This window comes from Nymphaea colorata, chromosome 1 (assembly GCF_008831285.2).
Source record: "Nymphaea colorata isolate Beijing-Zhang1983 chromosome 1, ASM883128v2, whole genome shotgun sequence".
Taxonomy (NCBI): domain Eukaryota; kingdom Viridiplantae; phylum Streptophyta; class Magnoliopsida; order Nymphaeales; family Nymphaeaceae; genus Nymphaea; species Nymphaea colorata.
The window spans coordinates 26,375,187-26,427,511 of NC_045138.2; the positions used below are offsets into that span (position 1 = coordinate 26,375,187).

At 39.1% G+C, this 52,325-nt stretch overlaps 9 protein-coding genes across 12 annotated transcripts; 4 read left to right on the forward strand and 5 right to left on the reverse strand.

Moving 5' to 3' along the window:
- Positions 1-650: 650 nt before the first annotated feature.
- LOC116245682 (protein OVEREXPRESSOR OF CATIONIC PEROXIDASE 3) lies at positions 651-4,773 on the reverse strand. Of its 2 annotated transcripts, XR_004170585.2 has the most exons (5): positions 4,442-4,773; positions 3,230-3,577; positions 2,802-3,140; positions 1,297-1,409; positions 869-1,006 (listed from the first exon to the last, which is right to left on the reverse strand). XR_004170585.2 is itself a non-coding variant. In XM_031617189.2 (4 exons), exons 1-4 carry the CDS (start codon positions 4,718-4,720, stop codon positions 872-874), a joined length of 1,101 nt encoding a protein of 366 aa, XP_031473049.1. In that variant the 5' UTR covers positions 4,721-4,773; the 3' UTR covers positions 651-871. The 2 variants fall into 2 exon arrangements, 1 of the variants encoding a protein (XP_031473049.1); XM_031617189.2 differs by lacking the exon at positions 1,297-1,409 and having other exon boundaries at positions 651-1,006.
- A 1,471-nt stretch (positions 4,774-6,244) lies between these two features.
- On the reverse strand, positions 6,245-10,086 carry LOC116245681 (zinc finger CCCH domain-containing protein 34-like). The gene is made up of 3 exons (XM_031617187.2): positions 9,775-10,086; positions 9,453-9,563; positions 6,245-8,124 (listed from the first exon to the last, which is right to left on the reverse strand). The coding sequence occupies exons 1-3, from the start codon at positions 9,844-9,846 to the stop codon at positions 6,478-6,480; spliced, it is 1,830 nt and encodes a 609-aa protein (XP_031473047.1). The 5' UTR covers positions 9,847-10,086; the 3' UTR covers positions 6,245-6,477.
- Positions 10,087-10,888: 802 nt separating this feature from the next.
- LOC116245680 (uncharacterized) lies at positions 10,889-15,679 on the reverse strand. Its single transcript, XM_031617186.2, has 2 exons — positions 13,705-15,679; positions 10,889-13,387 (listed from the first exon to the last, which is right to left on the reverse strand). Exons 1-2 carry the CDS (start codon positions 14,749-14,751, stop codon positions 11,306-11,308), a joined length of 3,129 nt encoding a protein of 1,042 aa, XP_031473046.1. The 5' UTR covers positions 14,752-15,679; the 3' UTR covers positions 10,889-11,305.
- Positions 15,680-18,168: 2,489 nt separating this feature from the next.
- On the forward strand, positions 18,169-19,891 carry LOC116249547 (protein UNUSUAL FLORAL ORGANS-like). The gene has a single exon (XM_031622671.2). The coding sequence runs from the start codon at positions 18,262-18,264 to the stop codon at positions 19,375-19,377; it is 1,116 nt and encodes a 371-aa protein (XP_031478531.1). The 5' UTR covers positions 18,169-18,261; the 3' UTR covers positions 19,378-19,891.
- A 1,827-nt stretch (positions 19,892-21,718) lies between these two features.
- Positions 21,719-23,955, forward strand: LOC116264504 (uncharacterized). The gene is made up of 3 exons (XM_031644775.2): positions 21,719-22,052; positions 22,555-22,786; positions 23,509-23,955. The coding sequence occupies exons 1-3, from the start codon at positions 21,964-21,966 to the stop codon at positions 23,803-23,805; spliced, it is 618 nt and encodes a 205-aa protein (XP_031500635.1). The 5' UTR covers positions 21,719-21,963; the 3' UTR covers positions 23,806-23,955.
- LOC116264494 (NADH-cytochrome b5 reductase-like protein) lies at positions 23,880-33,205 on the reverse strand. The gene is made up of 13 exons (XM_031644765.2): positions 32,914-33,205; positions 31,684-31,726; positions 29,226-29,301; positions 28,645-28,704; positions 28,164-28,214; positions 27,626-27,680; positions 27,062-27,132; positions 26,932-26,983; positions 26,477-26,554; positions 26,145-26,234; positions 25,936-26,049; positions 24,415-24,483; positions 23,880-24,277 (listed from the first exon to the last, which is right to left on the reverse strand). Exons 1-13 carry the CDS (start codon positions 33,127-33,129, stop codon positions 24,221-24,223), a joined length of 1,032 nt encoding a protein of 343 aa, XP_031500625.1. The 5' UTR covers positions 33,130-33,205; the 3' UTR covers positions 23,880-24,220.
- Positions 33,206-34,822: 1,617 nt separating this feature from the next.
- LOC116246393 (uncharacterized) lies at positions 34,823-41,458 on the forward strand. 2 transcript variants are annotated; one of them, XM_031618252.2, is made up of 9 exons: positions 34,823-35,081; positions 36,072-36,222; positions 37,484-37,560; positions 39,478-39,534; positions 39,672-39,908; positions 39,981-40,043; positions 40,536-40,604; positions 40,907-40,952; positions 41,041-41,458. In XM_031618252.2, the coding sequence occupies exons 2-9, from the start codon at positions 36,171-36,173 to the stop codon at positions 41,109-41,111; spliced, it is 672 nt and encodes a 223-aa protein (XP_031474112.1). In that variant the 5' UTR covers positions 34,823-35,081; positions 36,072-36,170; the 3' UTR covers positions 41,112-41,458. The 2 variants fall into 2 exon arrangements, with proteins under 2 accessions (XP_031474112.1, XP_031474111.1); XM_031618251.2 differs by having other exon boundaries at positions 34,825-35,081; positions 36,088-36,222.
- Positions 41,459-43,141: 1,683 nt separating this feature from the next.
- On the forward strand, positions 43,142-45,858 carry LOC116246360 (zinc finger CCCH domain-containing protein 56-like). Its single transcript, XM_031618211.2, has 2 exons — positions 43,142-44,148; positions 45,275-45,858. Exons 1-2 carry the CDS (start codon positions 43,332-43,334, stop codon positions 45,481-45,483), a joined length of 1,026 nt encoding a protein of 341 aa, XP_031474071.1. The 5' UTR covers positions 43,142-43,331; the 3' UTR covers positions 45,484-45,858.
- A 1,277-nt stretch (positions 45,859-47,135) lies between these two features.
- Positions 47,136-51,981, reverse strand: LOC116245715 (uncharacterized). 2 transcript variants are annotated; one of them, XM_031617225.2, is made up of 2 exons: positions 50,376-51,976; positions 47,136-47,557 (listed from the first exon to the last, which is right to left on the reverse strand). In XM_031617225.2, the coding sequence occupies exons 1-2, from the start codon at positions 51,060-51,062 to the stop codon at positions 47,279-47,281; spliced, it is 966 nt and encodes a 321-aa protein (XP_031473085.1). In that variant the 5' UTR covers positions 51,063-51,976; the 3' UTR covers positions 47,136-47,278. The 2 variants fall into 2 exon arrangements, with proteins under 2 accessions (XP_031473085.1, XP_049931516.1); XM_050075559.1 differs by having other exon boundaries at positions 47,535-47,663; positions 50,360-51,981.
- Between the last annotated feature and the right edge of the window lie 344 nt (positions 51,982-52,325).

A 52,325-nucleotide genomic window follows, 5' to 3' on the forward strand; every position in this document is an offset into this window, starting at 1 on the left:
AGCCAGTCCAGCATTACATGCATAAATTATTGAGCTTCAGAACAGGCTGGAAGATTAAAGACTATACCTGCGGCGTGAGGTTCACCATACTCATGCCATGCCCACTTCCTTTCACTTCTGCACGTTAGGTGATTGTGTCCCATTACCGCAATGGATGTTCTCTTGCGATTCGATTTTTTCTCTTTATTGGAATATGTCACAGTTATACTGAAGGTAGCAAACTCATTCTGAAACTCAAGCCTTCATTCATCGAAACAAATACATTCTGTAACTGAGATACACCACCTTCAGCAATGAGTACGCTTTGCTTTAACTCAGTTACCCATTCATGCAACAAAGTGAATGGATTGATATCAAAGTAGAACAGCCGCTAACAATAATGAAGAAAACAGAAGATAAAAGTAGCACACAATCTTGAGAAATTACACCTCCAAACCACTATGACATAGAATGAATCAGTTCTGGAATAAATATGCAACAAAATCCCACATTGCAAATTCGTAGTACTTTGCTGTGTATACAAGCGGCCAATGCTGCAGTGAATCTTAAGCATGATGTAGACTAACACTGTAACACAATTTCCATCATTTTACATACGAAGTAATTAGTGTGTCTTAAATCTTCTCACACATTAGAAGGAAACCTTATCAAACAAAGGAACATCGATCTCAAGCTTAAGCATGACGTAGAATACCACAATTTCCATTATTTTACATACGAAGTAGAAGTAATGTGTCCCAAGTCTTCTCATACATTAGAAGGAAGCCTTATCCAACAAAAGGAAAATTAAACTGATTGATTCTCTTAGGGTACTGACTCCCTTGTGTAAGGACAGTCACCATGAGGAACTCTCACAAAAAAATGCACACTTTCATGAGATGGTTTCACGTTGGAAAGGAGCGCGTCTATCAGGGACTCCATCCAAGGCACGTCTGTCCTCGAACCACTTCAACACAGACTTCCAAGGGAGGTTGGTGACATGCACAATGCTGCTGACCATGGCATTCTGTACGTAAAAGTTAGAAGTCAAAACATATTCAAGAAAAATACAGAAAAAATCCGATATTTTAACGATTCTGATATTTTTTTTTTTCATGCATCATTGCTCAAAAAGTCATTTCAACATCCTTTTGTGATCTCCATGCGTAAAAATTAATAAATTCATAAATTTCTTAGGCCCCAGCTTATTTCAGCATGTTTCTGTCAAAATGGTAAATTTTGATGGGAAAGTGGGAAATTTTCTCGGATGAGTGAAGCAAACAGTAAAAATGACATTTTTGTAGGACCCAGCCTCACAGTGAAAATACTTCTGCGGTAGCCACCTTTCAATGCACCTTCAACGCTGCAACTCATCCTTCCTGGCAAAATTCACTTTTTCTAGTGAAAGGCTTCTTCCCTCTCTCGGGTTGCTGGTAAAGGCCCAGTGGTCAGTCACAACAGATACAAGAAGGTCTCTCTCTCTCTCTCTCTCTCTCTCTCACACACACACACTCACACACGCACAGCACAAATATGGCCAAGCAATTTCTATCTTCACACCCATTTCTAACTTGAAACAAACATTACTTGTCATTTTTTCACCATTAAACAATCATTTTTTCAAATGTTTCACAGAAAAAGTATTTATTGGCTCTCCAACTTAACTTGGATTATAACTTCTCCATCAAAAATTTTTCCCTACCTAGAGCTCAAAAGAAATAGGATGTTATATATACACTCTGAAAATCAGGAGAAAAAGAAAAGGGAAAGCACCTTCTGCACACAAATGTTCATAAATTAAAAAAAAAAAGGAAGTCAAAAGTTAAATCAAGTATCTTATTGTAAGGCAAGCCCACCCAGATAGACAGTCCATAATGTCTCCGTTGGCATGCAAGTACTCTTCAGGAGAAAAAAATATATATATACGTCTATATGGCAAATATATATGCATGACATGTGTGCTCACTTAAATCTCCGGCCATGTCTTGCTGCAAAACCTATTTCTTTCTATCTCTACGTAGTATACTCTCTATTAGCTACTTATATGATAGTAGAGGGAGGGCTCACCCTTGTTAACATAATGTGCACTGCTTAGTATAACGTTCTATTGCAACTATTGGGAATTATGAATAGACACACATATAGGAAAATCTTCGACAAACATAACATAAGAAATGAGTAGCTCCAATAAGAGTGGATTGTACTGCAGACACCAGAACACATTGGTACATGCCTTGTCAACCAATCCAACAATACTCTGATCAACTTTAGAGGAAGACATCAGAAAGTGAGATCCAATCGTTTGGCCTAGCTCATATTGATGCCATTTTCTATCGACCATTATGGATAGCCAAGATATTAGCAGCTTGTAATAGCCTAATTTGGAGTTGATTCTTTTCGGTCGAGTCAAATTTGAATGCCACATAGACGTGATCTCCTACTTTGGCAGTTCAGGAAGGAAAAATAGAAACTTCGATAGAAAAACAAGCATACCTGTAAACAGACTGTATCATGAGAAATACAATATATGCGTAAGCGTTAAAAAAAAAAAAAACAAACAAGTTGCACCAATACACCGTACATTCTGCTTTTTACTTTTCTAAGGGCATACTAGCAATAAAAGACACAGCTACTTCAAGATAATTCTTTAGGAGCTCTAGATAACCAAATTGAACCAAATGGATGGCTTCCAGACAATTGTATTCATATAGAATTTATGGTTACTAGTAAATACAGCCCCATAAAATTAAGTTAATATAAAGCAAACCTTCAAAGTAAATACACGTAAACAGATATTCTCAAGATTGGGCTAAAGAACTCACAGTGGGACGCTTGCTACGAGCATAAACTCTCTCCATAGTTTCAATTTGCACTTTCTTCAGTCTTTTTTGCCCAGACCATCTGTTTCTCAAAATATGGATAGGCTCCTTCCCCTTACCTGCAGTCTTTTCAACTTCTGCAACTAAACTATCATCAGATTCGGTCTCAGCCTCTGTAGAAGAAGTCTCTACAGGTTTTCTTTCAGGTTCTACTTCTATAGGTGGTTGAATGACTTTATCCGGCAATGAAGCAGAAAGCAACAAAAGATCAGGAGGAGGATCGCGAAGCAGTTCAAGAACCACTGCCCTTTCAAGGCCTAGCTCAGCTGCCAAGCTTTTGATCTGACAGACAACAAATATAAGATCAGTATATTTTAAGTACCACTTTTACCAACTTAAGTTCCATAAAAAACACAAGCAAGGAGGCCTACGTTGGTCTTTCTGCGGCCAACCTTTAAGGCTGAAGCTAATCTTCGAAGTTGCCAACGCTTAAGCTTCACAGGTTCAACCTCTTCCTCATCAGCCTCATCACTTCCACCTTCTTCATTCTGAAGCAAAGACACTTCGTCATCTTCCACGTCATTAAGTGCATCTTCCAATTCTTGCTCAAGCTTTGCCAGATCTTCTTCAGTTATTTCGTCATCATCATTATCCAAAGCCAAGTCATCATTCTTCAAATCTTCTTCTAGCATGCTAAAAAGTGCTTCGAGGGCATCTTCATCAGCTTCAAGGGCACCGTCACCTGGATCTTCGTTATCACGTGAGTCTCGAACAATTTTCTGCAAGGGAAGACCTAAAGTCACAAACCAAACAGCTATCAATTACTGTAAAGAAACCAGTCCGACCAGAAACCAAATGAGAATTGCAAAATAAAGCACCATCATCTTCTCCATAATACACCGCTCCGTAGGGAGGTAATCCAGAACTCTCACTGCCATGGAATATTGATGCCCATCAGCATTATTCATAGGTTAGAAGGAAAAAAGAAAAAGGAAATGTCAATACCCCAAATTGGTTCATGACATACTTCAGATTGCCACAAAACACAGCATGAACGCCAACTAGACCCCCTCAACGATGGTTGAATTTTCATCCACATCCTTCTTACTGCTAGCAATTAAAACATATATTGCATCCTAACTCTGGACATACCTCCATACACCAAGATTAAACCACAAAGGTGCTTATTAGCTTCATCCTACTACTTCCTTCAAATGGATGCAGTAAAAAAGGTGACCAAATTCAACATATGACACTGAACGACAATACGACAAGCAAGAAGAATATCCCATGAGGAAAACTAAGCGAAAACAAAACAATTTACAAAGCATTCACAAAGAAAGCAGCTAAGAAGTCAGAGATGCGAATCAAAATGGCACCATAAAAATGCAACCAAAATCTATACGCTTCTCTTCTTCTTCCTTTGTTCCTCTTGTTTAAAATTGGTCCGATGTTCATATAACCAGATTTAACTATGAAGGACATAAAATTGAGAAAGATATAATGCTTCCCTACGAATCTTCAAAAGCACTAGAGACGCTCTGTAGTAGCTTCAGAATTGTGAAGCGACTTTGGTGAGAAACGAGCTTCCCCGGTGACTAAAGCAGCTAAAGGAAAACCAATAGAAAAGAGATAGTGGAGACCTCCTTGCGATTCCGTCGCGACTGGCGGGAGACTCCGGCGGACTTCCGACGACTAAAACAGAGGCGGAAACGAGAGTGGGAGAGGGTGGGCCTCGTAAGAGCGACGAAGTTAGGCGGCAGATTTCTGCCAGTCGACGAGGCTATTCCGCAACGGCCAAGGAAGCTGAAGGAGGAGGTAGAGAGGAATGGTGGGCACGATGAAGGAGAAGAAAGCACGGGCTTGGCGGTGGTGCCCATGAAGGGGGAGAAGGAACAGGATGGTGGTCGCGCTGCCCACATTTTCACCTATTACCAGCTTAGCTCTCCATCACCGACCGGCGAGTGGCAAGACATTCATGGGGTTTCTCTTGGCTTGAACTTCATTTTTATCGTGATACGCAAAATAACACGTTATTTTTTTGCTATAAAGCGAAAATATCGACGTATAAGACATCTTACGTTTTAAGAGTTTCATTTTTAAGGGGAAAAAACGAACGAAAACACACAGTTTATACCCTAACTCAAATCCTAAGAACAACTGAACATCACTAAAAAGTGTTTGATTACGTCATATTTCAAATTCACGGGTCTCATGTATAAAATTATTCACATTAGGATTTTGTGGATATTTTCGATACTAAACTAACAGTATCATCCTTTTGATGTTCAGATTCAGTCTCGCAGACTTGTTTAAAATAAAATCCTGATGTCACTAGCACCGAAAATGACCTTCACATATATGTGGATATGGATTTTAGACAAATTTGGCTTTCATTTGGAGAATGGAGTGTTGGACTATATTTCACACCAAAGTTCATTCCAAACCAATTGTGTCGAGGTCTCGGAGGAAAATGAGGGCCATAAGGAGATTGACAGCTTCAGGATGGTTCAAAAACTGATTAAGGTCCCTCAAGGAGATCTATAACAGAGGCAGCTATGGAACTCATTTTATGTATCCAATCAATCCCAAGTTTCTAATCCACAAAAAAAAAAAGACAAGGGGTCTCTGTCCCATCTCAAGACAATGAAGCCAAACCGGATCTATATACTTAGAACTTCGAATAGTGCTTTAATATATGTGTTTGTGCTACAACCATGTTTGTCATGGCAGGTCCTCGTAAGACTTGGTGGTCGGAGCTCAGCATAGTCATCAAGAAGAGATTGCTTAAGTTACAAAAACACAACATAAAACTAATGAGTTTAAAAGCTCACACAAACCCAGCCCATTGATAGGCCTTGATTAAGAGGCCGCCTCTCACAATTGGAAGAAACTTCAAACATTGGCTTCTCTTCAGAGTTAAAGCCAAAACTTATTTCGAACCCAAATGCCAGGCGAATAATCCAACCAACAATGACGATGCATTTTAACCTAATGAGCCACTTTAAGTGTAGTTCGACCTTTAACACAAACGTCTAACGTAAAATATCCATAATTGCTATCTAAGGTGGATGCCATCGGATCAAATTTCAATTCTATACAGATATTCGGATATTGCTTGGTTTCTCTTGGAATTGGATACAGATTCAAATATAAAATAATACAAAAGCATATCCATTTGCATGCAATGTCTATAGAATTGAGTACAAAAGATCCTGTACTGCATCTGCATCAAGTTACTCGTGAATTTTCCCCAAAAAAAAAAAAACTACTTTCAGATTCAAACAAATGATGGATTATGATGAAATTTACTTGAGCATTGAAGGTTTCCTTCGGATTCCCTCCCGAGTAACACGTTTAACACCCTTTACGCTTCATTGAAATTTCTCAACATGATTTTCACATGACGCTTTCATTTTCATATGTTTGTGAAGATAAGGAACACGTTTGCATATAAAACTCAAGCTGATGTTAATATTTCAACGTATTCGTCACCATAAAGCAAGCATACAAATGCCTACAGGTCAAAACAATACTAGATATCATCCGACTAGTAATTCAGCAACCTCTGTACAAAGAGAAGCTACACACTGCGACAATAGTAACCTCCCTGCTATGTCACTTTCTTATAGCCCTATCCGCAGTTAGTGATGTCAAGGAGAAAGAACCAACCACACCTTCAAGAATACATGCTCTCCAGTTTTAGCAGAAAATCATCATCATCATCATGTGCATCTGAAAATTCATCCTTTTCTGCAACCCTCCTGTTACTCGCTCCATCAGCTTCTTCATCGGGACCACTATTTCCGTCATTGATATAACCATTCTTATGTTCTCTGGTATCTCTGTGTAAACTGCTCCTACAATCAGCAACAGAGTCCACTGAAATTGTGGTGGTCAGCTGAATGGCCTTGTCCAGTGATTTTGGTCTAATCTTATCTTTGAGTAGTTCATTTAGAGATTTTGGACCTTGGAACTGGTGAGACATATCTCTGCACCAATTCGCACAATCATTTTGCTCCAGGCATTTCAAACCATCCTCACTTTCTCTTACTCTCTTCTTCTCTTCTTTAATTTGTGAAAGAGATTTTGGTCCAGCAAAACCATCAGTTTTCTGGGTACTCCAAATATCATTCTGGCATTGTCCTCTTGCAATCTCTGACCGCACTGTAAAGTTTGGTTTTCTTTTCAGCTTGTCATGCTCCTGTCTCTTAACATGCCTCGACTTTGCATGTCCAGACCTGCCATGTTTTTTATTAGACCTCAAATTAGAATCCGCCTTACTGTACTGAACTATTCTGTTTTTCGCAACTTGCGACGACATTCTTTCATGCTTTTGTACCGAAATGCACCTTCCTTGCTGTCCTTTTCCAGTGTCACTCTTATGCAGTAAATGTGGATGATCTCCAGAGTAATAACCAAATCTTCCATAATCAGTCCTGCGCTTCTTGAGGTGATCACGAAGATCTACAGAATTCCTATATCCCCCTTCAGTTTCATACTGCCGAACTCGTCTTCTACCATAAGGCACTAGTTGTTCAGGCATTCGTACCCTGAATTGCATAGCCGTTCTCTGCATTGAATCATACACATATTCCGTGGCTTCATAACCATCAAATGTCACATGCCGTCGAGGTAATTCAGCTTCTGAGTAATGCTCGAACCTGCCTGCATCTTCATAATCATGTTGTAGCAAGCGCCTGTGAAATTGGTCAACGCCTCTGTCACGAAGCAACGTGTATTTTACATCTTCTTCAAACTCTGATTCATCATCAACAAGCACATCTAGCCCAGGAGATGACTCCCACCACTCTTCTCTTTCAGTGCCATTCATGTGGTCCTCTGAACACTCCAACAAATCTGGTTGCAAACTGACATAGTCATCTTCTTCAGGGAGAAGAGATTTAGATGATCTAACTGTAGAATCATCAGCTTCTGGAGCACATGCCTGTGGTGAGGAGCAACGTTCAGTCTCGGAAACACCATCATCATGAATATCGCTTTTTTTGAGGCATGATGTATGGGGGACTTTCAATGGAGTGCTAGTTCTATTCGGAGGACTGCTTGAGTCTGGTTCAGCACTAGTTACAGTTGGTGCCTTATTCTCCAATTGATTACCAGTACTGTTGCCCTCAGCAACCTTTTCCAATTTCTCGGAAGGCTGAATACCATTTGGACCATGCATAAAGGGGCACTGATCCCCCTTAATGCAGTGCCCACTAGAATAAAAATAGCAAGGAACACTGGATTTGGGCTTTTTTGGTAGTGGTGGCAGTTGCAGTGCAGGAAGATATTCAGATGAGGTCTCTGTCCATGCATCTAGTGGCTGCAAGAAGCATTCCAGAATCAACTCAGAGAAATCTGAAGCTAAATTGTGAAAAAAGAACTGGACATAAGTGCCAAATCATTTGCAAGTCCAAATATGATCATTTCAATTATTCAACTCAACCTTATTTCAGATGTCCAAACTTGATAAAATAAAATTGTGCTGAAGAGGAACAGTAAGGTTTATTTGCTAACCATATGGCTCGACACAAACAATTCTCTTTGAAGCAGATACATGATCAATCAGAACAGGCTCCAAGGAATACAAGAGTAGCAGGTATTTTATTGTAAAGAAGGAAAATAAAGCAGCGAGGACTATACAGAAGTAGCACATAATCAGATCTGTTCCAACAATACAAAATGAACTGGAAAAAATAGCTATTTTCCAAAAACTTCAAATGCACCTACAAAGGAACATGAAGCTCCAGAACTACTCTACGAGTTGGTTATTTCATTGGTGAAGGAAGCAAAAAACATGTCGTAGAATTCAGAAACTCAGATGCAATTTACGTTTTAGAATTTAGAGAGAGAGAACACCTTTGCCTGCAAAGCAGTTACCTAATAGAAAATCCAATGTATTGATGTTTTACTAAACAATATCATATATTCAAAAATCAAGATAAAGGCAGCTTTTGATACGTAGCAGCCTACTACCCCACCATCCAATTCAATGCTTTCTTAAATGGATGTAATGCCAATGCATTAAAGTGATGTGAAAGGCTTGTATCCTTCTATTTGCAATTTTGGGACTAAAAATACCACAAGAAGAGCCTCTATGTTGCACTATTTTTTATAACAGTTCACCGTATGTTAAATTTATGTGAGAGTTTTCTTCAAAATATTGTGAGATCTTCTTGCTGTGGTCTTCCAAGGATGGGAATCATGAAATTAGAGCAAAACAGTTTGAGATCCTCACACAACTCGTTTTCAAGCACACATGCAAACCCCTCCACCCCCAACCCCCCACCAAACAAAACCCTATGTAACTTGTTTGCATTTTGAAGCCTCCACTACCAGAGAAGATGTAAAACGTTGGATCATCGTCTGCATTTTCTTCTTTTTTTGAAGCCTCCATTGCCAGGGGTCTTACCGTGTCTTCTGGAATAAATTAATTTTCAAGGGAGAGCATCTTTTTAAGATGCCATGAGTTCAAAAAACATTCTGGGTTCTATTATTTCAAAGTTCAAACATCAAAGGAAATTATCTCCTCTCCATATCGCTAAGTCAACAGTTAGCCGCACATCAAGCTACTACATTGTCCAGGGTCACCGGAAAAGAAATCAACAGCATAATAAGGCACCAAAAACCAAACAAGAAAGAAGGGCTCACCGGATGCCTGAATGCACAATGTGGGTTCAGGCAATTTCCCTGTAACCAGTACCAGCAGTCCCTGGGATTCAGCCGGGCACCTTCGCTGTGCCGAAACTCACATTCGCCGCCCTGCAGAAAACCCAACAAAACTTCACCTACAAACTTATCCAAATCATCCTTCCACAATGCACGGCAATCCATCAAAAGATTCAAAACAATGCTCCAAAAAGAAACCGGAAAAAACAAATCATTGGCTCCTATGAGATTCCTCGCATACAAGAAGTAACCAAACCTACGATTCAATGAAAACCAACAAAGGTTGCAGAGATTTGGGAATTACCTTCTTGCAAGTTAGAGGTGACGCTAAAAAATAGACGCAATCGGTGTTCCGCTTCAGGAATTCATCCTCCATTGCTCCACCAACTTATGAGAACCGCGGAAAAGAGACAGAAAGAGAGAGATAGACCGCCTTATCGATCCTCACCACTTGTTTCCTTCCTGAAAAAGGCAAGGAACCAGGGCCAAACCAAATAAAAGAAGAGAAAAGAAGAGACCTTCCCCTAGGGTTAGGGTTTCCATCTCTGAATCTCCATCCATACGTAACCATGCAACATCAGAACTCTCGTTTCTCTCCCTCTCATCCTCCTCTCCCTCTCCCTCCCTCCCTCCCTCCCTTATAGGGGTGCCAAACGGGTCGGAGTTGAAACGAATGGACATAAATTCGGATCGAATTTCCAAGGAGATACCAATACTAAATCCACTCCAAGACCCAAACAAAGCTTTACCATGGCAAGTTATCCTAATTTGACACAAATGTAGGGGTGCAACTCCAGTCCCGGGTCCAGTTAAGACGTAAAAGAACCAGTTAGAGATCCAGTGTCCACAAACCCGGATCCAGTTATAAAAGTTTATGAACCAGACGAGGCCCATGAAGCATGCCTGGCGAAAACTAGTCTCATGTATTTTTTGCATTGAAATTTGTGGACGTTAATTGCAAATAATTATTGCCAATAAATTTTTGTGTTTTTTGAGCACCGATTATATTTGCAATAATTTGTCACACAGTAATGAACATAGTAGGCTCTTAGGAACCAATTTTAAACTTGAAAATTTTATAGAATCTTAGGAACCAAAAAACCCTCTTTCTCCAAGCTTCTCACTGTTCCCACTATGAAAAGCTTCTTCATTGGCTAGTAGGCTTTCTCTCAAATCGATGAATCCTCTGTGATTTTGATGAAATGGGCAAAATTTCTCTTTCTCACATCTCTTGGAGTCCTTAGAAACAAGAAAAAAGAGAGAGATGAGTGTTTAAACTTAAAAACTTGACGCAAAAAGTGGCCGTCGGACCCCTTTTTCAAGTTTTTCCCCGTATTGCATGATGCAGGGGTGTATCACCCCCGTACACTTATGATACACGAGCGTATCGAGGATTGTAAGCGTACCGTATAGGTGAATGTTGGTAACTTGTATGGTAATGGATTGTATTTCTCTGTCTATCTTCAGAAAAACAAGAACTCATGCAATAAACAGCATGTCAGCAACTAATCAGTACATATCTGATGCTCAAAACTGGCCAGTTGATGATGCCCAAGGTAACTTAAGAATTTAAGACTCATCAAGCATCTTGAACCATTCATTATATCTGCAAGCCTCAGAATTTTGAAACTGGATCATGTGACAATAGGAAGCCAACTTCATTTAATGATCAGCAAGTATCATGTTTCATTTTCATTAAGAATTTTCATCATTTTCTTAACTTCATGCTGAATTCTTGTCCGTTTCTGATCTTTGGGCCTCTTGGAGTTGGAAATTGTAGGGTCCAGCTTGCTGATTGAAAGCAGAAAGCAAGATCAAGTGAAACCAAGTACCATCTACCTTTTATGTTTTCCACTGCTATTTGATTTTGAACCTTCTGAAGCGTAACCTTCTACCGCTGCTATGATCTGTGTTTCCAGTTTGTGGCCCTTGATAGCTGACTTAACTTTCCTGGAAATTTGCTGCTTCAGCACACGACGTTCAGCAACTGAAAGACGACACTTATCAAGCCCCTTCAAGAATTTAACGACTGGGTCACCAAAACCCCTACCGCTTTTCTCCAGGTTCACAAGCTTCTCCACAACTTGAGCAGCTAACATTCTCTCTATACACAGCTTGTTCCCAATCTCGACAATATCATAGAGGCAATGTGTGCTCACCTCCCTTGTCTTCTTAGAGTTGCAATCAAGCAAGGCAACCAACCTTTCAATCTGTTTGGACTCTAGCATTCGATTCAATACTAGAATCCCTCCGTCCCCAAAAAGCATCTGATGGAGTGTTTGGTAAGCTGCATCTTGCAGCTCTGCTACATTACACTGCATCATTTTAACCAGATCATGGATGACATTGTAGTCAAGAATTTGACGAACGCATGCCTCGCCCCCAGCGCAAGATAGTTTTAAGATAAGAAATGCAGATAAACATCGTATGCGGTTGTCTGCAAGGCTTCCTTGATGCAGAAATTCAGCTAATATTTCAATTAAGGTGCTCTGAAGTATCATATCTTGGACTCTTTTATCATTTGCCACCTCAACTATTGGTACAACATCCTGCATTGCTTCAACTACCTGCCTGCTATCTGACCCACGCATCTTATGAATCATATCGGTAAGACTTTGTGGTTTGGGTGAAGAAGGAACATGGAGCTCTTTCAAGGCAAACCTTTCTAAATTCAGCTTTGCATCCCACGGCAAATGTTCAAAGGTTCCTTGCATAAGATAGTGACGCACAACTGGCCCTGCAGATTCATAAAATGATTTCAAAGTGACAATAGCATGGTGTTGTGCTATCTCAGATCCACTCCCAATGACATCTACCAGCTTCTTATCAATCCTGCTAGCGAACATCCGATCAACTGCCCTCGCATTGCCAGCCTTGATTAATGATATTACAGCATTGAATACATTGTCATCCGACTCTTCCATCTGGGGAACAAGCAAGTCTGCTAGCCTGTTCATAGGAATCTTTGTTATTACCTTATCAACTATAGCTTCACTTCCATATTCTGCCATCTTTGCCAGGACAATGGACACACTCGTCTGAATGATGGGTTCATCAGTTTCTTCCATCAGGTTGGCAAACTTATCAATGGCATCTGCATCTACAAGTGATTGATGGTATTCGATGTAGTCATTCTTGCAGAATATGTTCATCATGGATTTTGCAACAGCAGCTACTATTTCTAAAGATCCAACCGAGATCAGGTCAGCAACTTTTGGGCCAAGAATATAACTAAAACCAGCACTGCTTGCTTCCAAGTCAGACACAGATTTACTAGCCATAAGAGCTTGCACAATGGTTTCTAGAGTAGTCACAACATGTTTTGCATCTGTACTACATAGGGAGCACCTCATCTTTTGCTCTGCAATAGGTTTAACTCTTTCTTTCCCGAAAGCGAATAGCCATGGAGAAACAGAAGCAGAATCATCCATAGTTGAATCAATCAACAAAATTTTGACAGCATCATCCACTTTACCATCAAGGTACAAAGAAACCATATCATGGACATGATATGCCAAATAAGAATCAGCTTTAATCAAAAGAGAAGATTCAACAAGCTTGCAAACTTCAAGCGGAAACAAGTTGCAGTTCCCAAGCACAACCCATAAAGCTTCAAGACAAGCCTCTGGGACAGGTTCCTCCCATGCAACTGCTGCAAGAATGATAAAAAGCTTTCTGGAGGATGCAAGCATTGCTTCTAAACTGAACTCCAGCGAGCCAAAGACAGTAACAGTATTTTCTGCCTCTTTTTCATTTACATAAGACACTGGACCTGGTGCACATGTTGCATAAGTAGAAATATTCCTAATAGCTTTTTCCCATTTATCTTCACTTTTTTCTTTTCTAAGAGCTTTTCCCATTACAGCAACTGTGAGAGGGTGATGCCCACACCGTTCCAGCAATATTTCCGCGGAGGACTATAGAAAAGGAAACATATCAGCTCATGCAAGGTTGAACGTGCAATGATTGCCATACGAAAAGACTTGTTCAATGACTAAGAGTATCCAGAAGAACAAATGATAATTAAGTAGAAAATGCAGTAGAGAAGATTGAAGAACAAAACTTTCAAGCATATAAATTTGATTTGGTAGATGCAAAGCAACGTATCTCATCATTCATCTGCAATGCATCAAATAATTTCTAAAAAATGTGTGAAGTGCAGATTAAAATTAAAAAAAAAAACACAAGAGGGTTTAAAAGAACATAAAATTTACAGTAGGGAAGCGACACTTACCGGAAGTTCCTCTTCATTGAGAAGGCTATGGTAAATAAGGATTTCCCTGCTTATTTCCTTTAAGTCGTCTTTACATATCTCAACCTTCTCAGCTTCTGTAATTTCGTATATGGCTTCATTCCGCGTGGTCACCAAGTATCTGCAACCATTATCGTACAACTTAGCAAACCTTTCGACAATGTCTTGTTCCCAGACATCATCTAACAGTATTAAAATACTTTTCCCTGCCAGTGCTTCTTGAAGAAGAAAGCATGCATTTTCAAGTTCTCCATTTGTCTCTTCCCATACCTTTTTACCAACACCTATGTTTACCAAAAACGTGCAAATTTTCTTTGCCAACCGTTTCTGATACTCTATTTTGCTTCCATTGCATGCTGCCCTACTGCACCACTGACCAAACCTAACCTCTACAGCGCCATTCATGAATTTGCTTGGTGGCTGCGAAGCCACTTGACGGGCTAAACAAGATTTTCCTATCCCAGACAAACCCACGATGAGAATTACTCTATGAGAATCCTCTAGTTCCAATAGCTTCTTTATGTACCTACATTTACTCGAAATCGGGTAGCCTGGTTCTGAGTTTATTCTCAACAGAGTAGGTACTCTCATTGCACCGGTTTCTATCGTCTTCTCTACATCTCTATAGAGCTGTTGCGATTCAAGCCACCAGTTCAGGTCATTCCTGATTGACTGTACCAATTTCAGAAAAGGGTCCCCAACCATCGACGCCCAAACAACCCGTGAAAACTTCTTGACTTTGTTTTTTGATAACATTCTTTTGGCTTTTCCAATTTTGGTTTGCATCTGTTGGACCAATTCACTCAAGCTCTGAATTTGGCGATCCAACTGTGAACTGGCAACCTTATTTACATGTTTCTGTTCAAAACCATTAATCAGTTCCCGCAGATTACATACTAGCTCCTCTAAACTCTTCACCGTCTTTGAAGCTTCCTCAAGACCCCTGGAAGCTTGTTCTAATGCTCCAACAGCTCCTATCATGCAAGAAACAATTTGGGTGGCAGCAGAAACAGTCTGCACAACGTCCATATTTCATACAAAAAAGCGAAACCAAGTTCCTGGAAGTAAATAGACCTTGTCAAAAACCACCGAATTCGCATACACCCAAAATCTATGCCAATCGTATTTGTTTGTTCTGGAAGGTCATGGGCAATCCCCACAAAAGTTCCTCATACCCCTGATTTCTGCAGTCAATTGAAACGCACAAGAAGCTACCATCATTCAAGAATAACAACATAAACAAAAACTGTCCAAAATCGGGACAATCGTATAGCCCGAACTTTCTGCAATGAATGAAAAACCAAGAAAGTCCCTGTCTATCCAAGGATCGGATCATGGAAATTTATTCTCCTCCATAAGAACTACCAAAATGGGGAGACCAATTCGACTTGTTTTCCAGAGAACATGTGGACAGTCCTGAACTAGAAAAACCCACCAATTCTCGGAAATCAGGAGCCCTACACTTCCACGACATAACTTCTCGATTTAGGAAACTTGGAAGAAATCTGAAGACACGTTGATGCTGCTACTAATCGCCGTATCCATGTCAACTTAGATACACGCCCTTCAAGCTTCCACCCACCACGAAGGCTTTATAGAAACGGCAACAGATTATGATGCAGTGAGCTATAATTTAAGCTGCCATTCTTATTAAGTGCAGAAGCCCTGAGAAGAAAGAATTACTGGTTGGGTTACTTGTAGCTTTCCGCGGCCAGTTCCCTCCCTTCTGCTCCTGAGTCCGACCACCGTGTCTGGAAGGAGACCGCCGTGAAAGCAAGAGCTCCCACGCAATTAATGGACAACGTGGACGGTGGACTGCTTGTTGATAATGTTGGGGGAGTGACAGTCGAGTTTCCTTTTCATGGATCTAGAGTCAAACGACTCTGAATCATCATCATCATGATATTCATGGGAAGTGTAGCCCCTCAAAATCCTGTTTTTGCAAAAGTTCGGTGCTTGAGGTTGGCGAGTCAAACCGAACAGCATCCGAGTGAAAGATCCGACCTCAATTTTCAATACTATTTCCCTTTTTTATTAAAGCAACAAATCATTGTTCAAATTATGAGTAAAATATACGCTTGAAAAATCTTTTACCTTATTGCTATACCATCAACACGCCCCTTTGATTCCAAGAAGCAGCAGAAATTTGCAGTTACTTAATTTTTCCATTGAAGGTTTAAAGAACGTCGATTTCCGGTCACACTAGAGATGCACTGGAAATTTGAATCGTGCCGATAGAACATTACCTGCTCAATTGTGTATTTCATAATATGACAAAGAAGTTAAGCACCAACTTAATACCTTGATGGAATTTGTTGTTTATAAAGATCTGAGATCACAATGAAAATATTTACAAAATGAAACACAAAAGTATGAAGAATAATGAAAAATGTAAAGGATGTCAATCTCGAGGCCGTAGATCAGGTTTCAAGTTATTATTGTTGTTGTTATCATTATACGTTTCTAAGCTCTAAGGGTCGATTGTCAAGAACCAAAAAAGAAAGAAGAAAAAAATCTTAAAAAGGTGAACGTAGAAAGGATATCTTTTTGACTATTGAATGATTCCATTTTGATTATTATCCCCATTGACTAAACCATGCAGGTTGGATGGATCTGGATCAAGAAGAGCTGAAATCCATGGTTTTAACAAACTCTGGATTTCAGCTTCACCCCCAACTGGATCTGAGATCGACGGCATGATTAAGGTAATCAAACGTGGCTTTACGTCTTGAAGAGGATGATAAAAATTAATAATATTATCTTTATCACATCATTTACCTACTGTACATTTATAAATCCAATAATTAAATAATCAGAAAAATTAATAAATATTATCTTTATCATATCATTTACCTACTCTAGATTTATAAATCCAATAATTAAATAATCGGAAAAAGGCCAGCTTATGTTGGTAGAGTTATAAATCAGATCTGTGGATCCATACCCATTCAAAGAACTGGCTAGATCTTGGTCCGATATTCTTTGTGTCGTCCATACATGTGCACTAGAAAACTTTTTTAAGAATATGTAATTTTTTACTCTTAGATTGTGTTTGTTTCATTGTAGATCTCAGATCCGCGGTGACCTTTAAAATATAGGTGCATACATCAATGTACCTATAAAGTAGCAAGAAAAATAGCGTATTTTCAAGACACTATTCTTACATCCCATATTTTAAAAACGCTTGTTTACATTTTGAGAAATATGATGTGATTAAGTCCAGCATTTGGACATTGAATTAGTAAACAATATACACATGTTTTCTCGAAAAAATATGGTGCTTTTAATTATATGTTATGGGAATATGTGTTTCAAGAATGTCTTCTTACTTGAACATCAAGATGCTTTTTCATTGTTGGGCACACCAAGGGGTGATTGGATTACATAAAAAAAAAAAACTTGATTTTGCCTTCAAAACAAGGTTTTAGAGTGTTTGGATGCCACCAAAAACCCAGTTTTAACGATACTTGGTTTTGTAAAAAGAAGTAAAAAACATGTACCGCATTAGGTTATTAAAAAATGAGGTTTTAGATGTGTCATCCAAATGTAAAAAAAAAGAAGAAGAATAAGGTTTTTGGAACTTATTAAACAACTTGGTTCTCAAAAAATGAGGGTTAAAAAATATGTAACAGTGATTACCAAGATCAAGATACTATTTATTTGATGACTTTTAACGAAGAATTAAAAAATATGAGACAATTTTAGATGATCTATTGCCTTAGTTCCTCACAGATTTTGTAGCGTACGAAATCAAATGATTCTCTGATTTTAATAAAGTAGATGCCCAACTTTTTTTTGGCTTCTCTTCTTTCAATGCAGTAAAAGAACCATTTTGTATAGAAAAAATCAAATCCCCAATACCAAAAGCAGAGGGAGGGCACTCGAATCTCCACAAAAATTTCACCTTCAAAATTTCATGATTTTCAAACCAACTAATAGTAACACAAATATCTTCATCGACCTCCTTGTTAGAATAAAATAAATGAACAATAACGTAACATAACAAATTATTTGTTATGCTCTTTCAATTATATATTTAAATCGTCACAGATAAAAAACTATAAAAAAACAAGCCGTTTTAAAAACATAATGAGCATTTGAACCTCGGCATCAAGATTTCCTTCTAATGTTTGTCTTTTTTCTTACAATTACCAAAAAAGAAATTTACTTTATGTCTTATGCAGAAGGCGTATTTCTATAAAAAAATGTCAGAGAAAAAAATACTTAACTGAAACAGTGCAATGTTTCTCAGGTTAATTAAGGTCTACTTAGTTTTCACAAATAGCGTGGCTTTATTTAGAAAAATATGAACATATACGCATCTCCGAAAATTAAACGCAAAAGTAGGGTCCGAACTAGAATAAAACTAGGGAGGCAACTGGCTGCTGTAGCTGACGATTAAAAAAATGAGATAAGGCACCAATCATTCAATTCCAATAATTCAACTCCTCCCTCGGCAGAGCAGGACGGAATTTCATTTCATATGTTCTTTCTTCGCTTTCCTTCTTCGATGAAAGAGAGACAGAGGCAGAGGGAGTCATGTGGAACAACCTCCCCCCAGAAATCCTCGCCTTCATCTTCTCCTTCCTCCCACCGGACACCCTCGCAAGGGCCAGGGCTGTCTGCCAACAGTGGAATTCCTGCGCTCAACAACACCACCTTTTACTCTTTTCATCTACCAATCATCACCAACACCTCCATCCACCTTGGCTCCTAGCCGTGCCCACACACAACTGCCGCCATTTCTGCTACGCTTACAATCCTTCTCTTAGCAGATGGTACAACATCTCCCTCAGTTTCATCCCCAGCGCCCTCCGGCTTGCCGTCGCTGCCGTCGGCGATGGACTTCTTCTTGTCAAGCCGTCGCTCTCCATTCCTTCCCCTCTAGCTCTCTGCAACCCTTTCACCCAGCACTACAAGCTACTGCCTCCCTTCATATGTAAGCGCTCCAACCCATCCATAGGTGTAGTCTCCACCGCCACAGGTGGATACCGTATATATGTCGCCGGCGGGAGTTCGAACTGTACCGCCTACGTATCGACGATGGAGATGTACGATTCCGAGGCTGGCACATGGCAGATTGCCGGAAAGATGCCGGAAAAATACGCTGCTCGGATGATTTTGTGGTCTACCAGTGGAAGTGTGCATCATAATGGTGTGTTGTACTGGATTACCTCGGCGAGGGTGTACAATGTGATAGGTGTGGATGTGGGTGCTCCATCTCCGGGTTGGCACGAGGTGGGCGTGCCCTGCGCTGATCAGCTGGAGTTTGCAACACTGGTCATGACTCGAGGAGGAAGGGGATTGGGGCTTGTCGGAGGGCTGGCCGGCCGAGAGGTGTGTCTTTGGGAGTTGGAAGGAAGGGACACCTGGGTGCTGGTTGATAAGCTGCCTGGTGAGGCGGTGACCAGGCTGCTCGGGAGGGAAGGGAAATTGGGCAGCGTAAAATGTGTTGGTGGTGGAGGTCTGATGTATCTGTTTAGGGACTTTGGATCTGGTATGTTGGTTTGGAAGGAGGAAATTGGGAGTTGCAGGAGAGACTGGTATTGGGTAAAGAGGTGTCTCAATGGTGGAGATGGTCCTCTTCCCAACTTCCCTGTAAAAGGAGTTTTACTGTGGCCTAGTCTTTCACCTCTTGCAGCTCTGGGGAAATAAGAATGCTTCTTCTCTGCCTCCTGTCTTTCTGACAGAAAAGACGTTCTTGCTGGAGGTGCTTGACTGCTTGTGGGCAGATTTTGCCAGTAATTTTGCAATAAGGTGTTGATCTTTAGGATTCAAGGAAATTTGTGGTGCATATGCATTTATTTTTCTTTATTACAGTGACATCTAGAATTGATCTTGACTACCATCGTTGGTCCAGCTTCTCTGTGATTTTGGTAAAGAGCTGGCTATATTGCTTGGACTTTAGAAGCTTATTCCAGACCTTGTAATAGATGAGATGGCTCAAGGAACCATTTTTGCAGGCCTTAGACTAAAAACATTCTTTTGGAGAAAGATTGTCGAGAAATCTGCAAATATAAATGCCATTTACCTGTGACAGAACGATGTCCGGCAGAGGATCATCTGGATTAAGTATCTGATCCTTTTCTTAATGGTTCTTTGTCATCCAAAAAGAATCAAATGTCTTTACCTGATGGCACTAGATCTCTGAACTTTGAAATGATAGTCACTTCCTTTCTTTCTTGCTGTTTTGAATAAAAGACTGGTAAGGGGACGATAAACATATCTCACTTTAATCAATGGATCAGATGCATTTGGATATATCTCTTAATGAAAGTGCAAACAATGAATCACATTCCTAAAAGTAGTTCTGCTTGGAAATTGCATTTGAACCTCACCGTCTTATAAGGTCATTCTATCTTTGTTTTTTTACCAGTAAGCTGGGGTTGGAACTTGGACTTGGATATGCTAATAGCAAATCACTCCAAAAAGCTTGTATTGGGGTGTCAAACTCTTAACCTACTTCAACTTAAAGGTTTTGTGCTTTCCCACATGCTCAGCAGAAAGTCGATCTTGTTGGCAGAGGCAACCCTCTTTTAGAGCGAGAATGACACTTTACATCAGGGCCTAATCTTGTGCTTGACATGCATCGAACAGGTTCTTTAGTTGAGAACAGAAAACAACTTTCTTCTTACAGACTTGAACGGTCCTGGATTTCATGATTGATATACAAGACAGATCTTAATCTTCCAGCAGCATCTTTGCGATCCCAAGACAGAGCGCAGATCCAAATTGATTGAATCAGATTTCTTGTGTATCTAGATAATCTGAAAAATCCTTTTTTGCATATGTAAGAAGGATTGTCATTTATATGTAGGCACAGTGAGAATCTGATGCCTCTAACCTTACCCTGCCATCGATATTCTTGGATCCTTCAAAATGTTTCAAAAGCTGACTGGCTGGCTGTAGGGCTCACAAACTATGTGGGACGTGACACACAGCCAAGCACCCGCATTCAATTTTCACTGTATTGTGATTTCCATCTGATCTGCTACCGAGCCATTCACATGGCTGCCCAAAGTATTCTTTTTCTTAAAGAACAATGGGAAAAGGTATTCTGACAATGAAATGGACAAATTTTTTACTTTGCTAGGGGCCAAATTTTTCTCCCTTCCACATAAACAAGTCCCATGTTCCTATTTTTTCATTTTGATCTTTTCATTTTCTGAAACTGCCAAATAGGAGGCTCAATACCCTAAAAGGGTTTGGGCACACCAGCTTGGACCAATGGCTGGTAGGCAGCTGGTTACTTGTACAAGTGGCATGGGCATCAATCTCATTGTGCTGCAAATGGGGTGGCACCAATATACTAATTGATGTGCATTAGAGGCGCCACATGGAGGCACCAATGTAGCCCTACACGCTAGAGGGAAAGGAAGGCAGCTTTGGCCTTCATTATGCAGGATTCTCTTTCTGCTCACCTGAAATGGAAACCTGAATCCCCAACATCAGACCATTCGTAAGAAAGAAACGAATGAGGTGATTGGAGTTATGTTTTGCTCCATATGGCTCCATTCAGTCAAGTGTTGGATCGAAAGAACAAGTTTTAACAATAGGTGGTGGCGTTGGGTTGAAGACCGTTGATCAAGTCTCAACCTTGCCAATCTCCTCCTTGAGTTATTTCTACAGTATTATCTTCTTGTGCTGGTTAGCGCTCACCCTTGTCATTAGAAATAACAAAAATAATAAGTTGTAATCTACTGTTGACAGTAAAAAGATTCAAATGTATCAAGAACCAAATACTCACCATAGATGAAGATTTGACGCCTTCAATTTTTTTTTGTTTAAAAAAATTCAAAACGAGATCTTTCCGGGAGAGCCTGACTGTCATCACTAATAAATAGGCCAATGTCGAAGACCTCCAGGGATCGAATTGCAATTGCAAATCCTACCCTCAAATTTTAATTAGCAGGGAAGTCAAGTGCCAACATCAGCAAATATCATTCTTTCAGCTAATTACTTATTAGTTATTATTAATGGAGGGTGAGAAATCAAATTTAGTGATGTGTGGATGATCACTTCTCTTTGGTTCAGAGGTGACAACTGCCATGATTATGTCCTAAAACAGGCCCCCCAGATCGCCCTGGACCTGATCTTTGAGCCTCAAGATCAACCAATATCGTTCTCTCTTGTAAAAATCAAATTCTCTTCTCTCTCTCTCTCTCTCGCTCTGTCTCTCTCTCTGAGCAGAGGCAGGCAACAGAACGAGGAGGCATCACACAAGAAGAAGAAGGAGAAAGGATGGCAGGTGCAGGTTGGGCAGCCAAAGTCCCCACCATCGCCTCTCGTGTCTACTTCCTCCTCATCATCCTTCAGATACCCCTCTTCAGGTTGGTACCCACTTCTCCCCTTCGCCGGCAGATTAAAAATCGCGGCAGCTTCTATGTGTTGAGAAAAATAGTGGTTATTCGTCCTTCACTTACTGAGATCAACCCCTGTTTTCAAGATTCCGCCGTTCCCATCGGTTTTCAGTTTCCTCCGTTTTCCTTGAGCACCTTAGAGAAACATTTTCAATGGCTGCTTTCCTCGTTTCAGAGAGAGAGAGAGAGAGAGAGAGAGAGAGAGAGAGAGAGAGAGATACCCAATACCAGCAAACAAGATTTGGATGAGATCTCGTACTGGATCGTTGTCTTTCCGTGATCGCCTGGAGAAATTTTTGTTGGGCGGCAGAAGTAACTCGTGATTCCAGAAACAGCTATCCCTTGTTTCCAGCCAAGAAAAGGATCGTCTTGTGATTGTGAATGTTGAAATGTCTTTCTTCATTAACAAAAACATTAGATTCATGGTTTCAGCCGTTAAATAAGAAGAAGCTTCAATTGGGTTTCTCCGCAGGGTGCCTTGCAGATCTGGACTATGCACGACGCCGATGGCGGTCACTTCGTCCCAGTTAATCTCCAGCGACGTCTTCCCTACTGCCGCAGTGAAGGCTCTTCTTTACCCTGGTGCGGTGGTAGACGGCCTCATCTCAACCATGACCATCCCTAAATGGAACGACATACTCGACCTGTACAATCTAACGGCTGCTAAAAGTGCATCTGCAATGGTGGATCTTCAGCGCCTCGAGGTACTTCTTTAATCCTCCTAGCATTTTTTTCTTCAAAATCTCTGTATTATCTGAGTTCATCAACTTGTAGCCTCTATAAGCTTTCCCATAGACTGCCCACCGTGCGGAGATTAGTGCAATTTGATGTTGCATAAATTGCTTTGTCCAGTTTGCTTTGATTACATGCAGAGCATTGGAAGTAGTAGATATATAACCGCCGTTACCATTCTGAGGAAGGTTTTCGCAGGGAGTTTTTCCCTACGTGTTGCTTCTTTGGGACAAAAAATCTCAAGTTTTAAAAATGAGAAGAAAATAGTAACACAGGTGATGCAATATGAGGTTTTAGGCTTCTTCTTGCAAATATAAAGAGACAACTACAGGAGCTTTAAAACGTAGGAGAAACTCAAAGAGAAAACATGTACTGAAAAATGTAAACAATGATCTTCAAATTTTAAGTAAATGTCATAAAATCACAAAATGGGTATCAGCATAATATTGAGATATTTTTATCCGTGGAAACATTTTAAAGATATTCTGATCACAAAAATTGTTGGCTCTGGCTGAGGTATCTTATTGGACCTACGATTGCTTCGAATGCGCAATAGCGAATGACCCACTTTAGCATCTTATAGGACAAAAAATATTTGTCATTGACTATCTATGGTTGGAGAGTTCTTTGATCAGGTTACTAATTTTTCAATTAAATGGACGGAAAATGTTCATAGTTTGTTTCTTCCTTTCAGGTTCTTGCTGGAAGTTACTTTTCTGTTGCCGGAGCCTTCGTGGGCCTCATGAAACCAGGAAGGATGAGCATGTTTGGAACACTTCTAGTTGTATGGGGCCTTGTCAAAGAAAGCTTTCTTGGAAAGCCACCAAATACAGATCCAGCAACCGCAGTTTTCATCTACCCAACAATGTTCTTTGCTCTGTTTTGCGCATTTTCATCTGTGAAATATGACTTAAATAGGGTGACCAGAAAGCAACAGGCTCGGCCAGCTGCAAAACCACTGCAAAGCTCAGCCAAATCCAAGCTAAAATGAGATATGATGGATGATTTTTTTTTTTTTTTGTTGAACTTTGTTTGGAGAACCATCAAAAGACTGTCCAAGCAGGATTTTTCAGAAAACTTTGTTCTTGAATGGTTTGTTATTAAGAAAAGCAGCATCCTTTTGGTTTGTGCAGTTACATAATTCTTGTGCTGTCACTGTCTATCCTGTTAACACGACGTCAAGAGCAGAGGCCCTAACACCTTAGAACCTGCTGCATAGCATCGATCGTAAGGAGGAATTATTACACTATAACATGGAGACTGGTCTGTAAGACCCTAGCCACTCCTGCATATGACTGCAAAAAAAGTTTTGCATTGCAGTTTCCAAGCAATAAGGGGAAAAAAAAACTCCAAGCCGAATCACTTGTCGATTCATGGTAGCTATCCATGAAGAATGCAAGTGACTGTCAAAATTTATACACCATCTCCTGTGTGTACCCAAGCTCTTTAAGAAGTCCTGAAAGCTGCAAGGTAAAGCAAGTCGATTGATACTTTGACATGTACAATGCAAAGTGAGTGAAAAGGGGCATCAACTAAAATGAAAAAAGTGCAATTTCTTTTCCTGCGTTTAAGAGATAGGAAATTGAAGTATTTTACATACTTCGCCTTGCGATCGATCTTTGGCCTTATCTCCTGATATGTGTTTCATCATTCCAGGAGGACCGCATACCTGAAATCAACATTGTCTTGCATGAAAAAAAAAAACTGAATGGACTTCCAAAAATATGTGTGGACAACCAAAATTAAGCAAACCAGTTTGTTCTAAAATTCATTGCTCATTCACAACCAATCAAGCTTGCTCATTGAAATAAATATGATAACTAGCTTTGCAACCAGTCAAGCTTGTTCATTGTGACAAATATGATAACTAGTCCACACACTTTTTCCATCCAATTAAATAAACATCCTTGCTTTTTTTTTTTTAATACTTCCATTTCGATAGCTTTGATTATGTGTATTTAGTGGACGTATTACTGGCAGTCTGGCATACTCCATCATGGGGAACATCCACCTGTAAGCAATCTGGTGGGACCTGCAGGTGGGGTGGAAACAAGAAATGCGAAGATCACAACCCTTTGCACTGGAGAATCCCTTTTAGATCTTATCCGCTGTTCTATCAATTGTCCTATGATGTGTGCTTTGTTCTGATGAACCAAACAACCTCGTGTCCTTGAAATTTCAAAACTGATCTCATAAGGTAGCTGCTACTAGCTGTCATCATCTGATTGTAGAATCCACGATCCATGATTAGCAGTAGCCAAGTAATTTAGCTTAACTGGAAATTACTTTATGGCTTCTCCCTTAGTGACTTGTAGACCAATAACGGCATAATAACCTATGTTGTAGCTGAAGATAGTCCAAGAACATTAAAGAACTTACAAGCTACAGCAGAAGTTCAGATTGGCTAAATGTACAACAACCTTTCTATGAGAAAATCAAAACACACTCTAAACAGCTGCAGTATATAATAATAACTACAAAGACATCCAATAGAAAAGTAAAAGGAAAAGCACCAACTAACTTTATATAATTGAAAGTATGGTAAACTGCTGTATTTGGAGTATGGACAAACTGCTTACCTATCAAACTGATGGTTAGGCTGAGAGAGCTCAGCAAAATTCAAGGTAGCTTATGGTCCAACTTCACCACTGAGTTCAATTTTTCAAGCTCCTATTCAGCTTTAATTATTTTCCTTGCTTTAAGGACATAGAAATTTTCCCATGTAACCTCGACATGTTTTTAGAACGAAATCATAACTATCATAATTAGGGGACAACCCCATTCTGTAACCTGTTCCTTTACCTGATTCATGTTGTAGCAGTTTAACAGGACACTGTTAAGTGAAAGGTGAAAATAAGGTTCTTCCTACATTCGAGTGATGAAGATAAATGACACTGAAGGATTATGGACAAACAGGATAGACCCACCCTTCTAAAGACTGCCACAGAAAAAACCAATGTAGATATTGATAGTTTAATAAAAGATTAAGATTAGTGTACATTGCTTAACTTGAAGTTTGAATGAGCAGGTCAATGGACTAAATTGGAACCTGTCATTATGTAGTTTAACATTAGTAGTTAACAGAAAGAAGGAAGATAAACAAGCAAAGAACGAAACTCACAAGAATAAGAGTATCATCACTTGGGCAAGGCAATCCTTTCAATATCATCTCTTTTGATATGTAACCGGTGCCTCCTCTCCAGTTCTTGGATGGATTATCAACAGTGTAAAACACCTGCATTTTGTCAATGTGCAAGTGATTACACCAAACAAAATTCTAGGAAAACTTTTTTTTTTTATGGAGGCTAAATCTCTGATAAACCAAAAAACCTTGAAATTGGGATGACTTGCTGAAAGCACATCCAGTTTCCTTTTTAACAATATATCATCTGGTGATATATTTGCATAAATCAGAGAGACCTGAAACAACGTAATGGTATTAAAATCTTAGTCAAGTGAAAAAAGAAACAGGGCAGTCATTTGTGCATATGAATATCCAGAAAAGCCTCAGAAACGTCAGTGCAATGCCAATCCGACACAACAAGACTGAACTCGTTTTTTGAAAATTGAAACTAAAAAAGAGTAACATAAGCCAATGTAATAAACAAATCCCTTAAAACAAGAGTTCAAACAGCAACTAGGTGTAAAAATATTCCACTCACCTGAGTGTTGTCAGCAGGATCTTTTAGAATAGCTTCAATAATTTGTAGCATAGGAGTGATGCCTGTGCCACCTGCTATCTGAGGCAATGAAACAGAGTGACACACAATAGAAGTCAAGCAATGCCTACATATCAAGCTTGATGAATATTAATGTGTGGTTCAAGAGAAATTCAGGACAATGAAGGAAAAAGTTCATATCCATGTAACAAAATAATAGGCCTACCCAAACACGTTCGCTCCTAATAGAACTATATTTAAAGCTTCTACAGTATTTGCAAAAGAAAAAGTCTCAGTGTCTTGCTCTGGATGCTTTGCCATGAGTGTATGGTTAAACAGCTTAACCATACAAGCATCACATCTGGTGAAGCATTGGAATTTGCATCAGTAGCAAATTCACACCTTATCCTAAGAGTCCCAGCTTGCCTTTTTAGCTATGTATTGGAAAAATGCCTTACCATGCCAATATGCCTTTTCATGTTAGGACTGTACCTGAGCTTCTCAATTGGCCTGACCATTAAAAATACAATTTCTAAGAACAAATAACTTATAATTTCCTTGTCAAGCATACAAGATCACACTGCTTACCCTTTCACTTCTACCAAATCTCCTGGTTCCAGACTAGCTAAATGTTTACTCATTTTTCCTTCTGGATAAACCTGCATCAATTTATGGAAAACATCTGAGCCAAAAATGCAAAAGAAGTCACAGAAACTCGTGTATCTTTAGCTTGGACCAAAAGTACAGAAACGTTACAGAGTGGAAAAAAAAGTAACCAAGTCCAATGAAAATTTGTCACAGCATTACAAGTGATAATGCTCCACGAATCGCAGCTATCATATGGATGCTGCCACAATGCCACAGTACCAAACATAAAAAGTATTGGCCACACAATCATAACCATGATGTATTAAACTCAAGTCGTATTTTAATATAAATTATGTGCTGAAATTAAATTTGACGCAGTGATATCTAGAGATATAAATAAGTTGATAGTAGTATAGTGGATCTTAGAGATCAGACTTAGCATGTTTATGTTCAGTTGGATAAGCAGGCCAGACCCAAAGAGATGGTCCATCTATTAATCCATCTATTCGTAATTTTGTACAAACAAGAAATATATTGAACAAGTTCCTCATCAGCACGACATACCTTTACTAATAAATCAAAATATCCTTTAGCATCTGGATCTGAAATTGGAGTATACCTGAAATGTGGTACATAAGTCACAAAAACAATGACAAACGTCTTATAGATGCTTATCACAACAGGATACGTTTTACAATTCTAATACTCTGTGAAACAAGATGGGACATGGTTTGAAAATGAATAATAATAATAAAGAGAACAACAAGAGAAACTAATTACAAAATTTTCAAAGAAAAAAAAAGAATGGTGATGCAAGTGGCATATGATTTTACTGAGAAAATAAACTTGATCGAGAGTGGTTTAGTCAAAATAAGATGCAGGTGGAGTTGCAAATAGGGTCCGCAATGCATTCCTTGACTTCCACTAGTTTCAGTTGTTTACAACAGTCACCACTTTTAGTTACACATGAAAGATAATTAGCACACATTCTTTTCGCCTTTTGGGGTTCATCCTCAATCAGCAAAGGTCTCATGTCTGACATGAGAAAAATGTTAGAGTACAAATATATTATATTGGGCATGCTTTCAAGTTGAATACTTACGGGCGGATAACATATTTGACACTTCCTTCAGCGTCATTTCCAATTGGAGCCCTGCAATCAACATAGATCTTCTATACCATGATACAACCAACCAAGAAATAAAAAAGATGAATGAACATAAATTGCCACTTGCCAGTCTTATATATATATATATATATATATATATATATATATATATAGGATTTGCAGATTTCTCCATCAGGGTTTTGATGGAGAAATCCTCTGCTCACAGCATCCTGCCCGATGCGATGCATCAGCCAATGTGCTTAATGATTTAATCACATCCGCCCAGTGCATTGCATGGGGCGGGCTGTGATTAGACGGAGCTCAAGATAGCTGGATGATTTCAATTCCTATACATGTGTGTGTGTGTGTGTGTTTGTGTAAATTTAACCTGTAAAGACATATTTATGTTTATCTATGTGTGTGTGTGTGCATGTATCTGTGTGAAACAATGTAACTTTTGGAGATCAGGACAAACCTTGTAAGAATACATGAAGCCACATCAAGCCCCAACTTGACAGGAGGATCGAAGTGAAACCTATAATTTTGCAAAGATAGAGAAAACCAAGATTAAAACAGAGACTTCATTCCATCAATAACTATTCATGAAATTTAACTGGAGTTGCTAGCAATATGCAACATGTACCATTGGTTTCCCCGATCCCCAATATGGATGCTTCATTTTGAACAAATTTAATTTAAGTTGAACAAATTTAATTCATGTCCTCTTATCATCCATTCTGATCAGTTTCCATTCAAGTGCCCTCATTCTTTCTCCAATTTGCTTCTTGTCTCTTTCATTCTCCCAGTTACCTAGTCCTTACCCCATCAAAGAAAATGAAAATGATAAAGTTTTGAATTTGAACCTCCACTCTTCTATAGATGAATAATCATCACATAAGTTCATGTAGAAGATTCAACTGAAGTTGTGTGACAGTTTAAAAAACTTACTACCATATTTAAATTAGCAAGATGATGAATTAGAAATGTAAGCATACATGCAAATAGAACTCCAATGATACAGTCAAGAAAAAGAAACTTAGCCCCAGAATATTTCACCTGAACAAGTATGTGTTGTGGTTAACACTCACTTTTTCCTGCAGTTCAAATTTGATCCACTTTTCAGGGTTGAGGGCTGAAAATTTAAAAACAAAGGAGAAAAAAAGACATCATTGCTCTAGAAAATAAAAGAAGAATACATAGCTACTCTAGATATTGCTATAAAGATAATTTGAAGTCCAAAACATGACAGAACCTAAAAGACAGGTTTTGACGAACATCCTGGTTGTGAGTTAGGCAAGCAATGAAACTACGCATACTTTTCCTAGCTGTTTTATTGCTTTCTTCTTAGTTTTGCTTTTACCATTTTGCAGATTTACTCTATGTTATTAAGGCCTCATCTAGGCATGGACTAAGCGTGAGTCCACACCCTTACTAAAGTCCACCACTTAGGCGACAGGATATGTGATGGCACCTAAGCTCGTCTAGGCTGGCCTAGGAGCCAACATGCCTAGTCCATGAGAAAGTGAAAAGTCGCATTCTCTTTCAATTAAAGTTTCTTAATTGAGTATACATTGTTATGTACTTTATTTTGTATTGATTGCTTATTTTAATGTGTTGTTATGTTGTTATGCTGTTATATGTAATACTGTTATATGTATATATTGTTAGTCAGTTAGTCTGTTATATAGCATTGTGATACCTCATACCTGTTACATGCATATATTAGTATGGTAACTATGGGTATGTTACGTACTCATATCATATAGTTATATGTATTGTTAATTTGTTATACCTGTTATAAACTTGTATGTATATCTATATGTTAAGTTGTATTGTAATACAATTTGTTATTCCTGCTACAACTATTGTAATACGTGTTATATGTATATACTGTTATGTACAGTCTGTTATACCTGTTATATAGTATTGCATCAACCTATATGTATATACTGTTAGCATGTTAGATAGTATGTAGTATTGTGATACTCATACCTGTTATATGTATATGTTAGTATGGTTATGTACTTACATGTATTATTACTATTGTGTACTTATATGTATACTATTATGTATGGTTAGTCCTTTTAATTATATTATGTCTTTCTTTAAGTATAGATGGATTAAAGCCTTCTTGTGGATTTGTATTCCTTCTTCTAGAGATTAGATTTTTTTTTTCTATGTTATTAAGGCCTCATCTAGGCATGGACTAAGCATTTACTAAAGTCCACCACTTAGGCGACAGGATATGTGATGGCGCCTAAGCTCGTCTAGGCTGGCCTAGGAGCCAACATGCCTAGTCCATGAGAAAGTGAAAAGTCGCATTCTCTTTCAATTAAAGCTTCTTAATTGAGTATACATTGTTATGTACTTTATTTTGTATTGATTGCTTATTTTAATGTGTTGTTATGTTGATTATGCTGTTATATGTAATACTGTTATATGTATATATTGTTAGATAGTATGTAGTATTGTGATACTCATACCTGTCATATGTATATGTTAGTATGGTTATGTACTTACATGTATTATTACTATTGTGTACTTATATGTATGCTATTATGTATTGTTAGTCCTTTTAATTATATTATGTCTTTCTTTAAGTATAGATGGATTAAAGCCTTCTTGTGGATTTATATTCCCTCTTCTAGAGATTAGATTTTCTTTTTCTTGTATTAGATTACATTTAATAAGTATTTTTAAACTTCTTCTATTGATTACGCATATTCAATGAAGTCAAAAATTAATTTTTTATTGTTTAAGTTTATTATGCTTGTTATATTACTACTCTCCACATTTCAAATATTAGTAATAGTTAATCAAAATAACTTGGCATATTAACATAAATAAAAAATAAAAAAATGGTCGCCTTTTTTGCCTAGGCCTGCCTAGGCGCTAGGCTATACCTGGTGCCCAGGCGCTTGACAACATAGGATTTACTATATGTAACGAAAACATCATAACAAAACCCAAAATGCCTTGGCCAAGTCAACAAGGACTCTCCTCATTGAAAGGCATATGAATGATGAATCTACACAAACAAGAGCAAGAAATAGGAGCCACATTTCAATTTATGATGGACCAGTATGACAAGGAGCGGAGGGAGGGGGGGGGGGTCACCTAGGCCGTGGCCCGCCCCGAACTAGCTGGAAAAAAAAAATTACATTAGAAAAATAAAAAAAAATAGTTATTCAATGTATTCTTTTTACTTAGGTTCAGTTTGGCCCTACCCAAATTTGAGGTTGGATTATTTGGCCCGTCCCTAAACGAAATCCTGGCTCCGCCCCTGAGTATGACCACACGCATCAAATTCAATTAACTAATATATTTTGACCCAGCATGAAGCAATCAATCTTGACAATCAAAAGCTGGAAGCTTGCAACTAATATTCATTTCCTAGGCTATAAAATACAGATACTTGCATACCTATTGAATTGTCTCCTAATGAATAATTTGATCATAGTTCAGTTCAGCATACTCTACAGGCATGAGATGAAAGAAAACCATAAATCATTACCTACATCCCTTGCTGTTTCATCTGGTTGTTGGTCTAGAAGAACCTGCAGAAAAATAATATCACTTCAATTAAGCACATGAACATAAGGAAGGCCACTTATTAGTATGGGCAAATAATAGATACAGTAGTACAGACCATGCTACTATCCTCGTAGAAAAAAAACATATGCAACATCAAATAATTAGACTAACAGAAGAGTAAAATTTGCCTGACCTAAGCAAGTACACTTCCTTGTGCATAAGAACTATTCTGTGAAGGTCGCTTCATTAGTATGGGCCAAATAAGACAATGTAGCAGTACAAGCTGTATATTCTCGTAGGAAATACTCAACATGAACAAGTAGACAAACAGACTCTCTAGTAGGCACATTCCACTAAATTATAAATTTTCCTCCATTGGGATAATCGCATGGCATCAAAGCTGCCGGATCTTAGCAAGTATACTTCCTTTTCTAAAGGAGCTATTCTCCCGAATCTTGATACTGTAGGCGAAATGAGATATCTTGATGCATTCACAATTGCTTACTGACCATTCACCAATTTGTCCGTCACATCATCTACCTCAGAGAATTGTAGCTTTATTTTGTCTACTCAGTCCATATTCTAGGTCAACCTATGCATCAACTGGGAAAGGAAGACACTATTCTATTCGATTCTTTGTGACCTTAAAGCAGATAGCGGAGAAAATATTCTACGATCACCTGATAGCGTCCTATCGTTTTTCACTCCTTTTCTTGTTCATAAGAGAGTATACGGCTATCAAGTCCCACTAACTTGTCTTTAAAAAAATACGATATTACACTTTATTAAAGAAGAAGTGATGTATAACTTCTGGATTATCAGCCTAAGCATTTATCAATGGACGAAATGTACATATGATCAATTAAGAGAAACCCGATAATCTTGGAGGCAATTCAGGATTCTTGTTTTCCTTTTCCTGACAAAATTCTTGCCACTCTCGGGATTGGAACCTGTGTCTAAGGATTGCCGAAGTGGACAGGCGGCTTAACTTAGAAATCTACATCGACAATGTACCGTTCCTATTTTATCGGATGTCTCCGAAGAGCCCTAGCAAAACACATCAAAAATGAAAAAAACATTGCAAATATACCGTAACTAAGTGGGCGTTTCAGGAATCCCGTGACATGTAAGATTTCGATACGAGAAATACCAAATAATAAAACGCCAGAAAATTGGAAAACGGTGGGGATGATATAACCGGCCAGCCTACCTGTCCCGTGGAGCCATAGCTGTAGAAATAGGCGGTTCCGCCACAGGCGGCGGCGAAGATTCCAAAAGGAAATGACAATCTACGATGGTTGGCGGAAGAAGAAGAAGAAGAAGACGACGCAGACGTCGTAAAATGCGAGGTGGCGGCGGCTCTGAATGAGCTTCTCAGCGCCGCGGGAGCGATTGTGGCTAGTCTTCTGCTCAGTAGAGAAGCCATTCTTCTCCTTCGCTTCGCTTCGCTTCGATCTGGAAATGAAGATCGAGAGTGAGATCATTGATCTGAGAGGTCCATCAGGACAAAAAGGCTCCCACCACCACGGAGTCGTGTAGGTCAGGCTGCGGCTGATCCGAACCAAGGTGGACTCCAAAATCCAATAAATTCATTTAAACAATGGGTCGATTTCTCTTAGATCCAATACTGTCATATGCACTACACTTGATATTGGTGAACCTTAGCCAAAAGGTTGAAAAAGGTAGGCACAGAGGCTTATGGTTATTTGATCAAAGTGGATCAAAGGGGTTTGGTTTATATGTATACGATAAAATATGTATATATGATGTAGATGCACGCTTGCTCGCTATTTCGGCATCGATTTTGTTGTCTAAGACAGTGGGAACTGGGTCTTGGTTTCTGAAATGCATCGATCGATTTAAATATATGTTTTTTCTAATGTTTCATAGCAGTCAATACAGTTTCATGTCACAAAAGCCCAACCCATAATACGTTGTGACAGTCACCAATCTATTTAAACTAACTATTTGGTTAATATATTATAAAAAAAAAAAAATCGAAAGCGGCAATCCAAATTGTATATTATCCTTTAAACTGATCATATTTTAAATTAAGTTTTCGTGTTTCAAATAAATGTATGAGAGAGTGACATGTTTGTTGGATGAACATTAAATAGTGATAGTGTAACACTTTAGTTGACAGGTGCACCATGAGTATGTCTAAGTCTTGAAACAACCCTAAATAAATTTCGAGAGTGGGAAGAATAAAAGAAAGTTTTGACCGTATCGAAGTATGTCACCAAACACAAAAAATAGTTCAAAAAGGCTCCTTATAAAGCTTATATTTTACAAAGCTAAGTTGCAAAAGCATGTTTTTGAGATCATCATCTAAACGTCCAAAATAACATTATTGGAGTGTTTTAGGCGACATCAAAATTGAGCTTGAAAAGAAAAAACAAAATGAGAGTGAATAATCTACCCCATGAAATGAAATGACACATTAGATGACATTTTTCTTTATTCAGACTATTTGTTTATTAATTTAGATTTACTTTGGTAAGTTAGGTCTACGTACTCACCTTACGAGAGACAAAAGCATAAAGTGTTGACTTTCTTGTTATTTAAATAATTAAAAAAGTTGCACATAAAAGGCTAAATCATCCATAATTTTTTTTTATTCATGTTAAACGATTTGAGAAAATCCCCATGACCTTAGACACAAATATATGTCAATTACTTTGAGAAAAATATAACAAAAACATGCATAAGCTTCACACATAACATTCTTGTAGACTTTTTTCATATTTAAACATTTTTACAACAACAAAGAACAAAAGATCCAGACATTACCCTTCTAAACAACACACCGCATTGAAATGAGAAATATATCAGTAAACAGAGGCTGCTGCCACTTTGATTTTATTAATTATGGACTTCATTTTTTTATGTGCAATATGAAATCAGTGAAGCATGCATTGAGAGAAAAAGAAAGAAAGAAAGATGATCTCAATCCAATTCCTCTTAAAATCAAACACGACTCAAACAAGTCACCCCTGGAAATGATTCGGATCCAATACGAGGGTTTGCCAACTGCTGTTTTTCCACTGCACCAGATATGTTTCTCAAACTCATGAACGGTCTCGAACCCGATCCGTTTTCATTAGGGCGTGGCGGCTGAGGGTCAACCTTCTGAGCAAAGGAGGAGGAAAAGGCGGGCACTGGGGAAATGGGTTATGGAGGAACCCATTGCTCATCATTCTTGTTCTTTGTAGTACTACCATTGGGTGCGAGGTGACGCCTACCCACGTGGCGTTGCAGAATCTCTCTCTCTCTCTCTCTTCCTATCTCTATCTACCCTCTCTTCTCCCTCTGCGCGCGTGTGTGTGTCTGTAGAGCTGCGGCAGCACCCAACAAGAAATCGGAATTCCATGGCTTCAAGTAAGCGGAAATTGCCACTATGTGTCTTCTTGATCCTCATCCTGTTGTTCTCTCTCTTATTCATGGATTTTATATCTACCATCATATTGAAGTATGCAGTTTTCGCGGTTTGGCTTAAATCTACGCGATTGTTGGTTGCTCCAGTATGTTTTTCCTTATTGAGACGCAGTGCTGTTGGTTGAATTCGACGATGGGAATAATATTTTTTTGCTTTTCAATTATTCTGTCATGCTTAAAGCCCATCTAAGTTCATTATGAAGATCGAGTTCGGAACCATCCAACTCCGTTATGAAGATGAAGGCCATTTCTGTATGCTTGCAAACATTTACCAGATTATGTAAAGAGAAACTCCCCAGTTATTGATCTCTTAGCCTCCTTCAACTCGAAGTTCTTAAGCTTATGCCCACGTAATCTCAGTAGGTGGGAGCGGGACTCTTTTCAATCGAGTTGTTATTCGTGAAAATCTGCTTTCCCGGCTGCAAGTTAGAAGGTGGCCCAATGGTACTTATGGCCTAGCCAAGACGTTCCAATATTTAATCCTTTCCGGTGGCGTTCTTGATGCTGGCTCCGATGGATTGACACCTACATCTTCTTTCCTTTATGATTGTGGAATAACTGAAAATAAGTCCAGCCTTAAATATAAGATTTTTATGGAATCAGCTCAAGCAAGTGGTGCTTCTTAGGCCGATGGCAATGATAGCTCAAGCATCTGAGTTTTTTTTAAGTCGTTTCACTTTTGAAAGCCATTAAAGATGTAGTCTTGTGGATAGGGAAAGCTTTCTCACTTTTTTGCGGTGTGCAAGTTTTTAATCTTCATACGTGTCTCGTTTTGTGCGTGCGTTCCTTTTCTTGTTCTTACATGTTGCGTTATCGTTTCATTAATCTCTTTCTTCATTAGGATCTATATATTTTAGTAAGAACTTGCGATTAGAGTACAATGAAGATATTAATGGTTGCTGAGGATACTAATGTCATGGTAGTTTGATACAGCTTTCTCTGCCTGCAGATACCTTGGGAATTTCTTCAAATGTCAGATTCTCCAGCTTTTACTTTGATAACCACAAAGTATCTAATAATTGTGAGCTAGGAATGTTGAGCACAAGGAGGACTTGGGTAAAACCTAAACCACTATGTTTAACAGGTCAGATATTGCATAAAAACCTTTGATTTTTAAAGTGCTAGCATAATTATCATATTTTAGTTTGTATGCATTTAATGGCAAGAAGGTGCCTTAAACACAGAACAGATAGTTGTTTCATTTGTAGTTTGTACACTGCATGACCTGCTTTATTTTTATGTAATGGTACTAAATCCTAAGTTAATTTGGATTGAATGGACATTTTCTTTTCTATGTTAGTGCAAAGCGACTCTTAGTCTCAAAAGTTGAGTGGATTATATTATACTAGTTTGGCCTTGCTAACAGTGGCAAGGCCAAAATTCCAAATTATTCATTGATGGAAACAGCACATGATTGACTAACATTTGAGACAGCTGTCTGTACTTTTACGGTTTTACCTATGTGTTGACTTTGAAGTTTGAACTAGTTGGTGTATTAAAAATTTAAAAGTTCTTTTGAACATCCAGAATGTTACCATTCTACTAAAAGTAGCCTGCTAAGATAATAATATCAATAAACACGTTACTTTCTAGACCAAACTGTAAACTTGCTTTCAATTGAACAATCATGTAGGCATGGATGATGAAGCCTCTATATGGAACTTGCAGGCTTGGTTCATCAGCTGTTGCTTTTGCTGTTTGATGTATGTTCCTGAGCGTTTAATTTACTAGAAGAACTGGTGAAAGTAAGCCGGCCGTGAACTGAAAAGTCCTTAATTTCTTGGCTGCTGTTATGACGAACTTCGTTCTCTTTTGCAGATTCCTACACGGAATTTGTTTTAGCCTTTTTTTTTGCCTAACCTGTGAAGGCTTTAAATTTAAACTGAGATAGAGATAATTTTGGTACGAAGGGTTAAAGAGTTATAAAAGCTTGTTCCCTTTGAGATAGTGATTGCTGAGGACCGGACAGCAGTACAGCCTTAGCAGAAAAGCAGAAAGCTTGAAGGGAGGATAAGTTGGCAGTCCATCTTGTATTACTGGGGGACATTTTATTATTTACACACTTAGTCAGAGCATCACAAGAATTCATAACTGTCTTTAACTTTTATTTGATTGAGCTGCCTGTAGTTTTGACCATCATTATTTTCATAGGAAGATGATCACTCTTCATCCACCATTGTTGTTTGCAACAGGCTTTTTTTTTCCCACTTTCCAGGAAGCATTCATTTTTTCTTCAGGAGTCCCAGTATTTCTTCAATCTTTTGAATGATAGAGATTGCTCTCTCTTTCTTCTCTCTGTGTATTCTGTTCTCTGTGGATAATATATCTTTTGTTGTGACATGCAGTAGCAAAGGCATCCAAAGAAGTTGTGGAGATAAAACCTCATAAAAAGGAAAAATTGATGTTTCCAAGTTCGTCAGAGGTATGTTTCAACTTTTGCTTTGGTTTCCCCTTTCTGACTATTTACTTGTTGCAGCTGTTCCTGAAGCAATGTATTTTTATTTGAATTTGAAGGAGATGGAGCTTATAACTATTACATGTCCCAGAGTATGTTACAAAAATTAGAAGACACATCCAGGAAGTGATATTGAATTAGACAAGAAATAAATGAAACGACATTATAAAGAAGGAAACAGGATGCAAATGAGAATGAGAATATGATGTGGATCAGAAAGAAAAAACTTATATTTTTTGGATTCGATATTGCTATGTATCATGATCATGTCCTCAAGGCTCAAGGATGCATTTAGATAGGGTCACCATAAATTTAAAAGAAGTGATATTCATTGAATATATAAGTGGCAAGAAGTAACAATAATATAATATACTGATTAGTTTACATTGCCAGTCCAAGCAAGTCCAGAAAAGGCTGTCTCAGCCTAGCATTTATTAAATGATTTAGAGGAGCTTATTTCAGAATCCATGTTCTTATGTGATAACCAAGTGCTATCCAAATTTAGCTCAATCTCATTCATGACAGTCAAATAAAGCATGTTAAAATACATCGAATGATCAACACTTCCTCAGATTGAAAACTGAGGATAAGGTGAATCTCAAGTTCTCATCACAGAAAATCAGATGGCTGATTTATTTATGAACTTGACAAAACACAGGTTTTAGTCTTTGAAAGGCAAGTTATTCATGAATCATTCACAAGTCCATGCACAACTTAATGGAGGGTATTAAGGTGAGATGGGTCTAAACTCAGACGCGGATTTTTCTGTTTGTATATTTTTACATATTGCCTATATATGTGTAATATTGGAACATATTAGTACATCATTCTTCATGTAATCTCTATTCAAATTTACCAAAGTGAGAGAAATAGGCAATGCCTCACATTGAGAATTGTGCCTTTAAGCTCCTTCATCTCTTTGGTCATCCTAATCTCTTATAGTTGGAGTCCTTTTGGTGTTTCTCCAAAAAAATATAATGGATCAATCAATTTCAAGTTAAATCTGCAGGTAAATGGTGGCAATGGTTTATGAATTCGTTCTGTTATTCTTTTCCAACCATATAAATTGCTAAACTTGCTGCCAGCACTTTCAAACAACAGCTGTCACTTGTGTTTGCAGATATGAGGAAGGCCAGTGAGGAGGGCCTCATTGCATGAGTAATATTATAAGAACTTTTACTCTTGAATTTTTTAAGGTTCTGAAGACATCAATATTGGTTTAAGCACAATGTTAACGAGTCCACGGCCATTCCCTCCATACCAAAAGCTATGCTGGGTTAGGATTTTTAATAGCATAAAAGATCCTAGTACAGGCGTTCAGCCACATTTTCATACCCAACTAATGTAACAAAATTTGCATATTGGCGCACACACACCATATCACTGATAAGACAAAATGAGAAGGGGCTTGTGATGGTCCTTTCCAGATATAGGCTGTATGGAGCTTGTATTGGCCAAATCAACCTGTATTGGCTGCTATGGCCCTGTATCAGCGAATATACAAATAAAATAATATTAAAAATATGTTTTATTTTTTTATACAATTAAATCGAAGGTCACCATAGAGGGTGAAATGCATCAGCCTGTATTTGGTACACTTTATTGTTAAGGAACGCGATATGGCACTGAAATGTTGACAGCATTGTACCCCAGGTGGGACCACCTGATAAGTGATAACTGTCCCAGGGTTTGTGAATCAAATATGCTGCTGTTTTGGTTCTCATGATAATTCAGTTGCTAATATATTGCCATAGTTTTCTTGCACTGATGCATGATGAGTTTAAAAGCTAGTGTATATTATATGCTCCAGTTGTTACATGTTCATTGATATCAATACTATTCACAGTATGTCAAGTGGTTGCCAATAATTGATAATTTTGACAGGTGCAATCGTTGGTCTCGGATATTTGTACAACATCCATAGTTGAATTTGAACTGAAAGTAAGTCATATATTTAGGATGTTATGTTAACTAGTGTATATATATATTCATTCAAGTATGTATATATATACACATATATATATTAAATTTATGTTTAATGTGCAGTCTTAGACTTGTTGAAATACTGTTTTTTGTAGCTGAGTGGTTTTAGGTTATATATTGCAAGAGACATTAATGGGAAGAGCAATCCCTCCTCGACCACAGCTACTCCTGATGTTTCAGTTAGCAGAATCTCTACTGGAAATCTTGATTCAAATGGAGCTACTCCTTCAGCTGCTTTGGCTCTCTTGGAACGAGAACCACCTGCTGGGAATGCTCCAAAACTCTTAGAAAGCGCTGCAGATGCGGGTCTGATTTTGCTGAAGTCCCCAAAGGTGCCAATTCACCATCTTGTGGAACATGTTCTTTTTTTCTGATAATAACTGACAACATAAATTAAATGACAGGTAGGTTATTTCAGAAGGTCTCGGACAATTAAAGGAAAGCGTGCACCTCCAGCTTGCAATGAGGCATGTCATCTACTCTGGATGTCCATTTAGAGCCTGATAATGATGCAGCTTGATTTAGTGTTTATGTATGCTAGTATAAGTGCTTATGAGCACATGTGACATGGGCATGATGGGGTGGCTGCTATACCTGTATTAGTACGGCTCAAACATGGGTACTATGTATTGGTAAGAACTAGATATAGCTAAGGTTGGTTGTGATGGACCATAGCGTTATACCTGACATTGGTTCTGATGTATTGTATAATTCCTATAAACTAGGTGCGAGTCAGATTAGACTGGGTTGAATCTGGTATTAAGTATAAAGCTGCACGTTACCTTATTACTATTATTGTTGTTAGCATTTTGCATTTGTGTGTGCACATGTAATGTGTTTTATTTTGGGCATGGCAAGAAGGGTAGGGCCATTATTATGTATGGCCATTGTCCAGATCCTACAAAATGCTGATCTTAATTACTCACTGTAGCCTTCATTTTCCATTCTTGTTTTGCCAGAAACAAGTCGTCAAGGAAGGGCAGGCTGTTTGTTTTGTGGAGCAGCTTGGTGGTGAAATACCAGTTGAGGTACCAATTATAGTTGTATTAAACGTTTTGTTTCATATAAAATTTATCAGTCTTTATTTTTTTCCCCTCGATTTTATGCAGAAACTACCTCGGTTGAGAGATGTTCTCTTACCCAGGTGCATAAAGCCATGTGTCCCCCCTTCCCTTCGCCTTTAGGGAAAGGACCTGCTTTGACTTAAGCAGAGGATGGGCACCAGAGGGTTTTAAACCTCCAAACTGACTTGGTGGTTGTTGCCAGCTTTACTACACTACACCCTCTTGGGCCACAAATTTATGAGCATTTACTATTTGTTTTCTGACAGTCCGAAGTTGCTGGAGAAGTCATCGAGATATTGAGAAAGGATGGAGGTATGCACTACGAATGATGTTACTTTTGATTTATTATGCTTAGCTCTCTGAAATGACCTCATTCATGTATTCGTGTTCTATGAAACAGAAGCAGTAGGATATGGTGACCCACTTATTGCCATACTTCCGTCATTCCCTGGGATTAAAAAGCTCCAGTAGGTTGGAGTAATTATCCTTGTATCATTCTTGCTTCTTCCACCAAGTCTTTCTTGGATTATTTTTCAAGTTCTGCTGTAGATTGACATGATTATATCGTCCCTGGCGATTGAGGTGAACGTGATCAATTTCTGCTGCTTCAAAATAACTGCATTCTTGTACCATGTGTTTTGAGAGAATCAGCAACTACGAGAAGTATGGACAGTTTTGCACCATGTTCCTGTATTTTCCTATTACATTTCATTTGATTCATGGTCACAAGCTACTGCTACATGGTTGAAATGCTTGCCTTGAACTGAAGCACCAACACCACCTTGCATAATCGTATAAGAGTCTGTTGAACTGGTTTAGTATTGTGAAGTGTAGTTGCTATCAGCTCGCTGGATTGTTCTCTTGACATGGGTTTCGTGTCAGACTCGTTCCGTGGCTCTAAGAATCTGTCCGTCGGAGGTCTCGTGATTCTCTTAGGTGCTTCTCGCAACCACCATTTGCCAAGAAGGATGCCGTCAACGGTCTAAAGCATAGACTATAGTTGTGTTCATGGGCAAAATAACCTTTGTAAGGAACCTCTTTTAGGCCAAGATCCGCATTTAGCCACTGTCTTCTTTCATGCTTATTTTGCATTGTGCATGGTGGGCATGTAAATTCTCCTCTCTCTCTCTCTCTCTCTCTTTACTTTAAGAATGGATGTTGGTTTGCAACTATGCAGGGTTTGAGAGTTGAGAGCTTTTCTTGTTTTTGTGAATCTGATCCAGATCCAATACACCATGCTTAAGATGCAAAGTGTATTAGTTGACGATGATATTAATGTGTCTTTCAAAAGAAAAGGATTTCAGATATTAGTTAGAAATCAAGGATCTGAAGTCCAGAAACCTAAGATCTTATATCACCTGGGTTCTTAGATCTAAATTAAACAAACATACGCTATAATATTGCAGCTCAATGTGGATCTGATAAAGGCCCCCCCAAGTTCCATACCAGAAGCGTTCAGATCTGATATATGACTTGAATCCAGATTTAGAAATACTGCATTGTGATATCTAAGACAGTTACACTTTAAAAAAGTGCCTATATGGGTTGGATACAGTTTCAAGGTTTTGGGTTTTTGGCTGATATTGAATCTGACCTGAATCTCCTTGGTTTCTCAACTGATCAAGGTAGAGGTCGGTGAGAATATTTCTCGGGTCTGATCATGGTTATCAGAAAAGATTTGGGTACTGTTTGTTTCAATCGTCGGTAACATGAGAATATTTCTCGGGTTTGATCATGGTTATCAGAAAAGATTTTGTTGGGATTGATCGTTGCCAATAAAATGTCATGACTCGCACAGTTGGACTCTCATTAGTTTAAGAATTTATCAAGCTGTTCATTTTTTACTACTAAAAGGATTCGTTATTTTCAAAGGCAACTACATGTTTTAAAATCAAAATCATGGATTTATAGTCAGATCTGAAACTATCAAGCATAACCTAAGCTCTTAACCGATGTTGCAGCAATTATAAACTAAGAGTATGTTTAAGAATAATTGTTACTTTTAATAAAAAAAACTGATTTTAAATAAAAAGCTCTTTACAGTTCACATTTTCTTTACTCTCCATGATTTTGCTTTCCTGTTTCTGTTGCCTGAGAAACGGATAAGGGGAGAAATGTGGAATTGTAGAGAAATTAACTTGAAAAAGTGTGGTTTGTAAATTTTTTGAAAAGAAAGTGAACTTCTATATTAAGAGTAAAAAAAAATTTTGTTTAAGTATTTTTCATTTTGCATGTTGAAATTTTCTCAAACAGAAAAAAGAAAAAACTTGTGGCATTATCCTTTTGCTGTAATAAAATAGTTTTTTAAGGACAGTAAAAATATACCATCCTGACCGGTTCCCCTCCCATACCGATACTGGAAGTCTGGAAAAACGATTCGACGTACAAATTTTGGAATTTAATAGTTGGGCTGTTAAAAAACTGAGAAATTCCAAACGCCGCCTATTTAGGGTTTTATTTTGCTTGCAAAAGAAGGAATTGTGAAGGGGCGGCGTGGTGGTTATTATAGTTAGGGTTTTAGTTCGCAATCTTCGCTCTCTGTGGACTCTTCCTTTGGCTCTCCCTTTCTTCTTCTCCCTCTTCCTTCCTTGCTCCCACCACCAGTATAAATAAGAAAGGGAGGGAAGGAAGGAGAGAAGAGGAGAGAGGCGCAACTCGAGCAATCCCCAGATCTCTTGATTTCTGAAGAAGATGAGCACTCCCCTCCCTCCGCCGCCCCCCTCTCTCCCTCCCCTTCTCCCGTCCGCCGGATTCTGGCCGGAGATTCCGCCCAGCCGCCAAGATCTGTGGTCAGGGGAATCTGATTATGACAATTCTTTTGCCTTCCCTGAAGGCCCGTCCAAGAGACCAAGGACCTCCTCCCCGGAAGGCCTTAGCCCTTGTGACTCGAGACCTTTCCTTCCTGTGAATCCCCCGCCCAAGATTCCCAGTCCGGATTCGGACTCCCCTTCGAAGAACCGTGGCGGCAGCAACAATGGTAGCAACAATACCCTTGGTGGGATCAGCCGCATCTTCTTTAAGACGAAGCTGTGCTGCAAATTCAGAATGGGGTCCTGCCCCTACAGTTCGAACTGCAACTTTGCCCATGGGAACGAGGAGCTCCGGAAGCCGCCGCCTAATTGGCAGGAGATTGTTGCGAACGCCTCCGCCTCTGCATCGTCTGGCAACTCTGGGAACGATGATGACCGGCAGAACGTGAACGGAAATGGCGGTGGGTGGGCGGATAGAAATAAACTGCGGATCTGCAAGAAGTTCTATAACGGCGAGGGTTGCTCATATGGCGATAGGTGTAATTTTCTGCATGAGGAACCAGGTAGATCGAGGGAGAGCGTCGCCATTAACGTCGGATTGATGGGCGCCAATGGACATGATGTTACAGAAACCATCGGGGATTCGAACGGGTCGAATCAGAAGCCTGCCTATTGGAAGACTAGAATTTGCAACAAGTGGGAGATGACAGGGGCGTGTCCTTTTGGGGATAAGTGCCACTTCGCGCATGGTCTGGCTGGTAATTGGCACCTTCCTAATCTTAGATCAACTGAGTATTTATTAATGTAATCCATGTTGCAATTTGTAATATATGTTTCTGTCGTTTGAGTTTAAGATTTTCTGCAACTGCTGATGTTTGTTTTGGTCGATCTTAGTTTTCTTCTGTTCGTTTACGTATTCTTCTCAATCTCTATTTCTGAATGTGAAGCGTGGTTAAATTGCGGAGTTCACCATATAGGTTTTCCCAGTATATTGGTGTTAATTATTATTGGCTATTTTTTCTCTCCCAATTGTATGTGTACTGATCGTATAGTTTTCTAGGATCGTCCTAGATCTCTATGGTGATGCAGCCATCTCTCTGTGTTTTTCAATGTGGAGCCTGGCTAAATTGCTGGGTCGGCCATATATGTTTCCCCTTATCTTAGTGTCTGTGAAATTGCAGTCTAGACGATTTAGGTTTTCCCCTCCTATTGGTGCCGTCTTATTCTTCTACTAGTTGATGTCATGATATTCCGACGGTGATGTTGTTGATCGTTTGATTTTCAGGTTTGTCATGGCATTTTTCCGTGTTTATGTAGCAGGTCTTTATATTTGTGTATTATTCTTCTCTCTATGTTTCTCAGCGCGCATCCTGGCTAAATTACTTGGTCAACCATACATGTTTTTCACATTATATTGGTGTTCTATACCATAGGGACAAGACACAAACGCATATTTATTTCTCTAACTTGGAATTAGAAAAATAATTGACGAGATCCATCTATGCCTTGATGCTCAACCCAATAAACCCCATGAATGTAAAGCAAAATCTTTTGGAATCTGTAACTGGATCCAAGTTCAAGACTAGATACTTTTTCTTGACACATTTCACCATCATTAAACTTACACGGGAGACACAGTTTGTTGGATGCTGACTGAAGTACAATGATATCTCATATCTGTTATATATAAGGCTTTGTCTCTATATGTTCGGAGACAGTATCCCTGTTCACAGGACAGGAATCATCATTCGTCTCATGCCTGCAGAAGAATTATTGTTCCTATTTATCAACCGAGATAATTTATCTTATACGTGAATGTCAATGCAGCTCATGTTGAAATATTTACTTGGATGCATATTGAGGCATTGTTTTTTATTGATGCAGAGCTGCAAAAATATGGGGGAGGATACACAGATTCTGAGAATGGTTGTTCTGGTGTTGTCCCTTCCAAGGTAGCCAACTCTACTGAAGAAATTGCACCCAGCAAGAAGTGGGCATGTAAACAATCAAATATTCAAAATCGTTTTGCAAAGTGGAAGGGGCCTGAGAAGATCAACAGGATCTATGCTGATTGGATTGATGATAATGAATGAGTAAGGAAACTGCAGCCCACAATAGCTTCCGACTAAGATCGGAGGCTGGTTGATGAAAAATCATGAACAACCGTTCTCAGTGGTTTTGGCTTTTTGTTGGTTTCAAATACTGCAGGAGTTGGGTTTAGATTTGGAAACCAGGGATGATGTCTGAGAGACTACGTTGGTGCAAGAGGCTGGAAAGCGCATCTCATTTCTTCATCAGATGTTATTATGATTGATTGGAGTATCAAGATTGTTCCAGAGATGATGCTGGGCTTTTTTGGTGGTTTCTTCATTGATGATAGTTTCCTTTTTGTAGTAGGAACGATATGATACAGATTGGATTGTAAACGATGGACTATATAGGAAGTGCCTTCCCTTTTTTGCCTCCTATTTGTGGTCTTTTTTTCTTTCTTCTTGGCGGGAAAATGTCTGTGAACCTGAGAACTTGAGATGAAAGACGGACTCTTCCAAGCACGGTTGCTAACAAGAGTTGCATCCATGTCTTGAGAAGCTTTTTTCTCGAAGTTATTTTTGTGTTTTTGTGAGTACATATGTTTCTGGAAGTTGGAGAACTATGCCACTGGAAAGTGACGGGCTTGGTCACTTGGTTCATGAGTCATGGGCTCATGCAGTACGGGAAATACTGATTTGTGATGTAATTCTGTTGGCCCTTGCGAGTATTCTTTTCCCGAACCTGAACTTGTGTTATTGCTTATTTATCCGAACGCACTAATTTTCTGTCTTCAAATAACACACTAAGCAGGATCAAGTAACGCACTATATTGAAAAACTGCTGAACAAAGGTACACCCGGTTACAGATTGGACAAGCCACCTAAAGCAACGTCGTCTGATTGTGGGTTTAACAAAAAAAGCAAGACGAAAAACCTTAAAGAGACCATTCTTTGTCCATGAATTTATGGACCATCCGGATGGAATCTCTTCTAAACTTCCCAATGATCATTTTTCAGAAGTGCGACCTAGTGTTTTTTTACTTGGCAATGTGAAATGTCCCTCTACTAATTCATTTTCCACTGATCGTCATGCCAAATGGCTGTCTCGAAGGCAGATTATGGGAATATGTTTGTGCTTTCCCCATGTGAAAACACCTAATGGGCGTAGATTTGTGGTGTCACCATTTTCATTCGGTCCTTCCCATTTGCATGATTTAACTGGACGAAACGAAACAAAAGAATGTCGCACTTGTGCAGACATTTGAGTCTCCACTTCAGGTCCGGGACTGTGTCATGTGTGCATGACTGAATGGTACAGACCACATTCTTTTATACCATTAATCTGCTTGACTTGAATGCCTAGAAGGAAAGAAGTAAAACCCATCAACAGAAGTTTAAGAAAAAGCGTCCACTATATTTACTAATTTTCACGTTCGACTGATTCTCTTCCTTACTGTTAATTGCACAAGAGTCCGAAGGCATTGAACCTATGGACTGAGCTCTCCCATCTACAAGGAAGAGCCGTTGAAACCAAAAGCGTACAAATAGAGAAGAGTAAACAATAGTCTTTGTGTAAATAGACACGCTGAAGCTGGGTAGACAATACTGGGTTATGCCAACAGCTATGGCGGCTGGATATCAGCCGCTTTTCATGTCATTCTTCATTTGAAGGTTTCATATCCGTCCATCTAATGAATAAAGAAGAAAGAAAACGGTTCTGGAAAACATTGCTGGTGATAACTGACAATAGCTCTCAAATATGGCATGCACAAGCAAACAGGCATTTAATTACAACAGCAGACTAAGCATCAAGAAATGAATAAAGATTAAAGATTGCAGGTATTATGCACAAATTGTTCTAACTGTGTTCCCGTGAATAAGCCCATTTGATGGTAGCCCGCGCCAAGGCGTCCATTGGATAAACGCATTTCTTCAGCAGTGGGTCACCATGAGGCAGAACCTTTTGCAGATCTTCTGACGCAAGAATGACAGTACTGACAGCCCGCAACAGAAGGAACTGCAGTGCGATCCTGAGGAGGGTTCGAGCACCTTCCGTGTCCTTCCTGTTGAGAGCTTCCATTGCAGGAAGAACCGTGTGCTCCATGGTTGCTTTGTCTGGCAGCACTACCTCAAAGCCCTGTTCATGCAACGACGTCTCATTTCGTCAGTTACAGACTGAAAGGGTCGAAGATAACAAATTAAGAAGTTCGCATCAGTCACGACCTTGAAGACTTGAGAAGGCACTGAGAGATCAACAATGAAGGCAAGAACGAGAAAATGATCAGAAAATAAATTTGGTATAGGCAGGAACTGAAAACGGGGATAGTTACTAGCAGAACTTGTCTTTCCAAATTTCAGTTGAAGATGATTTCACTTGCTGCAAGAATCTCTACCCTACGTCAGAAACAAAAGCCCGATCCATAAAGTAAATGGCACAAAATATACGATCAACAGTACATAGGCAGCTTTTTCCATCAGGACATGAACATAACATACCAAAACTTTCAGATTGTGGCCAACAATCTAGTGGAAGAAACACTTTATCACATTTTTGTTTTGCTATACCTCCTTAAGATTTACACCCAATAGATACAGCTTTGTACATCACATTGACATACAAGTCCAAGTGCATACACTACAGGTTATTTGCAACATCCAAATTCAATGGATGCCACACTTGACCATGCACAGAGCTGCTGACAGCATTTAAAAGGTGAGATTCATGCCACAGACTATAACTTGCACCAGACAATGAATACATACATGAGAATTTGCAGTCATATGAGTTATTTCTCATACCACTCCCATGTACTGCCCTCTGCCACGGATACAGCCTTCACATGTTTTCAAAGACGAACCTTTGCACTCAATTTTTGCAGTTCCCTAGGCCTCCTTCAAGCTAAATCCTTCTACTAGGCACCAAACTCTGCACTTTCTCCTTAAAAAATAGCCAGTAATTCCCAAATGTTCGGTGAGCAATTTCCCTCAAAATCAAATCAACATAAATAGATACACAGGAAGAGAGTTGATAAGGCAGTTGAGCGGACTTTTGCTCTTCAGAGTTAAGTCTGAATTTTTTGAAGGGTTTCTACATGTACTTACATCCAAGACAACATGGAATAGCATTTCCCAGGATTATTTTCCCCTTCTTTGGTCGCAAATGAAATATATAGAAAGTTCTTTTTCAGCAGTTCCTTAAAAAATGCCATGTATTCTGCATCTTATAGACAAAACCCAGTTATCTTCAGTATAAAAGGTTTTCATTAGCCATCTAGAAAAGATGGAAGAAAACATTGAACCAACTCCTTGTCAAACAACAGAATAGAAATATATGATATGATCAGATTTCAGAAAAACAAAATCTGCGACGACAGTTTCAAACGACCACATAGAGCAACGGATGGTTAAATTGGCTGCACAGCTGGTTGGTTGTGTGAATGCAGTTTAACTTTGAGCCACTTGATTACCTGATTCAAGAGGAAAAGCAAGAAAGGGAATTGAAAGCCGGAAGCAGTACCAGTATTGAAATTAAAAAGCGATGGTTTGAAATCCTGAGATGATTCAGGAAGTGGGACACAACTCAAAGTAGCACGGTGAATCAATACTGTAAAATGTCATGTAATGTCAAATAGATTGGTGCAATTAAGTGCTTTAAAAATAAGGATCATAATTAAGACATGACACCAAGACCAATTTAAGCTAAAATATAAGGACCAATTTAAGCTAAAAATATGAACACATCTCCCATGGCTAGCAATTTTTCTCATGTTGGGTCACAAGACTGTTGATGGATTCAGTTCCCATTTCCGAGGAATTGGTATCTTAAGTATTTCCTGTGGCCGCAACTATGGTTCCTGTGGTACGTTTCCACTTTTCCTCGATAAAAGATGGCAACTCCATTACCAGCCATTCCACAAAACTTAGTGCTAAGATCAGATTGGTTATACACAAAACATCACTACTGTGGTCGTTTAAGGTGCTTCATGAACAACACCACTGTTTCCTACTCCCTACTCTTCACATTTGTTTGCATACCACATTTACTCTAACAATAGTCCCTTTATCTCATATCTATTCACAGACAAGTCCTTTCTTTACCTTTCAGAAGAAAAAATCATGTTATAGAATTCTTCCAGCACAATCAGCAGCTCCATTTCTTGCATGGACAGCATTTTTATCACTACACATGAAGTCTGTAGATCCACTTATCCCAGTCAACAGAACCAAGCATCACAGAAATCAACAGCACAGGCTCACAACAAGGAATACCACTTGAAATTCCTGTCTCCCTAATCAGGATTGGTCATGTTTCTAGAAAGACTTTCACAATATTATAAAAGTGTCCCTATGCATCTGCAAATGGACCCAAAACAAGCCCACTTCACTTCAAGCTAGGTAAACCAGAGGCATGATGTTCACAAGAAGTTGAAGAACAATGTTAGTGCCCTAATGGCCTAATCTATATTCATAACATCTTTTGTTGCTTGAGGTGGCTGCAAGAAAAATGATGCAATGGAGAAAGAAGGCCGGTTCCAGTGGTAGAGAAAAAGGGAGACAGAGAGAGTATGCACACGCTGGTTGGTACATGTGTGAAAGATGCTCAATATAGCACTGTAGTATATTCTTCCATTCTCAATACATGCTGAACGCCCATTTATGATCGAACACTGTTGCTTTCCCCTTCAGCATGTACCATCGACTTATCGCTTAACCAAAAAGATCATCAAAATGGTTTTACAAGTCGGCAGATAAAATATAGAGATGAAGACCTCTGATTATCAGAGAATGAAGAAGCGACCTACCTAGTTCATACAATTATTAGACGTGCATCCAATTAACTTTAGATTGCAAAATGAGCAAACCGAAGGCACATATTGTAAGATAAAACATGCAAAAATAACTGACAGCGAAATATGAACATCCAAAAAAAGAAGCTCACATAAATGAAGGGAAACCTGATTCTGGAGTTTCTCCTGATAAATCTCAGCCTTTAGAGTCGCTTCAGTGGCAAGGATACCGATTTTGCAATTGCTCCCGGCCTCTATAGGCTTCAAATCGGCCTCCTTGAGCTCCGAGGCCATGCACTCTCCCACATGAAACAGAGGAACAGTGCAACCTTCAGAAATCTTTTCATACCACAGGTTTGAGATATGGAAGGGTGTAATGATGCAACGAGCACCGGATCGCTCGAGAAATTTCCTCTTCTGAAGTAAATTCTCCAAAACAACGTCGTACTCCGGAAGGAAACAAGACTTCCCCAAATTCCTCTCGCAGGAAGAAAGCTCCCTGTTCAGGGTCGGATCGTTACACACGATAAAAGGAAGGCTCTCCCGTCCCTCTCTTGAGCTCCAATCTACCAGCTTCTGCAAGAAACTCAGAGTAGAAGCCGCAGAAACCCCGCCGATGATTCCGACGGCATTCGAGTGACCAAGTACAGAGAGAGAAGCAGCTGCAGCATTACCCGTCGATGGAGGGAAGCTGTCTGATGAGGCCGTTAGCTTACCATCTTCATCCTTTTGCAGAAGAATGGACGATTTTATAGCGCAAGGGCCTTTTGTTGCATAATGGGTTCTCTGTCTCATCAGCGTACCACCAACAAGATTTGGTGAGCAACTGAGAGTGTAAGAATGGATCATCTTCATTCTTGCACGAAGAAAAGAGCAACGAAACCCAAACCCTCACCAGTACCCACCAGCTCAGCTGGAAAGAACCTTCAAAACTCTCATGTGCATTTTGTGTTTAGAAGCTAAGAACGCCATCCCATCAGGGAATACTGCAGCACTGGGGATCACAACGTATAGGCAGAGACAGGAACAAAAACATCATTATCATATGAACTATTTAGGCACTTTTAAGCCGGAAAGGCACAAGCAGATGATTGGAGGAACTAAAATGTTAGAGGTTTGTTCTATTGATGATTGAGATACAGAATCCAAAGCACCATTGTCTTCAGAGGTCGTGTAAACACGCAAACTCCTCTCTCAAATGGTGGAGAGAAGGGGAAGGAAGAAAAAGGAAGAAGGTGCAATGAGGGAAGAAGCGAGCTCCACCACCACCTTGTTGAGACTTGAGAGACAACTGTACCCTCTCCCTGTCTCTTCTTCTGACACTACACTGCAGCCGGTGGAAGGGTGCAGGCTGACGACTGGCTGAGACGACAAGGACTCATGGCAGCGAAAGCCGGCCCGGCGGACTCGGCCACCAACGGCCGTCTGTAGATTCCGGATTTCAATTTTTACCGCTCTCTCTTGTTTTTTCCCTTCTCAACTTTGATCAATGTCTTCCCGTCCATTTTCCACTTGCCATTCATTCGCTAGCGGTAGATGAAATTGCAGTAGGTAGAACAGAGAGTATGGTGGATTTGAATGTGGTCACCAAAACAAGATACCACCAAGATGATTCTGATATTATTGCCTTCCATTCATTCAAGGCCATCAACGGCTGCTAATGAAGTTAAAATGTAGAGACCACATCTGGCATCCTGCTTGAACACCATGGATGAGCTAAGAGTGAAAGAGAAATCTGGGCCGTCACTGTGTTGGTTTGGCTATCCGCGCAATGGACAAAGAAAGAGAGAAGTTAAAAAAACAAAAAAGAAAAAAGAAAAGCCAACCTTTTGAGTGCAATGTCTAACAAGAGCTTCATATGTTCGAGTTTTCTGATATATGCCGCCCTTTTCTGGAAACACTAAATAGAGGTGCGTATTTTACTTAATTCAGCTTACAGTTTTCCTTTTTTAGGTCCGTCTTTCATTTTTTCTAAAACATTATTTGAACAATGTACCACAATGGTAACGCCTTTAAGTAACAAGAGATGTTACTGTTTCATGAATCTACTAAAAAAAACAAATTCATAAAATATTTATGAAGTGTCTAATAAATCTAACCAATTTATTGGTTATAGAA

Excerpts from the sequence above, each read along its gene's own strand:
- LOC116246393 (XM_031618251.2), top strand. Across the intron at positions 40,605-40,906 it reads GTGGTGAAATACCAGTTGAG|TCCGAAGTTGCTGGAGAAGT; the intron begins GTACCAATTATA and ends GTTTTCTGACAG. Across the intron at positions 40,953-41,040 it reads GATATTGAGAAAGGATGGAG|AAGCAGTAGGATATGGTGAC; the intron begins GTATGCACTACG and ends TCTATGAAACAG.
- LOC116245680 (XM_031617186.2), bottom strand. The coding sequence starts at position 14,751 with ATGGACGTTGTGCAGACTGTTTCTGCTGCCACCCAAATTGTTTCTTGC. Across the intron at positions 13,388-13,704 it reads TCAATGAAGAGGAACTTCCG|TCCTCCGCGGAAATATTGCT; the intron begins GTAAGTGTCGCT and ends CCTTTTCTATAG.
- LOC116249547 (XM_031622671.2), top strand. The coding sequence starts at position 18,262 with ATGTGGAACAACCTCCCCCCAGAAATCCTCGCCTTCATCTTCTCCTTC.
- LOC116245681 (XM_031617187.2), bottom strand. The coding sequence starts at position 9,846 with ATGGAGGATGAATTCCTGAAGCGGAACACCGATTGCGTCTATTTTTTA. Across the intron at positions 9,564-9,774 it reads CACCTCTAACTTGCAAGAAG|GGCGGCGAATGTGAGTTTCG; the intron begins GTAATTCCCAAA and ends GGTTTTCTGCAG. Across the intron at positions 8,125-9,452 it reads ATTGTGCATTCAGGCATCCG|CCACTAGATGCATGGACAGA; the intron begins GTGAGCCCTTCT and ends TGCTTCTTGCAG.
- LOC116245682 (XM_031617189.2), bottom strand. The coding sequence starts at position 4,720 with ATGTGGGCAGCGCGACCACCATCCTGTTCCTTCTCCCCCTTCATGGGC. Across the intron at positions 3,578-4,441 it reads CGCGACGGAATCGCAAGGAG|AAAATTGTTCGAGACTCACG; the intron begins GTCTCCACTATC and ends CTTCCCTTGCAG. Across the intron at positions 3,141-3,229 it reads TTGGCCGCAGAAAGACCAAC|ATCAAAAGCTTGGCAGCTGA; the intron begins GTAGGCCTCCTT and ends GTTGTCTGTCAG.
- LOC116264494 (XM_031644765.2), bottom strand. The coding sequence starts at position 33,129 with ATGGCTTCTCTACTGAGCAGAAGACTAGCCACAATCGCTCCCGCGGCG. Across the intron at positions 27,133-27,625 it reads ATTTTGATTTATTAGTAAAG|GTTTATCCAGAAGGAAAAAT; the intron begins GTATGTCGTGCT and ends AAATTGATGCAG. Across the intron at positions 24,484-25,935 it reads GTGATGATACTCTTATTCTT|GTATGCGGTCCTCCTGGAAT; the intron begins GTGAGTTTCGTT and ends TGTTGATTTCAG.
- LOC116245715 (XM_031617225.2), bottom strand. The coding sequence starts at position 51,062 with ATGAAGATGATCCATTCTTACACTCTCAGTTGCTCACCAAATCTTGTT. Across the intron at positions 47,558-50,375 it reads AGGAGAAACTCCAGAATCAG|GGCTTTGAGGTAGTGCTGCC; the intron begins GTTTCCCTTCAT and ends TTGCATGAACAG.
- LOC116264504 (XM_031644775.2), top strand. The coding sequence starts at position 21,964 with ATGGCAGGTGCAGGTTGGGCAGCCAAAGTCCCCACCATCGCCTCTCGT. Across the intron at positions 22,053-22,554 it reads CTTCAGATACCCCTCTTCAG|GGTGCCTTGCAGATCTGGAC; the intron begins GTTGGTACCCAC and ends GTTTCTCCGCAG. Across the intron at positions 22,787-23,508 it reads TGGATCTTCAGCGCCTCGAG|GTTCTTGCTGGAAGTTACTT; the intron begins GTACTTCTTTAA and ends TCTTCCTTTCAG.
- LOC116246360 (XM_031618211.2), top strand. The coding sequence starts at position 43,332 with ATGAGCACTCCCCTCCCTCCGCCGCCCCCCTCTCTCCCTCCCCTTCTC. Across the intron at positions 44,149-45,274 it reads CTTCGCGCATGGTCTGGCTG|AGCTGCAAAAATATGGGGGA; the intron begins GTAATTGGCACC and ends TTATTGATGCAG.